This window comes from Nannobrachium achirus, assembly GCF_963921795.1.
Source record: "Nannobrachium achirus genome assembly, chromosome: 11".
NCBI lineage: Eukaryota > Metazoa > Chordata > Actinopteri > Myctophiformes > Myctophidae > Nannobrachium > Nannobrachium achirus.
In genome coordinates this window covers 6,330,343-6,387,345 of record NC_137820.1, presented here as the reverse complement: position 1 = coordinate 6,387,345, position 57,003 = coordinate 6,330,343, and the positions used below count along the sequence as shown (strand labels likewise).

The following is a 57,003-nucleotide window of genomic DNA, read 5'->3' as shown; positions in this document are numbered from 1 at the left end:
CATGGTGGCGCTAGAAGAGGGCCATGTGAGAATTGATTGGTTGTAGTTTGGCAGGCAAGGAGTATGTGTGCAAATTTTGGCATGGATCGGGGCAACGGTTGCGGAGATATGAGCAGGGCAAAAGTGTGACGTGTGACGGAGGGACAGACGACCAGACGGACAGACAGCCGGTGGAGGTTTTGGTAGTAAGTGCGACCTGACGGTCGCAATTACAACCATGATCTGCTTTAATTCCGTCAGTCTATATTAGTAGCTTAATGACTAGTATAGTAGTATTAAAATGTATTTTTTTATGTCCATTGGTTTTGTATTTAGGTTCATAAAGTTAACGTGAGTATATAAGTAAATCGAAATTAAATCAAAATAATACATTTGAGGATTCCAATAAAAAAAATAACAACAAATAATTCAGGATTCCAATTCAAAAGAAGCAAAAATAGCCGTATGGATATATAATAATATGCGTATGGAGCTTGTAGATCTGCTATTTTGCTTCTTTTGTATGAGATACTAGAACGACAAAGTAGGACGTAGCAATATGCAATGTGGCCCTCTGGAGTGAAGCTGAAAATTTAGTGGCCCTCGCCATTATCAAAGTTGCCCACCCCTGGTCTAGAGTCATGTCATCAACATGGATCTGTCCCATTTAGCGCCACCTTCAGGCCGATTTTTTAAAACACATTTTTGGACACTGCTCCTACAGATTTTGCCCTGAAATCACGCAAATCGCTACACAGTATGTCTACGCTCATGTCATCAACATGGATCTGTCCCATATAGCGCCACCATCAGGCCGATTTCTTCAAACACATTTTTGGACACTGCTCCTACACATTTTGCCCTAAAATCACGCTGCGACCTGTCGGTCGCTTATCTTCCGATTAGGGAGTCTTACTGGTATCTCATTAAAATTGTAGCGTGATCCGGTTCGGGAGGCGAACTCGGGCTGCAATATAACAAGCCGTGTACGTTACCAGTCAACCAAAGAGCTGAGCTTGATGGCCGAGAGTAACGTAGCACCCTGGGAGCCTACAATATGACTGGTTGAAAGGTTTACATTCAGAGTAACGTAGCACCCTGGGAGCCTACAATATGACTGGTTGAAAGGTTTACATTCAAACCAGCAACTCTGTGCCTGATTGGGTGTTTTTGTAGGCCTACTTTACTTTTCTTTCTTTCCTTCTTTCTTTCTTTCTTTCTTTCTTTGCTGGGTTTTTCAAATAGTGCTGTCTGTCTGTCTGTCTGTCTGTCTGTCTGTCTGTCTGTCTCTCTCTCTCTGTTCATAGCTCCCCCCCCCCCCCCCCCCCCCCCCCCCCACACACACACACACACACACAGACAAACACGCCCACAGTCAAGAAGACGATCACATTAGCATTATTTAGATCAACGTGACAGTCAGTCAAAGCCATCAGGAAGTGATACAGCTCAACAGCAGAGAGACATCCAACATTAACTAAACATCCAACATTGACTAAACATCCAACAGGTAGGAATCCACTATGAGCCTCTCATCCAACCTTCACCCTGTAATATGCGTGCGTGCGTGCGTGCGTGCGTGTGTGTGTGTGTGTGTGTGACTGTGTGTGAGAGAGAAAGAGAGAGAGAGAAATAGTCCGTAATTTACAATTATATATGGGCTCACATAAGTAGCAGTAGGCCTATCTTTCATATTGTTGAATGAAAAGCATTTCAATCAGATTGTTGCCCATTTTTTATAGCGTTCTAAAGCGTAATACACCTTTCAACCAGAAGGGTCACATAGTTGAAATCATGACAAAAAAACTGAGAAAATGTCCACTGATCAGATTAAAATGCTTTTTATTCAACAACATACAGGTACGTATGGAGACCTGGGTATAATTGTGGGCGCGTGGTGCTTTTCCGATGGCCGGAAAATCCGACGGCACGGAGATTCGAGTATGTCCGAGTATGGGGCCGCCCAATTTGTGGCACGATGGTTCGAGGGCTCGTTTGTCCTTGAAAAGTTGTCCTTATGTTTCGAATCTCGGTAGTCCGGTGTCCTTAAACTCCGAGAGAGCGCGAGAGCGTGATTTTCATTTTTCAAGCTATTACCGAAACTGTAATATGCCGCCGGCCCGCCGCTGTATGAGAGATGAGAGCGGAGAGAGAGACACACACAACGATCGGGGAGACCGGGTGGGACAGCGACGAAAAGAAGGGATCATGCATGGCCATGGTTCCCTCGACCTATGTTGCCTCACTGAACTTGATCACTGACCCAGAGACCATCTGTGTCTAAGTGTCTTGTTAATATTGTTTTGTGTGTGTGTGTGTGTGTGTGTGTGTGTGTGTGTGTGTGTGTGTGTGTGTGTGTGTGTGCGCGCGCGCGTGTCTAACTAACCCGGTGACCCCAGCATCCCGAATATTAATATTTATTTGGTCTGGTTCAAAATAAATGAATGGCAGTCACTCACTGCAAATCAACAATCAATTTGTCCAATAAACTATAATAGGCTAGTCCTAACGTTTCCTCCTTAGTTTAAAACCTATGCGTTTCTCCCCGCTCGCCGTGCGTAATTATCTGGAGATCCCTCTCTCGGGTTATTCACCAGCCCTGTCCATATAAAACAGCGCAACCAGTTGTGCACTGGTGTTCGGCTGAAAGATTAACGCTGGTCTTTACGCACGATGCATGGATTAAATCCATTGGATTTGCACAGATATACGAGCTCGCGATGCGACGCGTTGTGAGCTTGTAGATCGGCTATTTTCAAATAGCCACGGTATAGAATAGGGCTAAAGTGCATTTATGTATGTTTTATAATATCATTTATATCTGCAAAGTAACTATAGTTAGTAACCAAAGTTTTCAAATAATTGTAGGAGTAAAGGTACAATATTTGGATCCGAGATGTAGTGGAGTAAAAGTAGGCCTATTGGACATTCTGAAGTACAGATACCTCAAAATTGTATTTAAGTACAGTATTTAAGTAAATGTACTTAGTTACTTTACACCACTGATAACTTTAATATTGTGCCTTTTTTTTTAAGGGCTACAATGCAGTTCTGCTCCCCATGGGGAGTCTTGTGTGACTTGAAGTGTGGTCTTGTGTGACTTGAAGTGTGGTCTTGTGTGACTTGAAGTGTGGTCTTGTGTGACTTGAAGTGTGGTCTTGTGTGACTTGAAGTGTGGTCTTGTGTGACTTGAAGTGTGGTCTTGTGTGACTTGACGTGTCAAGATTTTTCATTTTATTTCAGTTGTGGTGTTTACCAATGAATTTCATTACTTAATTTATAAAAAAAAAAAAACGTATTTGCATGTTTGTCTTAATTTTGAAAAGTTCTATTTCTTACTTGCATGTTTATGTCGTTTTAATTAGAAAAAAAGGTTTGTGAAAGTACACTCTGATTTATTTCATTATATTATTTCATTAGGCTATATTATAAAAGGAATATTAAAAACTGTTGAAAGGGGGAACGTCGGTAGTGTTCATAATGCATGCATGCAAATCCAGTGATGTAAAGTAAGTACATTTAGGCCTACTAAGTACTAGGCTGCTTACAATTTTGAGGTATCTGTACTTGAGTATTTCCAATACTTTTACTTCTACTCCACTACATCTCGGATCCAAATATTGTACTTTTACTCCTCTACAATTATTTGAAAACTTTATTTGAAAACTTTATTTACTAGTCACCAAAATGGGAGGGGACCTGTGATTTTTCTGCCGTACTTTTTATTTCTGTCTCATCTATTAGTGGTCATTAAGGTCCACAGAATGAGAGGCCTGCGCTCTGCTGGAAACATCGCGAAAAAAACGTTATGGCCATTTGTATATTCACTGTCCCACTGACTCCACTAGAAATATTTAAAAAAATCTGCTTTAAGTAGCCTAGCATAGGCCCCCCCTCTCTGTAGTAATTCTATACAGTGGCCATTCTACAAGCTCACAACGCGTCACATTGCCAGCTTGTAGGTCTGTGCAAATCCATGCATCGTGCGTAAAAAGACGGTGCGTAAAAGCGTCGGGCGTCTTCAATGCGCACTCAACCAGGGGTTTGATCTTTCAGCCAAACACCAGTGCACAACTGGTTGCGCTGTTTTATATGGACAGGGCTGGTGAATAACCCGAGAGAGGGATCTCCAGATAATTACGCACGGCGAGCGGGGAGAAACGCATAGGTTTTAAACTTGAAAAAAGGAGAAAAAAATCATAATGAAAGGAACTGTGTTGAAACATTATGCATGAAGTTTAGTTTATTTAGGACCATAGTTTATTTAGGATCAAGGAAATTGCAGTGACTGCCATTCATTTATTTTGAACCAGACCAAATAATAAATATTAATATCCGGGATGCGCACGCACCCACACACCCACACACACACACACACACACACACACACACACACACACACACACACACACACACACACACACACACACACACAGCCGCTGTCCCACCCGGTCTCCTCGATCGTTGTAGTTCATTCCGTTGTAGTGCTTGTGTCTGTCTCTCTCTCTCTCTCGGAGTTTAAGGACACCGGACTATCGACATTCGAAACATAAGGACAACTTTTCATAGGTCCAGGGAGCCGTGCCGGCATCGGATCTCCGTGCCGTCGGATCGGATCTCCGTGCCGTCGGATTGTCGGCATGACGGAATATCAAGATTTATCCATAATGGGCCAACATCCGTAACCATGGGTTAAGGACTACTAGGCCTATATATTTGAAATATGAACGCTTATGTAGATGTAAGGGCTTTAAATGTAGAAAATACTACCACCAGCTTGAAGGTCATCCATGACATGAGTCGTTCAGAGCTACTGCCTAACAAACTCTCAGATGAAAATGAAAGTAATAAGGGAGATTCATTTGTGGAGGAGCAGTGAAACATGGCGCTTCACTCCTCTCTCAACTTTGTCTTTCCAGCTCAGTGTTTTAAGTGTCAAATCATGGATGTTATTATGGATGGATATTTCTACATGTTGCTGATATGGAGCTGCTGTTACAACCCACCACCAGTCACAGGTAAAGTTAACCGTTATTTACAGCAGAGTTATGTTATGGACAGGGTGTTTAGGGCTGCCAAGTTTCAGGTAAAGTTAGGAGTGAGACATTGGCTGGGGGGATGTGCCATTAAAAGAAAAAAAAAAGGTCTTGTCCGGTTTTGTACATGTTTTTCCCGGGTTTCTACGGTTTCTTTTTACCTGAGGTCCTTGGAATGGAATTATTTTTTACCTGAGGTCCGTGGGCTGGAATGGTTCAAGTCATGACCCGTCCCCGACCCCCGCACGGCGGCAAAGATATATATATATATATATATATATATATATATTCCCATCATTGAGTACTTTATTTACTTAAGTAAAAGTATAAAACAAAAAGTAAAAGTACTCATTATGCAGAATATCCCATTTTAGTCGAGGCTCTAAGACACATTTTACTTCAAGTCATGATGCAAAGGTCCCCTTTGGTATGGAAGTACCTTAGGGCCATAGGAAAGAATTTATCCAAAGAGACAAGTTAGATCACCCTTCATTTTCTTTTTATAGCCATTTTAAAAATGGCCGCCAACAATAAACCACTATTACACCAGACCCCATATCTTTGCTTCTGTTAGAGCTATAATGATAATATTGGTGTCAAAGTGTACATTTTTGGGGTCTAGGAATTCAATTAAATAGGTTTCAAAGCAAAAAATCCAATACTTCACTAATTAACATGACAGCGGGGGGTAAAATATGCAAATTTCATGAAAAATAACACGTTTTAACAGGGTAACCTACCCCCCCGCCCCTCCCCCTAAACTTTGATTCACTTTTCCTTTGGTATGGAAGTACCTTAGGGCCATAGGAAAGAATTTATCCAAAGAGACAAATTAGATCACCCTTCATTTTCTTTTTATAGCCATTTTAAAAATGGCCGCCAACAATAAACCACTATTACACCAGACCCCATATCTTTGCTTCTGTTAGAGCTATAATAATAATATTGGTGTCAAAGTGTACATTGTTGGGGTCTAGGAATTCAATTAAATAGGTTTCAAAGCAAAAAAAACAATACTTCACTAATTAACATGACAGCGGGGGGTAAAATATGCAAATTTCATGAAAAATAACATGTTTTAACAGGGTAACCTACCCCCCCACCCCTCCCCCTAAACTTTGATTCACTTTTCCTTTGGTATGGAAGTACCTTAGGGCCATAGGAAACAATTTATCCAAAGAGACAATTTAGATCACCCTTCATTTTCTATCTATAGCCATTTTAAAAATGGCCGCCGACAATAAACCACTATTACACCAGACCCCAACTTTGCTTCTGTTAGAGCTATAATAATAATATTGGTGTCAAAGTGTACATTTTTGGGGTCTAGGAATTCAGCTAAACAGGTTTCAATGCAAAAAAACCAATACTTCACTAATTAACATGACAGCGGGGGGTAAAATATGCAAATTTCATGAAAAAGAATACGTTTTAACAGGGTAACTTACACCCCCACCCCTCCCCCTAAACTTTGATTCACCTTTCCTTTGGTATGGAAGTACCTTGTGGCCATAGGAAACAATTTATCCAAAGAGACAATTAAGATCACCCTTCATTTTCTATCTATAGCCATTTTAAAAATGGCCGCCAACAATAAACCACTATTACACCAGACCCCAACTTTGCTTCTGTTAGAGCTATAATAATATTATTGGTGTAAAAGTGTACATTTATGGGGTCTAGGAATTCAACTAAACAGGTTTCAATGCAAAAAACCCAATACTTAATTAATTAACAGGACAGCGGAGGGTAAAATAATTTATGCACATTTCATGAAAATATAATATGTTTTAACAGGGTAACTAACCCCCCCACCCCTCCCCCTAAACTTTGATTTACTTTTCCTTTGGTATGGAAGTACCTTAGGGCCATAGGAAAAAACAAATCCAAAGAGACAAGTTAGATCACCCTTCATTTTCTATTTATAGCCATTTTAAAAATGGCCGACGACAATAAACCACTATTACACCAGAACCTATAGCTACAATAATACAGTCTGTCTTGCACTTCCAATGGAGAGCATCACTGCTTGGTGGTATGTGATCAAAGTAGCTTCCTTTGTGAAGGAAGAGGCAGAGTCGAGCATTAGGACACAGTCCTAATGTCATCCCCGGACACGGGAGAGTGTTTTCTGCTGGTGTTTCAGTCCGAGTGTATCAAAGGGTGCGTTCGGAAATGTGCACTGGGACTGGTTAGGGTTAGGGTTAGTTTTAGGCATAGTTTTACTGAGGTTAGGGTTAGGGTTAGGGTTGGGTTTAGGCATAGTTTTACTGAGGTTAGGGTTAGGATTAAGGTTGGGTTTAGGCACTCACTACACTGAGCACACACCCGGTGCACATTTCCGAACGCACCCTTTGATACGCTCGGACTGAAACACCAGCAGAAAACACTCTCCCCCCCGGAAACACCATACAGCTTCTGGAGAGATTTCTGGAGAATGGGTGTGTGGGTGGAGATCATCTCAGTGGTGGGGCTAGGGCCAGAGAGCAGCTGAAGAGGTAAGGTGAGTTCAGGCAAGGACTGCCGCACGGACTGTCTTCTTGCTCTTGCCAAAGGCTGTGTTGCTCCCCATTAAAGCATGGAATGCCGGCAGTGCCATTGCCTTGGATGGTCCAAGACTGTGAGCAATGGCATGTGCTGGAATATACCTGGTAAGTGAAAAATTATCCAAAAGAAGGGGAATATCATAGAAGAATTCGCTTCAGTCTGGGAGAACACCAGATCCCATCAGGCATTGAGAAGTCGGTGATGAGCCTTGGAAATGTCTTGAACCGCACTCTGAATGACAGAGATTCCATCAAGGCAACCAGTGCTGACCTGGAGGGGGCTCCCTGGAAGATTCAAGGCCTGTGTTTACCAGCATGAAATGCACCCAAAAATCCTCTGGCCTCTACTCATCTATGATGGCTGAATGAAGATGGCTGTGGCCGCAGCCTAAGCAAAATCAGGCTGTACAGGAAGACCAATAAACTCAGGCTGTTTCAGCTCGGTCAGGGAGGAGTTTGTGGCACGGGCACAGGAATATCTGCAGTACACATCCTGATCACCCAGGTACCGTACATATCCTGAACATATCCTGAGCAGCTGCTCCAAGGCGCTGGGTGAGGCCTGAGGGCCGGTTTCTATTGAGGAACGACCAGGTCCTGAAATCCATCGCTTAAGCAATCAGCAAGGGCATCCAATACTCCCAAGCCACAGCTAAGGCCATTCACTGTGTCAAGGAAGAGAAAAGGTCAGAGAAAATAACAAAGAACTGCTCTGCTGGTTTGCTCTCCACAGCCCGAGACTGAGTGATGACAGTTGACCTGGAGAGGCAGCTGAAAATTCCACCACACATCTCCCTGTCCAGATTGAGACCTGACATCTATACTAGCAGTCTGGAATTTGCCAGTCACTCCCTAAGCACAGCTACGCCACTGTGCATAACAGTTGCCAACAAAGAAGAGCCATAGGCAACATTGGGGATGCAGCAGAAAAAGCCTCCAGATTAAGAGGGGAGAGCAGTGGGGACAGAAGCATGCCACTTGGATACATAACGAGGTCTGATCAGCTTCAGTCGGGTCGCCTGAGGAGGCTGACTCTTGCAGGACCCAAAACACCCAGTGACTCCAGGAAACAACACTGATGATGTGTCCAAGTTTGCATCAGTAAATGATTTGTTAACTGTTAATGTAATGTGATTAATTATTTCACCTCCATTTTAAGGTAATGAGAAAACTATTGTTTTTTTGTTGTCTTGAAACCAATTTAATCTGGTTATTTTACCCCAGAAACGATATCTCTATCAGAGGTATTGCTGTAAGTGTAAAATGATGGCTGCCATTTTTAAAAAACATGTATATTTCAGAAATGAAGGGTGATCTAATCTCTTTGGATATTTTCTTTCCTATTACCCTAAGGTAGCCTACTTCATTGCCAAAGGGGGAGAAAAAGGAACATTACCCTGTTAAAACTCATTTTTCTTGGACGCATATTTTACTCCTGTTGAAACATTGTTTTTTTCATTGAAACCTGTTTAGTTGAATTCCTAGACCCCAAAAATGTACACTTTGACACCAATATTATTATTTTAGCTCTAACAAAGCAAAGTTGGGGTCTGGTGTAATAGTGGTTTATTGTTGGCGGCCATTTTTAAAATGGCTATAGATAGAAAATGAAGGGTGATCTAAATTGTCTCTTTGGATAAATTGTTTCCTATGGCCACAAGGTACTTCCATACCAAAGGAAAATTGAATCAAAGTTTAGGGGGAGGGGTGGGGAGGTAAGTTCCCCTGTTAAAACGTATTCTTTTTCATGAAATTTGCATATTTTACCCCCCGCTGTCATGTTAATTAGTGAAGTATTGTTTTTTTTTTCCATTGAAACCTGTTTAGTTGAATTCCTAGACCCCAAAAATGTACACTTTGACACCAATATTATTATTATAGCTCTAACAGAAGCAAAGTTGGGGTCTGCTGTAATAGTGGTTTATTGTTGGCGGCCATTTTTAAAATGGCTATAGATAGAAAATGAAGGGTGATCTAAATTGTCTCTTTGGATGAATTGTTTCCTATGGCCACAAGGTACTTCCATACCAAAGGAAAGGTGAATCAAAGTTTAGGGGGAGGGGTGAGGGGGTAAGTAACCCTGTTAAAACGTGTTATTTTTCATGAAATTTGCATATTTTACCCCCCGCTGTCATGTTAGTTAGTGAAGTATTGTTTTTTTTGCATTGACACCTGTTTAGTTGAGTTCCTAGACCCCAAAAATGTACACTTTGACACCAATATTATTATTATAGCTCTAACAGAAGCAAAGATATGGGGTCTGGTGTATTGGGGATTATTGTCTGCGGCCATTTTTAAAATGGATATAAATGGAAAATGAAGGGTGATCTAACTTGTCTCTTTGGATAAATTCTTTCCTATGGCCCTAAGGTACTTCCATACCAAAGGGGACCTTTGCATCATGACTTGAAGTTAACAGCTTATTTTTCGGGCTTAGAGCCTCCACTATTTCATGTTTTCAAAATGTGACTCACATTTGAGCAAATAATAGCAAAAATAGGATATTCAGCATTATGTGAGCATATATATATATATTCAAATGGCCGAATAGGGCTGAAGTAGTAGCCTAGTGGCTAATCTATGTTTGTAATAAATTCCAAATCTACAAGGACCAAGGTAACTAGTAACTAAAATGTTCAAATAAATGTAATGTAGTAAAAGTACAATAGGCCTATTTGGATCCAAGATGTAGTAGAGTAGAAGTAAAAAATAAAGTATTGGGAATTGGAAATACTAGTAAAGTACAAATACCTTACAATTGTACTTAAGTAGTAGCCTAGGCTACACTGTTTCAGTTACAGTAAATGTATAGTTAATTTACATCACAGACAGTAGCTTCTATGGGAGTGTGGGGGGCGGGCTGTGTCACAGTGCGTGTTGCCGTGTTCACCTCAAACAAAAGGAAAGTGTGAAAATCGGCCAAGTAGCAGGAATGTGGATGAGTGAGAAAAATGTGTGAGAACTCAACTGGCTATAAAGGGGTGCTATAGCCCTCACGTGCCCCTTATATCCCCGCCAATGGTTCGAGTGCAGCTAACCTACAAACTGAACAGTGAACACTGCTTCAGGGCTCCTAACCATTTATTATTATTATTATTACCCTTATTGTTTACATATTTCTTGTTTTTTTCTTCTTCTTCTTCTTATTGTTGTTGTTGTTGTTGTATTTCAGCAATAACTAGGGTGTGGCAAGGGAGCATGCAGTTTGTTTAGTTTTTTTCCTCTAAAAACTGCTTTTGGGGGTAAAGTTAGAGGGGCCTTACCCAGCTATGTTATATCATTTTCACATCAGAAATGTTGTGCACTGCATGTATTATGCTAATGGAGGGAGATGTTCCAAAATAATAACCCTTAATAACTACTAAAGTAACTGAGTAGAAATTCTCAATACACAGATTAAAGGAGTAGTTAAACCCCCAAATCATTTTTTTCTATTGATTACTCACACCACGGATACTTGCGTTCAATAATATTTGTTTGTATTTGTCACACCCACCCAATACCCACCCAATACACACCCAATACACACCCAATACACACCACAATGTTAAGATAGCCCGATGAAGGTTTAAATCCGACCGAAACGTTGTGATTCCCAATTAAATCCTTTTTTGCATTTAAAGATGGTGTGCGTGGAGTTTTTTTTTCCTTATAGTTAATACCGGACCATTGTTTGGTCTCTCCTCAACGCACCCGTCACTTTTGTAGGACTTTCGTTTCAAGAAAGTAGTTTGATGAAATGAAAGAAGAAGCTCTATTTAAAGAGACCACCCTGTTGAGAACATGTAGAAAAGTGTCAGCTGAGCTGACTGACGGCAGAATGACTCCAGTGTTCATCATCAACTAACTCAGTGCTTCATGTGCTTTTGTTTTAAGGACAACATCAGGTGATCGGCTCTTCTCAGGACATCCTGGTCAAAGTGGGGGGTGAGGTGGTCCTTCCATGTCATGTTCAGCCACCAGTCAACATGGGGAAGAAGACAGTGGAGTGGTCCAGACCTGACCTGAAGCCGTACCTCATTTATCTTCTCCAAGATGGACATTTCAAATCTTACCAAGAGATGAACCAGCTGTACAAAAAGAGGACATCTCTGTTTCCTGCTGAGCTTCCTGATGGTAACATGTCTCTGAAACTGTCCAGCGTGATGCTCTCAGACGAAGGGAAGTACAGGTGTTCTGCTCCACACCTGTACATCTTCACTTGGATCCATCTCCTTGTTGGTAAGTTTTACTGTCCCACACACGGAAGATAAAAATAAGAAGGAAGAAAGAGCAAGAAAAAGTAGCTTTCATTCAGGGACGTGCTGGGCCCCTGATAAAGCCCGGGAAAAAGAGTTGTAGAGGCCCTCATTGTGCGCTATAGAGAGAGATCTCTCTCTATAGCACTGCTGCTACTCAAAGATTTGCCATTTCAGATCATGACAAGTGACAAGCCAGTGGGCCAATCACATGAGTTATATTTCGTCGTTGTCGGGTGGAAACCTTGTATGTCCAAAACCGTTTGTTTTGTATTCATCATTTTAAAAATGATCTAAACTAGTGAAAACAGCCTATCTACAAGCACACAACGCCTCGCGGTGCGAGACGTTGTGTGCTTGTAGATCTGCTGTTTTCACTACTTTGGTGCGACGGCCTTGTATGATGAAGCAGGGCTTTGCTTTGCGAAATAAAATCTACAAATTTGAAACTTGGAGTTTCTGCCCGACAGTGACGATTTACTTTGTTGGCCGCCCAGCCCCCAAAATGGAACCACGGCCAACATTTTATTTATTTATTTTTTTCCTAATGGCCGGCCTGGACCGGTCCGGAATGAACTGGCCGTTCGGGAGTTGTCCCGATTTTCCCAATGGCCAGCACGTCCCTGCTTTCATTAAATCATTCTTGAACAAGACTTCTCTAAATCCTCTCCTGACGTCGCTCAGGGCCTTTAATGCTGTTAAGATAGAAGTTTAGGGGGGCACAGTGGCACAGTCGGTAGCGCTGTCGCACCACAGCCAGAAGGTCCTGGGTCCAATTCCCGCCCGGGGACGCTGTGGGCGCTGGGCGCATCAGTGCCCATACCCTAGGTAGGGGTTGGCGAAAGGGCCTTTCTGTGTGGAGTTTGCCTGTTTTCCACATGTCCCCTAGGGTAGGTACCCTCACAAAAAACATGCAGTAGTTCTGGTCTCTATACTGCCTCCCCCTGGCCAGCCGGGGCGCCTGATGGAGGGGAAAAGAACTGGTTGGAATAACGTGTTCCTTCCACGTGCTACGTCCATCCGGGGACGCTCCCCCTGTCAGGTGATATGAAGCGGCCTGCTCACTCCTCAAGCACTGAAGTAAACATGAGGTGCCTCAGAATACTTTGATAATATTTGGAATTCATCGACATCACTTCACTTTAACCCGTTATACTTTGTAAAACAGACCTGCACTGTACTTGGTGTGATCTTTTTCAAAGTCCCAGTAACTATGTCACATATATGTGCACTTCATTCTCCGCATTTGACCCATCCCCTTGGGGAGCAGTGAGCAGCGGCAAGGAGCTGCGCTCGGGAATCACTTGGTGAATTGACCCCCCAATCCAACCCTTGATGCTGAGTGCCAAGCAGGGCGGCAATGGGTCCCATTTTTATAGTCTTTGGTATGACCCGGCCGGGGCTTGAACCCACGACCTTCCAGTCTCAGGGCGGACACTCTACCACTAGGCCACTGAGCTGGTGGTTTTCAGCCAATCAGCCTACAGTACTCCCAAGTTTGTTCACCAAAAATAGCAGATCTACAAGCTCAAAGCAGTGAATGTTCCCCCAGGATCCACATAGTGACTTCTCTCAAGTTTTGCTTATGACACTTTATCTTAGGGGGAAAGGATTTACATATTAGACATTATTACATTAATATATACCAGACATAAGGTACTGTAAAGTAACACTAATTCAGGGGTGTCAGGGATTAACACATTATATTTACAGGGGTGACCTAGTCTGGGATCACTTCACTTTTCGGGTTTGTAACCGGTCTGGAGCGGAAACCACAAAACGTCATGTTGTAGTACTCAAGGACTACAATTTGGCCGGAACTATCCACCAGAAACAGTTTTAACCCAAAATAATTCCCCTGCGCTCAAGGACATACTTTTATGGCCTACCTAATAAACACCTCGTTGCGGAGTAGTTTTGCTTTTGAAAAATTAGTTTGGTATGCATGTTTTAGTCCAACTTTTAGCGACCGGCAAAACCACACTAGGCTACTCGAGCATTTTAATAGGGATTGGGGAAACAAACGGTGGGAACCAAATCAAAGCGACGCCGCTTCTTCTAGTGGTTTCCGCGCTTTAGGCGGAAACCAAACGGTCTGTTGTGAACGAACACCAGGCTCTCTCCCGGGAGAAAGCCTGGTAGGCGAGGTTAGGGGTGACCTTATACACAAATGTTTGAGAACCACTGCCATAAACCATAGTATACTGTACCATGTCATCTATACCATCCATACTGTACCATGAAACCATACATACTGTACCAGGCCTGTGCCACGTCATCTTGACTCAATGATATTCAGAGCAGTAGATCTGCTCCCTTTAGCAAGCAGCACCATCACACTTTAGTGAAGAACTGCATCATTTATGCTATGTTTTGTTGAGTGAGTGAGAGAGTGTGATGGGGAGGTTACCAATGGAATGGATGGATGGATGGATGGATGGATGGATGGATAGATATATTGATAGATAATCATATATACTGTATATGTTTATGGTTTTGCAGGGTCAGTGTCTCAGCCAGAGATCTCTTCAAAAGGACCAACAGACGGTGGTGTATCTTTGACCTGTGCTTCTGGGTGCTGGCATCCTGAACCTGAGATGTCTTGGCTGGACGCTGATGGAAACAACATGACTGCTGGACCCTCAGTGATGGTCAGACCTTCTCAACACTGTTACATTGTCCAGAGGAATGTGACAGTGAGAACAGCAGGTCCTGTGACCTGTAGAGTTCACCTAGCACACATCAACCACACTGCTGATGAACAACGTTACATCTCAGGTAATGAACGTTAAATATAAAGACCACCAGCCATCGTGACAGGTTGGGAAAATGCTGTTAGGCTATTTCATCATTTAAGCTAATTAATAATATTATTTGCATAAACATCCATTAGAACCTACCATTTACATTTTTATCATGATCTGACACACACGCTCCCAGAACAGGAGCGGCTCTAACTTGTACACGAGCACATAGCCCACAGACATAGAAAGGTAGACGCCTCTTCCGGCTGGGGGGTGCTGGTCCAAGACCGCTGGCAAGCCTCCCAATAACTCTACGCAAGCCTCCAGAATTCTGAGGCGGGGGCGGGGCTCTTGGGAATTCTGAAGGACGCTTCCTTGTGCGTCACAGAATGGGAAGCTCGGTAGTCCAATCAGATGCAGGACTGGCAGGACTCCCTCTTTCCCATTGGAAGGGGCAGAGTGCCTCCCGCAGTTCCACAGTTACGCACTTCCGCCAGCGGTGTTTGACCAGTCGCGCTAATGAACTGCAGCGGCGGAGGAGGTATCTAGCTTTTTATATCTGTGACATAGCCTATGTCCTTTATACAGTGCTCCCCAGACCCCTGCACCAACACGCTAACAGTAACCACCCAATGCATGCAACAACGGAGCAGAGAACCCACATAGCAGACAGGTTTGGCCCAAATCCGGCTGAAATCCGGCAAGTCTGGCTGACTATGCCTTGTGTGCTGTGGCACACAATCATCTCCAACGAGCCATCACAGTGTCTACATCATAACATAACAGCTGGGTTTCTCATAGTGAACTAATAACACCAGTCCAGTTTAAATCTGTCCTAATTACAAATTTAAGGGAGCCTCCGCACACTCAAAAGTGTGCAAAATCATGTTAGTTAAATTTCAGTTAAAAGTGCAAGCTTTTGGTCACAGACCTTCAGGCATGCAGCACCTCACCTAAATCTATTGGCAGATGAGTGGTGGTCCTTTCACTATTAATCTGTCCTCAGATATTTTCTCAAGTTGTTATATATTTATTAGGCCTATTATTGACAGTAGGGGTGTAACGATACATTTAGCGATTCGATACATATCACGATACATGGTTGACGATACGATACATGGACGATATTGGTTCATTCATGGCGATACAATACGGTTTAATTATTTAAAATCAATATAGTAACTATTTTTAGCAAAGAAATTAAATCTGTGTGAAAGGTGTGGATAGTGCAGGTCTTTAAGGGAAACGTGTATTATTATGGATATAAATTAGTAAACAATGATTATCTGCCAAATACATGGACATTGTATATTGACAAACCTGCACCTTGACATGAACCCAGAGATTACACACATTTATCGATAGACCAGTGTATCTATATGGAAAGGAAAAGTAATTAAACCCCTCCTTTTAATTTTTTCTTCTTAAAAATGCTAAATACAATGCACAATTAGGTAGTATCAATACAATCGATTCTTTGCAATGCTGATTCGATACGATACAAAATAAAACAATACGATTCGATTTTAGCTGTTTTCATTTCGATCTACTTCGATTTTTTAAGTTAAAAACGATATTTCGATACAGTTACTATATCGTTACACCCCTAATGGACAGTATTTGTCATTTTTCCAATAATAATAAACATGCTGCATTTGCATAAAGCAATTATTTTCTACTCCCATGTTGATATGAGTATTAATAATATCTGTTTAAGGTAGAATTAGAACAGATAAAAAATAGGCGATTAATTTGCGATTAATCACACGATTAACTATGGACAATCATGCGATTAATCAGATTAAATATTTTAAACGATCCCCAGCTCTAATATATACATATATTAGGGCTGGGATGCGATTAAAAACATGAATCAAATTAATTACAGGCTTTGTAATTAATTAATCGCAATTAATCGCATTTTAATCGCATATTAATATTTGACCCGAGAAGCATTTTTCTTTTCAAGTAAAACACATTTTGTTGTAAGAGTGAATCAACAAGTGAGTGTGTTACAGTATGTTTGAAAAAACAGCTAAATTGAAAAATGAGTGCTTGTTTTCTAGTATAAGGAAACACTGTGGCTGTGGTAGTCTTTGTAGTCTCCTTTATGTTTTATGAGGCCACCATCTGGTGGCCAGTTAGGAGTATGACACCTTCAAGGTTAATACAGTTTCTTTAAAGGACCACTTCACCTCTGGGACAACCAGATCTTATTTTATTGTTGTTTGGGACACGATCAATACATAATTCTTTCTGTTCAATCTGTGTTTTTAGATATTTTAGTATTTCAGCATGCAACAACTGGTCATATGATGCACTAGAGCATCTAATTTGCCTTTTTGAATATCACCCACTTAGACTAAATCCTAACCCTAATCCTTTTTAAGTATCACCCACTTAGACTAAATCCTAACCCTAACCCTTTTTAAGTATCACCCACTTAGACTAAATCCTAACCCTAATCCTTTTTAAGTATCACCCACTTAGACTAAATCCTAACCCTAATCCTTTTTAAGTATCACCCACTTAGACTAAATCCTAACCCTAATCCTTTTTAAGTATCACCCACTTAGACTAAATCCTAACCCTAATCCTTTTTAAGTATCACCCACTTAGACTAAATCCTAACCCTAATCCTTTTTAAGTATCACCCACTTAGACTAAATCCTAACCCTAATCCTTTTTAAGTATCACCCACTTAGACTAAATCCTAACCCTAATCCTTTTTAAGTATCACCCACTTAGACTAAATCCTAACCCTAATCCTTTTTAAGTATCACCCACTTAGACTAAATCCTAACCCTAATCCTTTTTAAGTATCACCCACTTAGACTAAATCCTAACCCTAACCCTTTTTAAGTATCACCCACTTAGACTAAATCCTAACCCTAATCCTTTTTAAGTATCACCCACTTAGACTAAATCCTAACCCTAATCCTTTTTAAGTATCACCCACTTAGACTAAATCCTAACCCTAACCCTTTTTAAGTATCACCCACTTAGACTAAATCCTAACCCTAACCCTTTTTAAGTATCACCCACTTAGACTAAATCCTAACCCTAATCCTTTTTAAGTATCACCCACTTAGACTAAATCCTAACCCTAATCCTTTTTAAGTATCACCCACTTAGACTAAATCCTAACCCTAACCCTTTTTAAGTATCACCCACTTAGACTAAATCCTAACCCTAATCCTTTTTAAGTATCACCCACTTAGACTAAATCCTAACCCTAACCCTTTTTAAGTATCACCCACTTAGACTAAATCCTAACCCTAACCCTTTTTAAGTATCACCCACTTAGACTAAATCCTAACCCTAATCCTTTTTAAGTATCACCCACTTAGACTAAATCCTAACCCTAACCCTTTTTAAGTATCACCCACTTAGACTAAATCCTAACCCTAACCCTTTTTAAGTATCACCCACTTAGACTAAATCCTAACCCTAATCCTTTTTAAGTATCACCCACTTAGACTAAATCCTAACCCTAATCCTTTTTAAGTATCACCCACTTAGACTAAATCCTAACCCTAACCCTTTTTAAGTATCACCCACTTAGACTAAATCCTAACCCTAATCCTTTTTAAGTATCACCCACTTAGACTAAATCCTAACCCTAACCCTTTTTAAGTATCACCCACTTAGACTAAATCCTAACCCTAATCCTTTTTAAGTATCACCCACTTAGACTAAATCCTAACCCTAACCCTTTTTAAGTATCACCCACTTAGACTAAATCCTAACCCTAATCCTTTTTAAGTATCACCCACTTAGACTAAATCCTAACCGTAATCCTTTTTAAGTATCACCCACTTAGACTAAATCCTAACCCTAACCCTTTTTAAGTATCACCCACTTAGACTAAATCCTAACCCTAACCCTTTTTAAGTATCACCCACTTAGACTAAATCCTAACCCTAATCCTTTTTAAGTATCACCCACTTAGACTAAATCCTAACCCTAACCCTTTTTAAGTATCACCCACTTAGACTAAATCCTAACCCTAACCCTTTTTAAGTATCACCCACTTAGACTAAATCCTAACCCTAACCCTTTTTAAGTATCACCCACTTAGACTAAATCCTAACCCTAACCCTTTTTAAGTATCACCCACTTAGACTAAATCCTAACCCTAACCCTTTTTAAGTATCACCCACTTAGACTAAATCCTAACCCTAACCCTTTTTAAGTATCACCCACTTAGACTAAATCCTAACCCTAATCCTTTTTAAGTATCACCCACTTAGACTAAATCCTAACCCTAATCCTTTTTAAGTATCACCCACTTAGACTAAATCCTAACCGTAATCCTTTTTAAGTATCACCCACTTAGACTAAATCCTAACCCTAACCCTTTTTAAGTATCACCCACTTAGACTAAATCCTAACCCTAACCCTTTTTAAGTATCACCCACTTAGACTAAATCCTAACCCTAATCCTTTTTAAGTATCACCCACTTAGACTAAATCCTAACCCTAATCCTTTTTAAGTATCACCCACTTAGACTAAATCCTAACCCTAACCCTTTTTAAGTATCACCCACTTAGACTAAATCCTAACCCTAACCCTTTTTAAGTATCACCCACTTAGACTAAATCCTAACCCTAACCCTTTTTAAGTATCACCCACTTAGACTAAATCCTAACCCTAATCCTTTTTAAGTATCACCCACTTAGACTAAATCCTAACCCTAACCCTTTTTAAGTATCACCCACTTAGACTAAATCCTAACCCTAACCCTTTTTAAGTATCACCCACTTAGACTAAATCCTAACCCTAATCCTTTTTAAGTATCACCCACTTAGACTAAATCCTAACCCTAATCCTTTTTAAGTATCACCCACTTAGACTAAATCCTAACCCTAACCCTTTTTAAGTATCACCCACTTAGACTAAATCCTAACCCTAACCCTTTTTAAGTATCACCCACTTAGACTAAATCCTAACCCTAATCCTTTTTAAGTATCACCCACTTAGACTAAATCCTAACCCTAATCCTTTTTAAGTATCACCCACTTAGACTAAATCCTAACCCTAACCCTTTTTAAGTATCACCCACTTAGACTAAATCCTAACCCTAATCCTTTTTAAGTATCACCCACTTAGACTAAATCCTAACCCTAACCCTTTTTAAGTATCACCCACTTAGACTAAATCCTAACCCTAACCCTTTTTAAGTATCACCCACTTAGACTAAATCCTAACCCTAATCCTTTTTAAGTATCACCCACTTAGACTAAATCCTAACCCTAATCCTTTTTAAGTATCACCCACTTAGACTAAATCCTAACCCTAACCCTTTTTAAGTATCACCCACTTAGACTAAATCCTAACCCTAACCCTTTTTAAGTATCACCCACTTAGACTAAATCCTAACCCTAACCCTTTTTAAGTATCACCCACTTAGACTAAATCCTAACCCTAATCCTTTTTAAGTATCACCCACTTAGACTAAATCCTAACCCTAATCCTTTTTAAGTATCACCCACTTAGACTAAATCCTAACCCTAACCCTTTTTAAGTATCACCCACTTAGACTAAATCCTAACCCTAATCCTTTTTAAGTATCACCCACTTAGACTAAATCCTAACCCTAACCCTTTTTAAGTATCACCCACTTAGACTAAATCCTAACCCTAATCCTTTTTAAGTATCACCCACTTAGACTAAATCCTAACCCTAATCCTTTTTAAGTATCACCCACTTAGACTAAATCCTAACCCTAATCCTTTTTAAGTATCACCCACTTAGACTAAATCCTAACCCTAATCCTTTTTAAGTATCACCCACTTAGACTAAATCCTAACCCTAACCCTTTTTAAGTATCACCCACTTAGACTAAATCCTAACCCTAATCCTTTTTAAGTATCACCCACTTAGACTAAATCCTAACCCTAATCCTTTTTAAGTATCACCCACTTAGACTAAATCCTAACCCTAATCCTTTTTAAGTATCACCCACTTAGACTAAATCCTAACCCTAATCCTTTTTAAGTATCACCCACTTAGACTAAATCCTAACCCTAACCCTTTTTAAGTATCACCCACTTAGACTAAATCCTAACCCTAACCCTTTTTAAGTATCACCCACTTAGACTAAATCCTAACCCTAACCCTTTTTAAGTATCACCCACTTAGACTAAATCCTAACCCTAATCCTTTTTAAGTATCACCCACTTAGACTAAATCCTAACCCTAACCCTTTTTAAGTATCACCCACTTAGACTAAATCCTAACCCTAACCCTTTTTAAGTATCACCCACTTAGACTAAATCCTAACCCTAACCCTTTTTAAGTATCACCCACTTAGACTAAATCCTAACCCTAATCCTTTTTAAGTATCACCCACTTAGACTAAATCCTAACCCTAATCCTTTTTAAGTATCACCCACTTAGACTAAATCCTAACCCTAACCCTTTTTAAGTATCACCCACTTAGACTAAATCCTAACCCTAACCCTTTTTAAGTATCACCCACTTAGACTAAATCCTAACCCTAACCCTTTTTAAGTATCACCCACTTAGACTAAATCCTAACCCTAATCCTTTTTAAGTATCACCCACTTAGACTAAATCCTAACCCTAATCCTTTTTAAGTATCACCCACTTAGACTAAATCCTAACCCTAACCCTTTTTAAGTATCACCCACTTAGACTAAATCCTAACCCTAACCCTTTTTAAGTATCACCCACTTAGACTAAATCCTAACCCTAATCCTTTTTAAGTATCACCCACTTAGACTAAATCCTAACCCTAATCCTTTTTAAGTATCACCCACTTAGACTAAATCCTAACCCTAATCCTTTTTAAGTATCACCCACTTAGACTAAATCCTAACCCTAACCCTTTTTAAGTATCACCCACTTAGACTAAATCCTAACCCTAATCCTTTTTAAGTATCACCCACTTAGACTAAATCCTAACCCTAATCCTTTTTAAGTATCACCCACTTAGACTAAATCCTAACCCTAACCCTTTTTAAGTATCACCCACTTAGACTAAATCCTAACCCTAACCCTTTTTAAGTATCACCCACTTAGACTAAATCCTAACCCTAACCCTTTTTAAGTATCACCCACTTAGACTAAATCCTAACCCTAATCCTTTTTAAGTATCACCCACTTAGACTAAATCCTAACCCTAATCCTTTTTAAGTATCACCCACTTAGACTAAATCCTAACCCTAATCCTTTTTAAGTATCACCCACTTAGACTAAATCCTAACCCTAATCCTTTTTAAGTATCACCCACTTAGACTAAATCCTAACCCTAATCCTTTTTAAGTATCACCCACTTACACTAAATCCTAACCGTAACCCTTTTTAAATATCACCCACTTACACTAAATCCTAACGCTATCTCTACCCCTAACCCTAACTGCACGTGAAGCCTGAGTAATGAACAAGAAAATACTTAGTGTTGTTGTTACTTTTGGATATATTTAGTAATTAATGTATTGGGTAACCGTGTAAAGTAGAATGATTAAACCCCTCGACTTCAACTCAGGATTTAATCATCCTGTCATTATTTCTCAAGGTCAATTCATCCATGTGTGAAGCTGCTTTTAAAGTAGAATCAGAACAAATACAACATTACAGTACATTTATTGGCTGTCAATGGAGAACAGACGGGAATCAAACATGTGACCACAGGACTGTAACCTCTAACACCACTGTTGATTTGATAGATTTCATTGTATAATGTTTACAGTTGTGTCATAACTGTGTGTTTCAGAGAGTGACATTCCCAAAGAGACAGGATCAACCAGAGCAGTGATTGGAGTGATTGTTCCACTAATCATCATCTTAGTGGCAGCAGGACTGGGATATTTATACTGGAAGAAGAAGCAACCTGGTGAGTCTTTTTCATACCTCCGTGAAGTTGGCACCCCATATGACGAAAACATTCATACAAATGGTGTCATTCTTTATTGCTGGATTTGTGCTGAATTGTGCCGTACATTTCATAATTTGTGCTGGTATAATGTTTTAGATATTTTACACACCACCACTGTACTGCTGTTATGTTCTACTGCCTAATAATGCTGCTCTACACCGCCCTCTGTAGGGCAAACCATTGTACTGCTGCTATGTTCTGCTAGCACATAACCATATCAATAGGCTATATATATATATGTCACGGTTTGTTAGAGAAACAGTACGGTCGAGAAACGGAGCACTCGCCGTGCTGCACGGGGCGGAACAAGCGGTCGCCCACAACAACGTCCTCCAGGCGGAGCCGCTCGATTGTCCACGACATTGCAAGCGGCGCGAAGGCCAGCGGACCTTGGTCCTGCTCTTCGGCGCTCGGGGGCATTCACCACGTTACGAAGCCGTGGTGAATGCAATCGTTATATTTATGCCCAGGCCGTAAGGCCTGGGCAAGCCCACGATAAACGCCCATAGTAAGCTAATGGCTAAGCTAATGGCTAAGCTAATGGCTAAACACCGCCGAGCTAGGCTAGTGAATAAAGAAAGAGAGTCGCAAACGAGTGACGTCAGCACCTGCACTAGTGAATCACTGTCGTCGCCATCTGGTGGTGATTAGTATGTGGTGAACGACAAAACAAGCGCTCTTACAATGAACGTCCTGAGTTGCCCAAACATACTGTAACATATATATATATGTCACGGTTAGATAGAGAAACTGTTAGATCGAGAAACGGAGCGCTCGTCGTGCGGCGCGGGGTGGAACAAGCGGTCGCTTTGAGCCACAACAACGTCGGCAGGAATGATAGCCTCACCCCACAGAGGTTATGGTTAGGGTTAGGGTTAGGGTTAGGCATAGTTTTACTGAGGTTAAGGTTAGGGTTAGGGTTAGAGTAAGGCATAGTAAGCTAATGGCTAAACACAGCCGAGCTGGGCTAGTAAATAAACGAAAGAGAGTCGCAAACGAGTGACGTCAGCGCCTGCACTAGTGAATGGCTGGTGTCGCCATCTGGTGGTGATTGGTGTGTGGTGAACTACAAAACGAGCGCTCTGACCACAATCTCACTGAGTTACCCAAACTGACTGTAACATATATATATATGAGAAACACAATTGATGATTTCAACAGCACAAATTAAAGCACATCCATCACTAAAGAATGAGACAATGTCTTTCAGATTTGGAGCCAAAAAAATGGGGGTGCAATGCTCAGCAAACTTAAAATATCTCAAAAATGATACCAGCACAAAGTATAAAATGTACGGCACAATTCAGCACAAATCCAGCACTAAAGTGTTATGGTTGATGTGAGTTTGACCCAAATGCACAGCAAGGAGGAGGCGGTAGAAGGTTGAAAGCCCACCCGGGCGTGTATTTATTAACTTAGGAGCACAGAGTTAAATCACGAGGGGGGCAAACAGGCGAGGCTCTTGTAGGCTTGGAGGTGATTGCAGATGGTGACCAGCTGAGGAGATTGGCAACGAGAGGCAGCTGGGAAGACTCCTGGAACTCAGAGGTTTGTAGAGGCGTGATTTAGCTCCCTCTCGTGGCCAAAATAGGGAGTGGAGATGAAAACGTAACAGGACCCCCCCTCCAAGGATCGCCACCTGGCGATTGACAGGGAACGTCGGGGTGTGCCCGGCGTCGGTGACGGCCCTCAGGACAGGAGGGAACCCGGGCAGGAGAATGTTCGGCCTGGTCGGAGGTCGGGCGGGCTGAGGGCAACAGACCTGGCAGGCGGCGTGAAGGCAACAGCCCTGGCAGGCGGCGTGAAGGCAACAGACCTGGCAGGCGGCGTGAAGGCAACAGACCTGGCAGGCGGCGTGAAGGCAACAGACCTGGCAGGCGGCGTGAAGGCAACAGACCTGGCAGGCGGCGTGAAAGCAACAGACCTGGCAGGCGGCGTTCCAGCTGAGAATGCGCCCAGAACTCCAGCAAACATGGTGGGTGAGTGATCGGGGAGTGAGAGACGCAGGGGCGGATGCTCTCCACATGGTCTCCGGAGACAGTGAGGGTGAGGGGCTGGGTACGGTGAGTGACAGGACCCATGGTGTGACCATTCAGCGCGAAGGCAGGGACAGGCCTCTGGAGTGCAGAGACAAACTGGCGGTCAAACAAGCTCACCTCGGCCCCGGAGTTGAAGAAGGCTGGAATAGTGAGCGACAGTTCCTCCCAGGCGAGTGTGACAGGGAAACTGGCACGGCTGGCGGTGAGGGGCTGGGGAGTAGTAAGACCACTCGCCCGAAAACCCAGAGTGGGAGAAACTACACCCCCTGGCCTCCCCTCCAAATCTTACTTTTACGGCTGATGTGAGTTTGACCCAAATGCGCAGCAAGGAGGAGGCGGTAGAAGGTTGAAAGCCCACCCGGGCATGTATTTATTAACTTAGGAGCACAGAGTTAAATCACGAGGGGGGCAAAAAGGGGAATTGGGCTCTGCAGCTGCTCCAATCCAGCACGGAACCCGGAAAACTGGGAAGGAGAGAAAAAGGCAGAGTCAGAAATAATTCCACAAAGAATAGCAGTGCACAGCAACTACGAGGAGCAAAAACTGGCTAAACTCTACTAAACTGGGAAAACTAGGATATGGCTGTCTACTTCAGTGTGTGTACCAACCATAGTGTGGTGAAGATCTGGCACTGAGCTGTAAACAGGCGAGGCTCTTGTAGGCTTGGAGGTGATTGCAGATGGTGACCAGCTGAGGAGATTGGCAACGCGAGGCAGCTGGGAAGACTCCTGGAACTCAGAGGTCTGTAGAGGCGTGATTTAGCTCCCTCTCGTGGCCAAACTAGGGAGTGGAGATGAAAACGTAACACTAAAGAATTACATTTATATTCATGTTTTCATCATACAGGGTGACAACTTCACAGAGGTATTTTACCTCTATTTTTGATTGATATCATCCATCCATCTATGTATTTATAATAATGACATGTCAGAGACTTTGCCAATATATTGATCATATTAATTCTATAGTGTTTTTAAGAGTTGACATGATATGTATTATATCTGTAATCTTTCTCTTCTATTCAAGGGTCCAAGCTCGGTGATCTAGGTAAGATCAAAAGTTCTACTGCATACAATCAACTACTTACTGTACTGCATCTGTTATTCTACTATGATTAAATCTAATAAAGCATATTTATTTATTTATTTATGTATTTATTTATAAATAATTGTAATACTGTATTCATGAAGTGTTACCACACGTAGTGTAAACTCCAGTCAACAGATTAAGAGTTTCTCAAGTGCAGAATGCAGATCAACACATTTTAATCTGCTGTGTTTCAGAGACACCATTGTTGAATCCAGCAGACCAGCCTATGACGTATGCAGTTGCAGGTAGATCCTCTGTTTTATTATCTTTATGTGTTCTGAGGTGATTCAGTTCTACTGGTTGTTCCTAAGGGCAAGATATTTGCTCTCGCCAACCATTTTTGGCTCTGTAGCAGACTGGGCTGCGAGAAGAGAGTAGCAAAAATAAGTGTGATTAAATGTGTAAAATGAGAGAAGCATTTGAATCAATGATTTAGGTTTTTGACATATCAAATGGATGGGTACATTCAGATTAGAGACCTTCCGTTCTCTATCTTAGCATACAGTGAGTGAGACCCACACTTCATTAGACTACGTAGGCTGTATTACAGTTAAACATACATTATATCTCCACCCACGTCATCAGCACCCACACCCTAGGTGGGGTTGGCGATAGGGCCTCTCTGTGGTGAGTTTGCATATTCTCCCCGTGTCTCCTTGGGCATAGGCCCTCACACAAAAACATGCAGTAGTCCTGGTTTCTATACTACCCCTAGCCAGCCGGGTGCTCCCCAATGTCCCCTGGCGCGGCAGGGGGAGAGCGGAAACCAGGACTACAGGTTAGGTAGTCATCGGGCGAGAAAAAAATGGGTTGCAAAAATCGTGGGATAAAAAACATTAAAAAAAAAAAAAACATACAGTATATGATACCATAAATGGTATCATATACTGTATGTTTAAGAAACACACCTCAAATAATAACTTCATTCATTATGGATGCTGCCTTGTTTCTCTTTCTTTCTTTTGTTATTTTGTCCTTTGTTCTTTTGTTCTTTTGTTCTTTTGTTATTTCGTTCTTTCGTTCTTTCTTTCTTTCTTTCTTTCTTTCTTTCTTTCTTTCTTTCTTCATTTATCAGATCTCAGAAAAAATGATGAAGAAATTCGTATTGTGATGGTGGGGAAGTCTGGAGCTGGAAAGAGTGCCACAGGAAACTCCATCCTGGGTCCTGAAGCATTTAAATCCAAGTGTGCATTCGAATCAGTGACAAAGACCTGTACTATGGCCAGTGGTAAAGTGGCTGGTAGAACTGTTTCTGTTATTGACACTCCAGGCCTGTTTGACACTGGGTTTGATAATACTGAAACCATTAAAGAGGTCAGCAAGTGTATTACTTGTGCTGCTCCTGGTCCCCATGTGTTCCTGGCTGTGATCAAACTAGGGAGATTCACAGAAGAAGAGAAGAACGTTGTGAAAATGATTCAGAAAGCATTTGGAAAAAGTTCAGACAAATACACCATGATTCTCTTCACTCATGGTGACCAGCTTGAAGGTTCAATTGAAGAAACTGTGAATGCATCTCTGGTGATACAAGAATTAATCCAAAAATATCGTGGCCTTTATCATGTCTTTAACAACAAAATTGAGGGTCCCTCCTCTCAGGTCACTGAGCTGCTGGAGAAAATCAACCAGATGGTGGAGAAGAACGGTGGAAGCCACTACACCAACCAGATGTTCCAAGAAGAAGTGAGGAGACAAGGTGAGAGAAACCAGTCATTCCTTAAAGGGGAAGTTCAGTCAAATAAATATGATAACAAGTGCATTCCCAGTTTGTCACACAACAAAGTAATGTATTATTAACCAACAGACAAAATGTGAATGATGAAAAAAATCGAAAAGTTTGAAAAAATATGTTTCAAAATGTGTCAAAATCCAATACATATTTTTCTGGCCATTCTGACAAGGACTGTAGGGGCGTAGCCTATGTACACAATGAAGCCAGGCCCATTCACAGAAGTATCTGCTTTGGTTTTCTTGATAAAAAAAAAAGGCACTCAAGTACATTTACTCTAAAAAGAAAGTACTCAAGTACTAGTATTCAGGTACTTTGACTTAGGCTACTTGAGTATTATTATTATTATTTTCAGTAGTTTCTACAATGCAGTAGTGATACTTTTACTCAAGTAAAACATTTGAGTACTTTTTCCACCACTCTCTCACTCACTCACTCACACACACACACACGCACGCACGCACGCACGCACACACGCATGCACGCACGTGTGTGTGTGTGTGTGTGTGTGTGTGTGTAATGACGAGGGAGACCGTTAGCTTTTAGCGACCGGGGCTATGGGCTAACATGAAGAATGGAAGGAGCTGCCTATAGTAACCGACCTGATAGGCTATTAAGTAGCCTATCAAAAGTAACTAATTAATTAGTATCACAGTGATGCGTACCTCGGTAAAAGCAGGAAAATATGAATATCCCAGATATGATTCAAAAACGTAAAGCAGTCTTATTCCACAATGCTTAAATATAAAGTTCCAATTTTTTTTACAGGGGTTCAGAAATGACTATTCTACATGTAAAATATGTCTATAAACAAATAGCTTAATTCACTGAACTGCCACTTTAAGGGGAACTGATATTGGAAGACTAACTGATGGGCGATCAGAGTCTTGTCATACAATTTGATTTGATTAATATTTGTCTGTTACTATTTGATTTGATCCTACGATCGTTAACATTTTCCTATATTACTGCAAATGGTTACTTTTTGTGTGCCTCCTGTACATAAATTGTACATAATATATACCAGTAAGACTCCCTAATCGGGAGATAAGCGACCGTCAGGTCACAGCGTGATTTTAGGGCAAAATCTGTAGGAGCAGTGTCCAAAAATATGTTTGAAAGAATCGCCTGAAGGTGGCGCTAAATGGGATAGATCCATGTTGATGAGATGAGTGTAGACATACTGTGTACCGACTTGCGTGATTTTAGGGCAAAGTCTGTAGGAGCAGTGTCAAAAAATGTGTTTGAAAGAATCGGCCTGAAGGTGGCGCTAAATGGGACAGATCCATGTTGATGATATGAGTGTAGAGCAAGTGTGTACCGATTTACGTGATTTTAGGGCAAAAATTGTAGGAGCAGTGTCCAAAAATTAGTTTTGCAAGAATCGGCCTCATGGTGTCGCTAGAAGAGGGCCATGTGAGAATTGATGGGTCGAGGACAATTTGGCATGGATCGGGGCAACGGTTGCGGAGATATGAGCAGGGCAAAAGTTTGACGTGTGACTGACAGACTGAGACTGACAGACAGACAGCCAATGGAGGTTTTGATAGTAACTGCGACCTGACGGTCGCAATCAATGTATAAGGAGCCCATATACTGGTTCTGGATAGTAGTAGAATTAGAGCCTTAAGCCTGGAAACCAGACCGAGGTGTTTGGTCAGCGTTTTCTTTTTTTCTTTCTTTCTTTCTTTTTCTTCTTTTTTTTCACTTTTCCATCTGGCTATCATCCTGTTTGAGCCAGATTTCCAAACGTCACAGATTACATACTGTAAGCAAATGACTAGAATTTGACATTGGAAGGCTCTGTCCTACCCCACCACGTACCTTTGGATTCAAGGACGTACTGGGCCCCTGATTCAGCCCTGGAAAAGGAAAGGGAGAGGCCCTCATTGCGCACGGGCATCGGCCACGCACCAGATTATTTTGCCTTCTGGACGCACCGCGAGGCCCCAAATACTAACTGATGAACCGTTACTGTGATTTTAGGTCCCATCGTTTTTCTGGTATAAAGATAGTTTAATGATGTTGTATGTAGACCATCTAGGAGTAGTCAAGGAAGCTAGGGAGTAGTGGGCCAGTTTTCAGATGATAGACAAGCCAGTGGGGCCAATGTGATGGCTCTGTGGGCTGCTGCTACTCAGCGCTATAGAGAGATCTCTATAGCTGCTGCTACTCAAAGATTGTCCATTTCAGATCATGAGAGGCAAGCCAGTAGGCCAATTACATGAGTTATATTTACTTTGTGGGCCGGCCATTTTCCCAATGGCCAGCACGTCCCTGTTTAGATTGAATCTAAAGTGAATCAGAGTGAATCAGTCTGGATTCCAGGCCAAGTAGACAGACAGTAAAATGTCAGTTTAACCAAATGGACCCGTGAAGCCTTGTCGTACGATGGTATCACCCAATGATATGTGCAGACCTACGCTTGTAGATCCGATATTCTAGAAAAAGCATGAACATTTTTAAAAAATGTGAATATATGCCCATACCCTTGTACATTTAGGGCTATCAGATGAAGATCTCTTTTCAAGGTTTCCATTACATACATAATGATTACAATAATAACTCCACACACACACCCACACGGCCAGGCCATATCATATCATATGCCCTCTCACATTTCAGAGCTGAAAACATTGATGGATTCATCGAACCTGACTGCAGCATCTTCAGGTGAGTCCTTTGTTTATTGTGGGCTCACTGAAAGCGAGCACACATATGTTATCCTCATTATTTATCTAACCCTATCTATCAGTCATATCAAGTTCTTCTCAAAACTTTGGCACCTATCTACTCTTACATACTTACACCGAAAAAAAAACCTTCAAACTTTAATGTGTTCTTATTATATCACCAAGTTCACACAGGTCTGCTCTCTGATTTGATCCAAAGATCTAAGCTGCATGTGTGATGTATACATTTTGAGTTAAAACCATTAATATCAACCCATGTCCCTCTCCACTCTTCTGATTGTCACACCTGCGACGGCAGGCCTGTCAGTCATTGGCTGTTCAGTGGTGCTGCAAAGTAACCAAGTACATTTACTTAATACTTAAGTATATATACAGTACTTGTACTTTCAGTACATCTATTTTTACTTTCCATTTTTGTTACTTATACTCCACTGCAATTGCGTATATGCATATACGCCATTTTGTTCTACTTCCGGGTGTCTTTCGACTTCCTTCACAGGTGTTACTGATGATACTAATTAAGGCTCTGTTTGATTTATTGTACAGTGGTTCTTTAATTTCTAGGATCGCCATAAACTCTGTACAAATGGAATCAACAAATGGAAGCAAATGGACCCTTGCAGGTCCATTTGCTTCCATTTGTACACTCTCAGAGTTGCACACCTGTACTAGTGTACTGTATGGGGACATTTGGAACCCTCTCAAGGACACTTTGAGACCCACTGTTTCCAGTGAGCCAACGTTCACAATATCAGCACCCTGACTCTGTTGACCAGAATGGAACAGACACCCGGAAGTAGAACAAAATGGCTATGTGCATATACCCTATTACAGTATTTGACAGCTTTAGTTACATTTTACTTTGCAGATTATATGAATAATACAAAACATAGATGAACCACTTAATACTTTGGCTAATGTAAGAAGCTGATCTACAATGTGACCTTGCGCCGTGCAGTGTTGTACCCGAACGCGTTCAATGAACGATCGTTCACGAACACGTTCATATTTTGAGGGAACGTGAACTGAACGCTCTTTGTTCCCGCTTGATGAACGCTATTGTCGAACGCGTTCATTCTGACGTCCATGAACGGCGCTCGTCGGCTAGTTCGCTCGTGTCGGTCCGCGATCTTCTGTCCTCACGTCTTTCTTTTCATTCACATTTCACATTATGCTCCAATAACACCCAGCTGCAGACTTGAAGCCTCGCGAAAGTTGATATGTGAGCGGACTGAGTGCCTCGGTGCGCTCACTGCGCTGGGTCTGGTGCTTCTCTTCCTCGTTACGTCTCGCAACGCAAGTAAAGCCTGCACTACTTCGCCGTGTGTTGCATTCCAAAAATAGCTGATCTGCAAGCTCACAACGCGTCGCATCCACAAGACAACGTGAGCTTGTAGAGCAGCTATTTTAACCAACGCTTAAACATGCAGATGGGCACGACGTTTAGAAACTTCTGACTTCACAATAAGCCCCTTTTCGACTGTGGCTTTAGCACCACACCACACCACACCACACCACACCACACCACACCACACCACACCAGACACCACACAACACCACACCACACTGCACCACATCAAAATATAGACATTTTCCATTACACAAACGTAGCCCTATTGGTAAGAAACAAAATGACCCTTAAATGTGATTATAATACAATATAAATTTGTATTACAACTATCCTAATAAATTATAATACACTATAATGGATTGTAACTGTGATTATAATACACTATAAAGTATTAATGTATTACTATGATAATTATAATACACTATAATAGATTATGATGGTGGTTATAACACAATATAATCTATTATCATGTATTACACCTATATCCTGGTGGTCTTTCTTTCAATCTTTTTATTTTTTCATTTTTCATAAACTGACATGACATGACATGGCTCACTTGACTCATCACAATCAACAGTTGACTTTCACGTTTGGACTCACATACATATAAACATATAAACATCATCATCTTTTTACACTCATCATATCCTGGTGGTCTAAATGAAAAGTCAGTGAGTGTTCAGTCATTATGAGGGTGCAGGAAGACTGGGCACTAGTGGTGGGCACCTAAATATTGTGGGCACTTCAATGTTAAGTTGGATCTCTCTAGGTCGTCCTCAGGATGAAATACACTAATTGCTGTGTGTGGTGATCTATTTGGGCTGTGTCAATAAGTTTGACAAATAATAGCTTGCAGCAACGTAAAAAAAAGAAATAAAACATTTGAATAGCCAAAAGTATAAAAATATTATGGTTAAAAAAAGGACTAAAAAGAACTAAGTTAGTTCATGGTTCCCCATGAACTTTAGTTCAAAATGTAGAATTATGAACTAGGAAATGAACTAGTTCATTTTAGAAGTTTTGAACTTGAACTTGAACTAGTTCGTTTTGAAAGTGAACTTTCCCAACACTGGCGACGTGTTGTGAGCTTAGATCTGCTGTTTTTAAAAAGCTTGTCAATATTAGGACCATCTGAGACTATTACTTTGAGGGGGTCCATTGCTGGTTCCCAAAGTGTGGTTCAGGGAACCCTGGGGATCATTGAGGTGTTTACAGGGGGTCAATGGCTTGGCTCGTTGTCAGAGTGTGGTTCGGGGACCTCAGGGGGTCCCTGAGCTGTTTTCTAGGGGGTCCATCCCTGGTTCCCAAAGTGTGGTTCGGGCCTGAGGGGTTTCCGGGGAATCCATTGCTGGTTCCCAAAGTGTGATTCAAGGACCCCTAGGGTCACACAGGACACACACACACACACACACGCACGCTGCACGCACGCACGCACGCACGCACGCACGCACGCACGCACGCACGCACGCACGCACACACGCACACACACACAAAAGGGTCCCTCCTCTGTCTTCCTATTGGCTGGTCTTTAAACAGCCGTAACTCCAGTTAGCAGCATGGTGCCGTCTCGAAACTCGGTTACTGGACTTAAACCGCCAATAGAGACAAACTGTAATTGCTGAAGCCCCACCCCCTCTGTCTTCCAATTGGCCGGGCTTTAAACAGCCTTAATTTCAGTTCCCAACATGCTACTGGTCTCGAACATGTGTTGTGTTGTTTGTTTACCCGTCCACATTATGTTTTTATTTTATTTAGATGTAATTGTCCATACCGTTAAGTTCATGTAATAACACTGCTTGTCTGCATTGTATTTCGATTACTATTTTACGCCATTAACGTCAAAGAGAGCACTGCCTGCGATCTTGACATTTTGTACCATGTTTTTTTGGCGTGAAGCGAGCAGGGGTTCAAGTTCTCCATCCTGGGGACGGATTTCCGTCCTGAGGTAGGGGCTATTTATGAGATCAGTGCAGATTAGCAAAAAAGAAGAAAAAAAAAGTCGAGCCGCCGGTGCTAAATATTTTTATAGCAGCAGTTCCACTGTGGTGCGGTACAGAGTGCTGGTGTGTCATGTACTTCTAATTCAGTTCAGTCCAACTACTTCCTGTAAGTAGACTTAAAAATAAAACCAGTTGACGTGACTTGACTGTTGACTTGATCAGATTACGGTAGGCTCTTATTTTGAAATCCGCCGTACTGAGAGGAAATGCCTCTGTTTGTTAGCATGCTACTTGTTGCTGCTGTAAGCTAGCCGCGACGCGTGATGCATGCTGTTTGGATAAACAAAACATCACGCAGATTACTCACAACAACTAACAATTTAAGGACTTTTTAATATCTCTAAAATGACAAATTAAACATTGGACAAACTGTCAAATATTAGAGGCAGACATTTTGAAAATAGCAGATCTACATGCTCACAGGCATTGTGAGCATGTAGATCTGCTATTTCACAATATAACCATGTAATACAAAATGTAATGCCTCAACTCTTAGTGCTTGTCAGGGTGGGGGGGGGGGGGGGGGGCATATGATCATTTTGGGGGTCGCGGCCTGAAAAGGTTGAGAACCACTGTTGTTGATTAAACCTTTTCATAGATGGAGTCATAGACGTGTTTAATAGCTCTATCATCAGTGACAGTGTTGTATCAATGAATTAATTTAGTTAATTAGTATGTGCATTTGGGCATTTAAAACCCTAACTTGACCTTTGGCTCTGTTCTTGATCTGCTCTTTTCCCACTCTCTACACCAATTATATCTTTGCAGATCTGCAAGCTCATTGTGAGCTTCATGTGTATAAGTGTATTCCTCTGTTTAACAAACACACTGCTACAACTAGCACTATGTGGATGTAAAGCCAAACCCTACAGTAATAATTTTAAATCTGGGGTATCACATAAGGTGCATCAGTATATTGTTCATGATATTTAGACATTAAGATGCAAACATAATATCAGTTAATTTAATGATTCTTACATGTGTTTTTGTTTTGTTTTATATTTCTTATACCACATGATGACCCAACAACATATTGCCTGAAACAGATGAAGAAAAGGGTGAGCTTTTTTTGTCCTGACAGTTTAATACTCAATAACCAGTGAGTAGGTTGTTGGCTGGTGCTACCTTTGGTTTACCAGGATGTACATCCTCTATATCTTGTTCCAAACCCATAAATGTACCAGTTGTTACACTAGTAGTAGTATGTATGTGTGGATGTAGAGATGCAGGAGCTTTATTTTCTGTCAGGCACATGCACACATAGACATCAAAGGGGGCTTGAGCCCCTGCCCTTTGATCCGTCTGTAAAAAGTGCCCTCTCCAGACCATGAATGCAGCTTTTTCTACGGTGAAAGAAAAGCAAATGCCCCTCTTTCCATGCCATACCTGAAGGCAGCATTCAAGAGAATGGCCTTGTCCAAACTCCCCTGAACTTGAACACAGCATCTTATGTTGAAAGAATTGTCCTCTCTGTGTAGAAATCCATGCCCTTACGCCACATCTCCAGCATTGACTTGATTATGCTTAGTTTAGTGTGGTGTCACATAGGAATGGCCAACTGTTAACCGTTACCGTTTAACCGATAAGATATTGGTTACCAGTAAGCACTAACGGTTAATGGTGACCAAAAAAAAAAGAAAATAAAAAAAAAAGAAGAAAAGCAACCCATGTGTCACACCAAAAGCCCCGTACACCAATGTCTATGCAACATCGAGTCATCAACCATGCAACTATATACACGCTGTGGACACACATTTCTATACACGCTGTGGACACACATTTCTGGACACCAATGTCTGTGTAACATCCATGCATGCAACTTGCGACACTTAATTTGGAATCGTACACGGCACTTGTTCATCAGGAAACAAATGCTCCGATTGGATTTCCCAAAACAGACCGTCACATTGAATCCCGTTTAAGAAGAGCTTAAAACACAACTTTCTAATGTTACATGACGTGTGGAACGCTAAAGTCGTCTTGCTTACAGAGTAGGCTTTGCGAAAATAACACAAAGCTCAGAGTCGCAATGATCGCTGCATCAGCACACACAAAACACGGGCGAGAGAGAAGAAAATGAAGAATGAAATGGACATCACGTTTAGCCGATGTTTCAACCATTCCAAAAGTCATATGATTGGAAGTTATTGCTCTACACAACAAACACAGAGGAGAGGGAGTAGTGCGAAGTGAAGCAGAAAGAGCCAATGCATTCGCTGTCCCTCAAGTGAAGTGCGAGCGTCTCGCTGCTGCTGTTGTTAGGCGACAGCCAGGGACGTGCAGAGAATGTTAGAGAGGCAGGGGCTGACATTTCTAAAAGGGCCTTTTGGCAGGCAATTCTCTTGAATGCAGCCTTCAGTTATGGTATGGAAAGGGGACATTTGCATTTATTTTACCACAGTAAAAACTGCATTCATGGTCTGAAGAGGGCACTTTTTACAGAAGGATAAAAGGGCAGGGGCTCAAGCCCCCTTTTAAGTATATGTGTACACGTGCCCTGCGACAGCCGCATCACATTACAGACTGAATATTTCAATCCCATTTCTTTTAGAAAACATTTGTATTCTTGTTTCTCCTAGTTTTATTGTTTTTAATGTGTAAATATGGCTGGTGTATTTTCCTTTTTTAAATCGCTAAAATAGCACATTTGTTAACACATTTCCTTAACGGTTAACGGTTATTTAACCGATAAGGCCTTGCGGTTATCGATTAAGAAAAATTCTCCATTTGGCCCTCCCTAGTGTCACACACCGAAAATAGCCGACCTCCAAGCTCACAACGCGTCGCAACGTGATGCGTTGTGAGCTTGGAGGTCTGCTATTTTCAATATTTTCACCAAAAGGCCCTTTTAGAAATGTCAGCCCCTGCCTCTCTAAAATTATCTGCACGTCCCTGTTTTCTATGATGTATTTATCTCAACCACTCTTCTTTTTCTCTTCCTAACAGACCACGTTGTGACGCAGCACAAGGAACAGTTGATTCAACTGGTTCCACCTTCCACAGTCATGTCTCTAGTAGACAGACTAGGAGACAGGGTCTCTCCTGAACTCTCTGCTGAGATCCAAGCTGAGAGGAGCGAGGACCAAATGAAGACCCTGTACACAAAGGTGCTAGGACCAGGGGGAACATCTGTTAGAGCAGCCTTTTACAATGCTCTGAAACTACTCCTCTCTGGTAAGATCCATATGTATTACTAATTACCTTTATTTTATTTTATTGTTTTTACTTGTATTTATTTTTCCAAACATGTATCTCTTTAATAAAAAAAAAAAAACACAACTAGAACGGTGCAATTCTGGGAAATTGCAAGTGTGGTTGCCCTGACGCGAGTCACAAGGAATCCGCTGTGAAATGTAATCCCTCTCTGTATCTGTCAGTCCATGTCCATATTTGAGCGGTGCTAACCATTCTGTCCCATATGGAGATCCCTGATGTCATCAATATTGAGCCCATATCTTGGAATGCCCATATATGGACACACTCTGTCAGTCTAACGTGGTCTATGATGTCAGTCATCTCCATATTTGGGAAAAGCGACATTTTTGGATTTTCCCATTCTCGTCCATGGACGAAATTAATTCATGAATAAAATAATATAAATTTCGCTATTTAATGTTTCTCTTAGCAAAATGCAAGCAGACGAGTCCCGATGAAGCCGGTTGATTTGACATATGGCCCAATTGCGTGCCACCAAAACTAGCGCGGAAAAAATAAAGTTTATCCGAAAAGATGGAAAGGAGGAATAAAGTCAGACAAGTACTATAGTGTGGTTGCCACTGCTAGAACCAGGGGGAACATCTGTTAGAGCTAGGGTCGTCAGAAGGAGTAGGAAAGTGGGACTGAGTTACTAGGGCCCAAGGTGGTGGAGGGGCCTTAATTATTTTATACTTTAGCTATTGAAAAATAGCAGATATTTAAGCTCACAGCAAGCTTGTAGATCTGCAATTTTTGAAAAGTCGTGAAAATTGCTCTTGCTGGTCGGGGACTTCGGGGACTTCCGGCCGCTGAAGCAATGGCGGCAGACTGAAAAGTGGCGTCCTCGCCCAAATCCTAAATCAAATAATACTATGACATACCAAATGTCATAGCTTTAGATAAACAGAACATATAAGTTAATGGGGAATGAACCTCAGATCTGGCTCAACAACAACGACTTTCGACCGGCAAAAACAAAGGGAACGAAAGAAGAACAAACAAAAGAAAGTCGCAGCTCAGACAACAACAGAAGACATGGAACAACATGGAACAACTACTGCGCGAAATGAAAGCAGAGATTCAAGACTTTAGTTCGGAATTTAAAGCATACTGCGAAAGGACTGAGCAAGACATGAAGAGATTAATAGATCAAACAACGGAAATACGCCTTAAAGCAGAAAAGACAGAAACCAGAGTGGACGAGGTGGAAAACAGTGGGTGAGATTCAAGATTCAACTATATCTCACAAGCAAACCATTAAACGGCTCAAACAGAAAATGAACGCAATGGAAACGGAGATGGACTATTTACAAAGTAAATAGTAGTAAAAGTACAAAATAATATGCTCATTTTTAACGTAAAGGAAAAAAGTGAGAAAAGTGACATGGCAGGTTTCCTGACAAAGCTGTTTAACGAGGCGCTGGAATTACCAGGGGAATTCAACATAATCCGAGCCCACCGTCTCCACAAAGAGAGCACAAAAACAAGACCAATTATTGTCGCTTTCATGAACTATGATACGAAGAAAATGGTCCTGCAAACGGCGTGGAAAAAGAAAGAAGTGCTGTTTAATGGAACTAAAATAAACGTTGATCATGACCTGACCGTTAAGGACAGGCAGAAGAGAGCCTTGTATAAACCCATCAGAGTCAGAGATAAACTATTAAAGAATAATATACACTCCTATATCATCGCACCGGCAAAGTTGAAAGTGCTGAAGCAGGACGGATCAGTGTCAATCTACAACAACCCAGAAGCTGCAGACAAGTGGAGATACGACGGCGATTGATGGCACCGCTGCACCACTAGAAGAGGAACAGGTTGATTCTAACGGGCTACGTCGGAGGACAACACACCGGCGCCCCTGACAGAAGAATGGACCACCGTTAAATAATCGCTACAGAAAGGAGAACTTATAAACATATAAATTCTGCACGCTGCAGCCGTGCGGAAAGAAAACAGACACGTGAGTGACATTCCCCAGAAATGGCATCGGGGGGGGGGGGGGGGGGGGGGGGGGGGGGGGAGGAGTTTGGAGGTGGGGGTGGGGGTGAAAGGGGTCTGAGGTTGTAATGTCGCCGACGTGTGTGTGTGTGTGTGTGTGTGTGTGTGTGTGTGTGTGTGTGTGTGTGTGTGTGTGTGTGTGTGTGTGTGTGCGCGCGTGCGCGCGTACGTGTGTGATGTGTTTAATGTGTATATGTTGTCGTGGCCAAATATGTAAATGTAAAGTTATAGCTTGGTCCATGCACAGTAGAATGCTATATGCAAGTAGGCCTATGTGTAGACCTGCAGATGACCAAGTAAACATATCAGAAGGAATATATTAACAGAGCACATGAAACACTAGGGTGAACATAAAGAAGTGTGCACACATGCAGACTTCCATCTGGGTTATTCCCGGGTTGATGGGCATGTGGGCACACTAGAGATGGATCTAAGTAATTAAGTGGAAATATACAGACAGATAGAAAACTAAATATGGTTAAATTAAGAAAGATCCTTGTCCATTGGTTGCAACATACTGAGCGCGGTTTCCTGATATTATTATTTTCTTTACTCTTAATCATTTGTTATAGCAGTGTATATTCAGATTGGTGATTACCTTTGTGTGCGTACAAATTTTGCCCTGAATTAAGAAAAAATGAGGGGAAAAAAGTTAAATGGGTTAGGGTTAGGGTAAGAAGACAGCAAGTGTTTTGTTTTGTTTTTCTTTGTTTTTTTGTTATATGATAGAAATGCATCTTGAGACGGAGAGGGCAGTGATTAAGAGATAAGCCTGGACATGACTCTGGTTTTACTTTTCTTCCTTTTTTTTTCTCTATTGCTGTTTGAAATTAAGAGGAGTCATTGAGTGGTTCAGATGTGCCTTATTGTACCAGTAAGACTCCCTAATCGGGAGATAAGCGACCGTTGGTCGCTTATCTCCACAAATAGGCCAAAAGTTTGTTTTACCAATTATCAAGACATATGGGCAGTTGACAGTTTGCCATGGTTACTCATTGAAGTTGAATCTCCATATATGGAGATAACCTACGCATCACACTAAGTCTGACCTCACCAGCCCATATTTGGGCATGAGCAACTTATGTCTCCATATATGGAGATATGATGACATCACACAGTCCTCAGCCGATGATGTGGCGTGATGTCATACAATACACAAACGAGCCCTACAGTATAAAGGGGCAATTCTTGACAGGAAAGAAGCATTTCTTCGACTCAGACCTTATCGCCAGGGTTGGCTTATAGCAGCTGTCGGTAGGACCATATATGGATTCTGTTAGTGTGGATCTCCTAACAGGGCATCATCTGGGATACAATCCCTTTTATGCCCATATATGGAGATCCCTAACAGAATCCCTTTCATGCCCATATATGGAGATCCCTAACAGAATCCCTTTTATGCCCATATATGGAGATCCCTAACAGCATCCCTTTTATGCCCATATATGGAGATCACTAACAGCTAACAGAATCCCTTTTATGCCCATATATGGAGATCCCTAACAGAATCCCTTTTATGCCCATATATGGAGATCCCTAACAGAATCCCTTTTATGCCCATATATGGAGATCCCTAACAGAATCCCTTTTATGCCCATATATGGAGATCCCTAACAGAATCCCTTGTATGCCCATATATGGAGATCCCTAACAGAATCCCTTTTATGCCCATATATGGAGATCCCTAACAGAATCCCTTTTATGCCCATATATTATGGAGAAATCCCTGCTCTGAGTATCTGACATCAGTGTGATGTCACCTGTTTATGCCCATATATGGAGATCCCTGCTCTGCGTATCTGGTTGCTATGGTAAACAGTTGGTTGCTAGGGTAAAAAAACATGGTTGCTATGGTAAACAGTTGGTTGCTAGGGTAAACAGTTGGTTGCTAGGGTAAAACCATGGTTGCTAAGGTGGTTGCTAACGTACACTAACAGACCAGCAACAACAGACTGTTGCCACAGCAATGTACACAAAGGTTTGTGTACACATGTGGTGTGATGTCATACTGATGCGGAGATATGAGCAGGGCAAAGGTGTGACGTGTGACGTGTGACGGACGGACGGACAGCCGGTGGAGGTTTTTGCGACCGTCAGGGAGCAGTTTACTACCAGTAAGACTCCCTAATCGGGAGATAAGCGACCGTTGGTCGCTTATCTCCACAAATAGGCCAAAAGTTTGTTTTACCAATTATCAAGACATACGGGCAGTTGACAGTTTGCCATGGTTACTCATTGAAGTTGAATCTCCATATATGGAGACATAAGTTGCTCATACCATAGCAACCATGTTTTTTACAGGGCCTGGGATTGATGACATCAGAAATCTCCATATATGGGCATGAAAGGGATTTTGTTTCTGGAAATATGTCTGTGGGGTGCCACATTTGGAATAAAACACTTACATCACACATCTGGATATCCATACAGCCCATCTAGTTTGCCTGTGTCCATTTATGCCCATATATCTGATGACATTGGGACAATGATCTCCATATATGGGCATAAAACTTATGTTAATTAGTAAAGCCTGGGGATCTCCATATATGGGCATGAGGGGTACCCTAAAAGGGCATCATCTGGGAATAGCAAATATAGTTATCCTAGAAAGTGAAAATCTTACATCAAAGGCCATAACTACCTACCTACCACCATACTGCATTCCTCATTAAACTACCTACCAGTAAGATGCCTATAGGGAGAAAAGCAAAGGGCGAGGTTGCACCATTTCTTGGTCTTCTGGCCAGTGATGTATATCGGACCATTTAACCATATATGGAGACATCTGGTACCCAAAGATATTCACAGATATGGGCTTAATATTGATGACATAAGGGATCTCCATATATGGGCGTAAAAGGGATTTGGTTCCCCTGGCATCACAGGGATCTCCATATATGGGCATAAAATGGATTTGGTTACCCTGGCAACACGGGGATCTCCATATCTCCATATATGGGCATAAAAGGGATTTGGTTCCCCTGGCATCACAGGGATCTCCATATATGGGCATAAAAGGGATTTGGTTCCCCTGACATTACAGTGATGTCAGTGGCTGGTTCTACAGAGGGGATCTCCATTTATGGGCATAAAAGGGAATGTATGTATGATGATGTCAGATATCATAGACGTCATAGGACTTTCACATAACGAATAACTGAGTAAGCATGTAAACCCGTAAAATCTATATTTGGGCATGGCTGATTTATGACCTCATCATGATGACACGAGCAAACACAGCTGAATTGTATAAATGATCAGTGCAGAAACCAACAGAAGTATTTGACCAAGACTCTTCGATTTAAACATCAACAAAGGTGTGACGTTTGTTGATGGTCACAAAGGTGTGACGGACGGACGGACGGACGGCCGGTGGAGGTTTTCATAGTAAACTGCTCCCTGACGGTCGCAACCAGTAAGACTCCCTAATCGGGAGATAAGCGACCGTTGGTCGCTTATCTCCACAAATAGGCCAAAAGTTTGTTTTACCAATTATCAAGACATACGGGCAGTTGACAGTTTGCCATGGTTACTCATTGAAGTTGAATCTCCATATATGGAGATAACCTACGCATCACACTAAGTCTGACCTCACCAGCCCATATTTGGGCATGAGCAACTTATGTCTCCATATATGGAGATATGATGACATCACACAGTCCTCAGCCGATGATGTGGCGTGATGTCATACAATACACAAACGAGCCCTACAGTATAAAGGGGCAATTCTTGCCAGGAAAGAAGCATTTCTTCGACTCAGACCTTATCGCCAGGGTTGGCTTATAGCAGCTGTCGGTAGGACCATATATGGATTCTGTTAGTGTGGATCTCCTAACAGGGCATCATCTGGGATACAATCCCTTTTATGCCCATATATGGAGATCCCTAACATAATCCCTTTCATGCCCATATATGGAGATCCCTAACAGAATCCCTTTTATGCCCATATATGGAGATCCCTAACAGCATCCCTTTTATGCCCATATATGGAGATCACTAACAGCTAACAGAATCCCTTTTATGCCCATATATGGAGATCCCTAACAGAATCCCTTTTATGCCCATATATGGAGATCCCTAACAGAATCCCTTTTATGCCCATATATGGAGATCCCTAACAGAATCCCTTTTATGCCCATATATGGAGATCCCTAACAGAATCCCTTGTATGCCCATATATGGAGATCCCTAACAGAATCCCTTTTATGCCCATATATGGAGATCCCTAACAGAATCCCTTTTATGCCCATATATTATGGAGAAATCCCTGCTCTGAGTATCTGACATCAGTGTGATGTCACCTGTTTATGCCCATATATGGAGATCCCTGCTCTGCGTATCTGGTTGCTATGGTAAACAGTTGGTTGCTAGGGTAAAAAAACATGGTTGCTATGGTAAACAGTTGGTTGCTAGGGTAAACAGTTGGTTGCTAGGGTAAAACCATGGTTGCTAAGGTGGTTGCTAAAGTACACTAACAGACCAGCAACAACAGACTGTTGCCACAGCAACGTACACAAAGGTTTGTGTACACATGTGGTGTGATGTCATACTGATGCGGAGATATGAGCAGGGCAAAGGTGTGACGTGTGACGTGTGACGTGTGACGGACGGACGACGACGGACGGACGGACGGCGGAGGTTTTCATAGTAAACTGCTCCCTGACGGTCGCAATGAAAACCTCCACCGGCCGTCCGTCCGTCCGTCCGTCCGTCCGTCCGTCACACGTCACACGTCACACCTTTGTTTGTGTACGGTGTGATGTCATATATCTTCAGTATGACATCACACCACATGTGTACACAAACCTTTGTGTACGTTGCTGTGGCAACAGTCTGTTGTTGCTGGTCTGTTAGTGTACGTTAGCAACCACCTTAGCAACCATGGTTTTACCCTAGCAACCAACTGTTTACCCTAGCAACCAACTGTTTACCATAGCAACCATGTTTTTTTACCCTAGCAACCAACTGGGCATAAAAGGGATTCTGTTAGGGATCTCCATATATGGGCATAAAAGGGATTCTGTTAGGGATCTCCATATATGGGCATAAAAGGGATTCTGTTAGGGATCTCCATATATGGGCATAAAAGGGATTCTGTTAGCTGTTAGTGATCTCCATATATGGGCATAAAAGGGATGCTGTTAGGGATCTCCATATATGGGCATAAAAGGGATTCTGTTAGGGATCTCCATATATGGGCATGAAAGGGATTCTGTTAGGGATCTCCATATAAGGGCATAAAAGGGATTGTATCCCAGATGATGCCCTGTACTTGGGATTTGTTGATGTAAATGTTCACATAGAGTGTAATAATTGGTAAAACAAACTTTTGGCCTATTTGTGGAGATAAGCGACCAACGGTCGCTTATCTCCCGATTAGGGAGTCTTACTGGTCATAGTAAACTGCTCCCTGACGGTCGCAATAAGAGTATTGATATATGGGTCAAAAAAAAAGCGCTACATTCATTTCAGCCAGATAACTCACGATAAGATTGAAACAATGTTTATTATTATAAATGAGTAATACAAGTGTATATGTCACATTTAGTATGGCGTCGGCTCTGCTTCTCCCTGCTCCGCGCAGCACAGAAGAACATCAATAACATTGGAGCAGGGAGATACAATATATATATAATATATACTAGCCTACAGCCCCCTGCGGGGGCCTGGCCCCTTTGTGTGTGTGCCTGTTAGTCCCCCTTGGTGTGAAGCAGACAGACTGTGATGTTGCTCTCTCTGGAACTGCCCCCGGACTGGGAGTCCCCTGCTTGGTGACGCCCATTTGTGATGTAAATCGCATCACAGGACAGCCGCCTACAGGCCAAAATTTGGGAAAATATTTTAAACATTTGGGGATTATGAGAAGTAGAGACACATCTGAAGGTGATAAAGTTGATGTTGGGCAAGGTACATGCGTTATTGATTTTTGTATTATGTTTTTTAGACAATTGAACAACTGCTGAACGTGGAGTTACAGACGGACAAACGGACAAACATACACACTATTTTTTGGGGCGATTCTAATTAAGGTTGTGGGATGGGATATAAACACCCCCAACACGCTGAACCGAGACGCCCTACGGGAATTTGACTCTACCGATTAATACTCGCGGATATCCCACTGCTCCGTGAAGAGACACAGTGACGAAATGCAGCTAGCATTTCTGGATCCTGCTCGGATATACTAACATTATGTGAAAAATCTATGTGAGCCAGGCACACACGCCGTTTGGCATCCGTAGCTGATATCCCACTGCTCCTTGACGGAGACACAGTGACGAAATGCAGCTAGCATTTCTGGATCCTGCTAGGATATACTAACATTATGTGAAAAAATCTATGTGAGCCAGGCACACCACGCCGTTTGGCACCCTAAGCTGATATCCCACTGCTCCTCGTGGAGACACAGTGCCGAAATGCAGCTAGCATTTCTAGATCCTGCTAGGATATACTAACATTATGTGGAAAAATCTATGTGAGCCAGGCACACCACGCCGTTTGGCACCCTAGCTGATATCCCACTGCTCCGCGTGGAGACAGTGCTGAAATGCAGCTAGCATTTCTAGATCCTGCTAGGATATACTAACATTATGTGAGATCCCAGAGGGGTGAGCTCCCCACTTAATAAGCCTATCCCATCTTCACCCCCAACACACAGAGACACCAACTGGAATTGGCTAGACATGCTGCTTTATTACTTATAACGTGATACAACCAAATCCCCCAGCTACCACCATAGCTTCTATATTAATAGAGTAACTTGAATCCGCTCAGAGGCGATAATTACAAACACTTGTACTCATGAGGTTCTGCGCCAGCATAATCTCTCCCCGATTAAGGCGCACGTAACGTTCGTATGCAGAGGAGGACCACCGCCCCAGGGCCTTTAGGGTGGTGACCGGCACTTTCATGGCTGCTGTCGTGGCTGCTCCGATACGAAGTGAGTGAGGAGTGTAGAGTTCAGGAGACAGTCCACAGTACTGGCACAGTGACTTTAGCTTTTCAGCGAACCAGGATCTCGTCATTGGTTTGCCCCCAGGGAGGAGAAACAGGGGATCATGAGGATGGTTGCAGGCTCGGTATTGCAGGTAGGCAGACATGGAAGAGAAGGGGCAAAACTCAGTATTAATTTTGGATATGATCACAGGTACACCTTTTTTTAAAGTATCAGATTTAGAGTGCTTCAGAAATAAAGTGAATAAGTCATTTTCAAAAGATACATCAGAAACAGTGAGATTATGCTCAGAATCAAAAGAGAGTGAGCTAGTGGTGAATTCCCCTAACCTAAAGAACCCATAAAATGCAGTGAGAATAGTGGCTTCTAACATTTTATCCTCATACAAAGAAAAGCAGCCCAGTCTCAATCTACACACCAGCTGATGCACCAAGTTAATAGTGAGAGGCAATCTTTTATCTTTGCCTTGAGGTTGGTCTTTCCTGAGGCCGTTGAGCAGCAGACGGATGGAAGGATGGCTGAGAATGCTACATGCTGAAGGGTCTAGGCACCGGAGATGAAATTGAATACCCGCTAGCATAGCTTTGATAGAAGATGGTTTGAGTTTGCGAGATTCTGAGGAATGCACTATGAAAGCGCAGACTATAGCTAGGTTGACTGGAATTGGGTTGATTGAACAGTAAGAGCAGAAAGAGGAAAAGAAAACCCATGCTGAATCATAAGCTTTTAATGTATTTTTTGACAAGCCTTTCCTCATAGTCATAGCAGCTGTGTTCAAAAGACCTTGTAGAAATAGACTAGGAGTTAATTGAGGATCGCTTGGGAAAACGGAGGGCAGGGCTGGCTGGTTGGCTTGGCGTTGGGGCACAGCGCTTTGAAGTCCTGAAATTTGAATCGGGACAGAGCGTCAGCTATGGAGTTTTCATGGCCTGGTATATGAGAAGCACGGAGAATAAAGTTGTTATTAATACAAGTCCACGAGAGCCGTCTGATTAAGCTGTTGATTATAGGAATGGACGAACGGCCTTTGTTAATAATGCTAACTGTGGCCTCATTGTCACAAAAAACCATGATTTGTTTCCTTTCCCATTCCTTCCCCCATATTAAGCATGCCAGAACGATGGGATACAATTCATACAGCGCGATGGACTTACAATTGGCGGGCATGTCACTTATTTCAGACGGCCAAGAATGAGCAAACCACTCATTTCCATACACCCCTCCGAACCCGACGGACGGGGCGGCATCCGTGTAAAATTTTAGAGAAGGTGACGTTTCAAAGAAATCGTTATAGAAAAAGGATATCCCGTTCCACTGATCCAATAGCGCGGACCAGAACTGAATGTCAGATTTGCAACCCTCGTCTAGAACAATATCATCGTTAAGATTGGGAACGGATTTGGCCATGTCTAGCAGCCTGGAAACAAAAGAGCGCCCCTGAGGAATTATTTGCATAGCGAAGTTAAGATGGCCTAAAAGCGACAGAAGATTACGTTTAGACATAGAAGGAACCTCTAGACAGCTCCTTAGAAATCCTCTAATGCGGGTTAGTTTTTCCTCTGGCAGCGACGCCTGCATGCGCTCGCTATCTAATAGAATGCCGAGAAATTCTAATTTTGTGCTGGGGCCAACTGTTTTTTTCCTCTGACAGGGGAACTCCGGTAGCTTTAAACAGGTCTTTAACAATAGAGATGCACCGGGCTGGAGGCGAGTGACTAAAATCTACTACTAAAAAATCATCGAGAAGATGCAAAACGAATGGCAGTTTGTAAGTATTGGATAGAATCCAGCATAACGCTTCTGATAGGGCATCGAAAATGCGGGGGCTGCTACGGCACCCGAACGTTAGTTTCACTGCGAAATAGAAATACCCCTGCCATTTCACCCCGAAGAATGGCCATTGGGAAGGGTGGAGTGGCATTACTTTGAATGCATCCGTTATATCCGCTTTCCCCATCCATGCGCCAACGCCCGCTGCTTTAATCATTTGGATGGCGTTATCAATGGTGGCGTAATACAGGGAGAACGGGAATAGCGGAATTAAGTCATTAATGCTGGAAACTGGGCCATTATGCGGAGCTGAGAGGTCGATAATCATTCGTTTCTTCCCCGAGTATTTACGCGTGGCCACTCCTATTGGGCTCACTCTAAAAAGAGAGAACGGGGATTTTGTGAAAGGCCCGATCATGTGGCCTTTGGAAATTTCCTTTTTAAGAAGCTCATCTACCACGGTGGGTTCTAAAATTGCCAACTGCAGATTTTTGCATACGTGCGTAATTTTTGGTAGCCAGCACAGACCCGCCAGAAACCCTTGTACTAGTCCAGTCAATAAATAATTAACGAAAGAACGATTTGGATGGTTCTTGAGCGCCTTGGACAGAGCAGGAACATTCACAGGAGTGGATGGATGACCCTTTATTGTTTCGTTGCTTTTGCACGGACTCTCCGTGGGCAGACGGATCTCGGGTGGCTGTCCCCGCACCAGCTGCAGATATGCATAAATTTACAATGTTGAAACATGCATAAATGGTAAATGGTAAATGGTGCATTTATATAGCGCTTTTAATCCAAAGCGCTTTACATAGATTGTGCATTACATTCACCCATTCACGCACACATTCATACACCGGTGGCGGAGGAAGCCATGCAAGGCACCAACCTACTCACCGGAGGCAATTAGGGGTTCAGAGTCTTGCCCAAGGACCCTTCGACATTAACTCAGGGGGAGCCCGGATTCGAACTGGGAACCCTTCGGGATTTATACCCTTCGTGCTCTAACACCAGTTTCTCTACCCCTGAGCTATGCCGCCCCTGCATAGCATACACTTTCATTGAATCTATTACAAGTGGGTGTACTACTACCAGGCGAGTATCGCACCTGTCTTTTAGGTTGAGCGTCGGGTTTGGACAGGGTTGCGCTCTGCTGGGGCGCCTGACGCGGCTCCGACATAATCAAAGCCATCAAGGTTTTGGGGCAAAGATTTGAAGTGTGGTTAAAAGAACTGCACACTGCACACGATAACATCCTATGGCCAGTGAAATGCCTGGATATGAGAGAAAGGTCAACTACTGACCAGTCCACTCGTTGGTTAAACTTTTGGATAAGTAGCGCAGCTTTGGAGGAAAAAGATTTATGATACTCATCAGGGGCGTGCACAGACATTTTGAGGGGGGGGTGCTCAAGTGAAAAAAAGGGCACCTTGTGCAGCGCGTGGAACCGTCGACTGCCAGTAGTTAGGGATGGGAAGTGTTGCATTGGTGATTCAATGTTTGGGGGACGTGATTTGAATGATGTCACGTGGACGGCGCTTACACATACATTACAGGAGTTAACAGGTACAGACAATGGTCTATTGATATGCATACATGCCCTACTGTGACATATCTAGGCTATATCTATTGATATGCATGCATCAATTAAATGTGTATTTGGCTGCGGACCCCCCATCTCAAAATATTTTGTTCCAGGGACCCCCAGAAGCAAAGACTTTAGTTAATTTGGGTCTTGCCTCAAGCTAGATGCAGAATAGATACATGCTGTTTTGATTACAGATAGCCTACACATGTGGCAAGATTCCTGAGCATTTTGGGGCATAAATATATTAGAACCTTTTAATCCAGAATTGACCAATGTCACCATGGTCCATGCACACTGCACAAAACAACAAAACAAACACTGTACAAAAACATGGGGTCTGTCTGGGGGGGGGGGGGGGGGGGGGGGTAAAACAGGTTATTCTGTCTGCTTTCAAATTGTAGTAAATGAACTCAGATTGTTTTAAAACCTACAAAACAACTCTAATATTATGAAAATCGGACATTAACTGGCTGGTGTACTGTTCTGGGAGGTCCCAAAATAGATAACCCCCAGGGGCGGGGGTCTAGAACATTTTACACCCATAATTTACTCATTTGATTCCTTGACCCAGAACACATAGGATTGGCATGTTTAATTACGTTTCTAGGTTGTCTAGAAGCCAAGATAGCACAAATTATGTATTTTATGTCGGCCATTTTGCATTTGGATTTTTGGATTCCCCATGCTCTGAAGATTCCAAAAATGTATAGTTTTACTAATCTCCAAAACTTTTGAACAAAAGTACACAGTGAACCTGACTAAAAAAGGGCACTTTGATCCAGGAAGGCAAAAGGGCAGGTGCTCTGGCACCCCCTAGTGTCTACCTGTTCACGTCCCTGATACTCATAAAAAAGGGAGCCGCCATATGACAAAGCCAGATCTGCAATAATAGCCAAATAAGTATCCAATTCCTGCCTGCGCTGGGGGTACGCCTCACAGACGCAGTCTCTATACACTCCAAAAGCTACGAAAAACTCAGACAAAGTTAAAGTTTTGGACAGCCTGGGGTCCGAGTCCTTTAGCATGACGGAAACATCCCCGCAATCCACCAGCCTTCTATCTGAAGCGTCGCTGTTAATCAGAAGCTTGACCAGGTTAATATCATGACCTGTCGAAAAAGCGAACGATTAGATAAACGATTAACTAGCCTTTTATAACCAATTAAGCCAATATACTTCGATGCTTATTTACCTGCTACTATGTGGCTCCTTAAGTGCTCTGGGATGGCCGCCGCAGGAGAGAGGAACGAAGAGCCCATAGCAGGCGCAGGGACAGCTGTTCCCCATGTCTTTCGAGTTGACACAAGCGGCGCGCTTGAAGCAGGCCCGCTGCTTTGGAACATGGCCGGCAGGATGCTAGCGGCTGCTGCTGCTGCTGCCGTCGTGGGAAGAGCCGTCGTGGGAGCTGAAGTTACCGCTGGAGTGCGCGAAGACAGGCCCGAAGGCCCTGGGCTGTTGTAGTTCTCAAGCGCGTTCAGCCTGGTATTAACGTGGTCGATCGATGATTTCAGGCTTAGCAATGTAGCTGTGAGGATGTCATCGTTAGGTCTAGGAGATGGCCCCGACGGATTGCTTTTATTCTTCTTTGCAGCGGACGGGACCGCGGTGCCAGCGGGGCGGCCGCGTTTTTTGGCTGGGCCTTTACCTTTACCAGTGCCGGCTGGGTTTCGTTGCTCTTGCTCGGGCTCGCTGGGCCGAGCCTCCTCTGAATTGACCAGAAACTCTAAAAGATCTTCGTGACCCAGGCCTGGGGTTGCTTGAATGCCGCGCGCATAGAGGGTCTCTAGGATACGCTGAACGGCCAGTCGGCCAGCTTCCTGATGGGAGCCCGGCGGGAGCTACGTCTCCTGGGAAGAGAAGGATCGACTGGATCTCCTTCATTGACCGGGACCGCCGTTGCTGGAATAATTTCATTTTCATCGTCTCGATCCTCCTCATTAGGACCGAGCAGATCGCCGTCGTCGTCCGACTCAGAATGAGCAGTGGACATGACGGCGACAAAAACAACAAGCAAAGCTAAGGCAAGCAAGCGCATATCACGACAGACCTGGAAAGCAGCAGCAGAATGACAGCCTGAGCAGGATAAGTAGCTTGACAAGTGGACTGACAGCTGACTGCCACGTCACTGACTGACAGCTGACTGCCACGTCACCTGTGACGTGCGACTGACTTAATAGCGTTGTAACATTGTTGCACAGAATGCACCCGCATTGACCCACTCAAGTTATGCTGGCTGAACCCATTCCGCGGGCTACATCCATTAATATTAACCCTTTTGTTATACGTAGGCTACAGTATATGGTGTATTTAGTTCTGATTGTAGTATTATGATTATTATTAGTATGATCATTACTGTTAGTGCTGTTATTTACTTATTATTGATTCTTTATTTATTATTATAATCAACGCATTATGATTATTACCCCTATTAATATCATTTTATTATTTATTTATTTAATTACTTTTTTATTTTATTTTATTATTTGTTAACTGGGAATCTATTTTGTTTACGACGACAAACTACAAATTAAGACTGGGACTTGATTGCATGTTGGAGAATATATTATTATTAGTCCAGGGGCTAAAGGGAGATTTAGGACAAAATAGGGAGGACTGACACATGATGTAGAATTAACTGAAGAAATGAAAAAGTGTTCAATTACAGAACACATACTCAACCATGCAATGACGAACGCATGGAACAGAACAAGCTACTCTTTTAAGGGAGTAGAATTCACCTTAAAAAAAAGAGAGAAAAAGAAAATGAAAATAATTGCAAATATAGATAAAATTTGAAATAAGAAATGTAAAAATGTGAAACTATTGCAATAAAAAGTATCAAAAAAAATCGTGAAAATGTGTGCAAATCTTTGAATATATGTATTTTTTAACCGAACATTTGTAACTCAAATTTTGCTTCTGGGGGGTCTCTGGAACTCAATATTTTGAGATGGGGTTCCGTGGCCAAATACATACCATTTTGGGGGTCCTTCACATGAAAAGGTTTGAGCTCCACTGACATAGAAAAAAAAAGGAAGAAAAAAAGATTTTCATGATTTTTCAAAAATAGCAGATCTACAAGCTCGCAGCGCGGCACTCGGTGCAACGCTGTGAGCTTGTATATCTGCTATTTTTCAATAGTTAAAGCACAGGGGCCCTGCAGTGAATCCTTGTACCCAGGGCCCAGAATTTGGTGCGACGCCCCTGAGAGCTAGCCTAATAAACCACCAACTTCCGTAATCCAGAATCCAGAAATGCTTTCCAGAAGAGGGCGGTTTATGAGGCTATGTTAGAGCAGCCTTTTGCAAAGCTCTGAAACATTACCAGCCCCCCCTGTTGTAGACACTTGGTAAGATCCACATGTATTACTAAATGACTACTTATTGACATTCATTCATTTATTTCTTTTTTAATAGGAATCACTTTAATTTAAAAGAAAAACACGATAACCTATAATTTGTAGTAACATCCTAAAAAAAGGGGAGACTTCAAAGGATAAAATAGCTTTTAAAGTGATCCCTGACTAGTAAGCAACGTAGGCCTTAATATGTTATAATAACCCTCTTTAGCCAAAATATACCATTTGAAACACTTACAATATATTCCTTTGAGAGAAAAAAAAGTTAGATTTTCAACCCATGGGGGGAGCCATTGCACTGTTCGTCGCAAGCAGTGGAGACGTAGACAATGCATTTTGGCTGGAAGGGCCCATTTAAAATGGCGGTGTAAACAAGTTTTAGATGTTGAATTAAACACTTACAGGCACGGCAAAACATCCTACTTGATATGAACAGAACAGAAAAGCACCACACTACTAACTACAGTTAATCTGAGCTTCAAGACAATGTTTTAAATATTGTAAAGAGAACGTTGTTTTGACATTCCATATTAACCCTATGGGCCCGACCAGCCAAATTGCATTGTCTACGTCTCCACTGCTTGCGACGAACAGTGCAATGGCTCCCCCCATGGGTTGAAAATCTAACTTTTTTTTCTCTCAAAGGAATATATTGTAAGTGTTTCAAATGGTATATTTTGGCTAAAGAGGGTTATTATTACATATTAAGGCCTACATGGCTTACTAATCAGGGATTAGGGTTGGGACCCGAAACCGGTTCTTTTTAGGACCCGGTTCCATGATAGCGGGTCCAGAACCGGGTCAATCATTTTTGCCGGTCCGATTCTCTTAACGGGTCTCATCAGCGCGCATTTAATGTGCATTCCATTGCAAGCAGCTGTGGTGACGTCAGGCCACCTCTACAGAAAGAATGCTGGGAATGTCCGCGTCACTGAGCAGCGCGAGTGAGAGCGACGACAACTGAACACACCAACAAGCAGCGTGATAAACAAACAGCATGGTGCAGAAGAGACAGAAGTCTTCCAAAGTTTGGCTGTAGGCTACTTCAGCTCACTGGAAGCGCGTTCATTCTGACGTCCATGAGCGGCGCTCGTCGGCTCGTTCGGTCCGCGGTCTTCTGTCCTCGCGTCTTTCTTTTCATTCACATTTCACATTATGCTCCAAATAACACCCGCAGCTACAGAAGACCTCGCGAAAGTTGATATGTGAGCGGACCGAGGCGCTCCTCTGTGCCGTCTGCCTGGGTGCTTCTCTTCTTCCTTGTTACGTCTTGCAAGTTGCAACGCAAGTAAAGCCTGACTACTTCGCTGTGTTGCATGCCGAAAATAGCTGATCTGCAAGCTCACAACGTGTCGCATCCACAAGACAACGTGAGCTTGTAGATCAGCTATTTTAACCAACACTTAAAGGAGCTATAGTCAACTTTTTCTTGAAAAACAGATGCTAAAATAAAAATAATGTTTCGAAAATATTTTATAAAAAAATAAGTTTCATATATGTGTTTCTATTCAAAAATGACCACAAAAAGCGTAAAATAATGATAAAATAATCATTTTGGCCATTGTCAGACTGACACTTTGTTTACATTCTAGTCTATAGACTAGGATGTAAACAAAGTGTCGGCCCTACAATGAAAAACTTGACTATAGCTCCTTTAAAGCCTTAAACATACAGATGGGCGCGACGTTTAGAAACCTGACTTCACAATAGCCCCTTTTCCACTGCAGCTTTAGTACCACACCACACCACATGAATATATCTACATTTTCAATTACACAAAAGTAGCCCTATTGGTAAGAAACAAATTGACCCTTAACTGTGATTATATTACAATATAAATTTGTATTACAACAACTATACCTAAATTATTATTTATTTGAACGCCAATTAGGCTTATGTAAACAACTACTGTTAAATGGTCTCAATCGTTCATATTTTATTTTTCTATAGGACATACAGAAGCGTCAGTGTCAGAAAATATGAAAATATATATATATTGGAACCGTTAAGAGAACCGTTAGGAACCGGAATAGTTAAGAGGGAATCGCTAAGGACTCGGAATCGTTAAAATCCTAACGAGTCCCAACCCTATCAGGGATCACTTTAAATAATGGAATTCTGAAGTCCTTTTTTTTTACAATTTTTAAACTACATTTGAAAATTAACTCACTGAACAGACATGTTCGCTTAGGTCGACACAGTGCCGTCACGCAAGTGTTGAAGGATAAAAAAAATAAAAGACTTAGTCCATCTAGACTAATAGTCTCTCTCTCTCTCTCTCTCTCTCTCTCTCTCTCTCTCTCTCTCTGTGTGTGTGTGTGTGTGTGTGTGTGTGTGTGTGTGTGTGTGTGTGTGTGTGTGTGTGTGTGTGTGTGTGTGTGTGTGTGTGTGTGTGTGTGTGTGTGTCTCTCAATCTCTCAGATGGTCTTGGAGAGTCTGCAGATGCACAGCCAACACAGGATGGTAAGCATCCATTTATTTAAATAAGTCAGTGACTCCAATTATAATTTAAGATTCTGAGATTTAAGTTGGGGTTAATTTATTAAGCCAGTGATGCTGGAAAAATAAGTTCCTTACAGGTACTTTACTGTACACAAAAAGATACACAGCTATTACACACTTCCAAAACAAGCTACTCCCCCCCCCCCCCCTTTCTCTAAAAAAGAGAAAAAAAGTAAAGTAAAAAAGAGAGCATTCAAATTTTATAACCACTTAACTCTCTCCCAGCCATTTACAATATGCTTGTGCGCCTATACTGCCAGGAATATTATTAATTTCCAAGTTATCAGTAGCCTATCCCAGCAGGGATAATATAATTGCAGAATGTAGTACACGTACTATACCACTAGAGTGTGCCCAACGATTAGGTCTTGCAGTCTGGACTCAGCCTGGACAGCATTGTGGACCATAATGGCCGCCTATGGAGCCGCCATTATGGCTCCCGGTCCGCCGAACGGGAGCCATCCTGGAGCGAGTGCACGTCGTGCACACGCCATATACACTCGTTTTTGATCCTGAGTGACCACTCTGTCAGCCTGCCATTTTTTTCCGAATGAAAATCCGTCTAAATATGGTAAAGTTTGATAAGAAAAACATCAGCTTTCAATGCTATGGAAAGGCCCATGCTTTGTTATGGCCGAACGACTTCCGGGTTACGTCATCGATTATGTCATTTCCAGCGCATTTTTATAGCTTAAGCTTATATGAACCTAGAATGGTCATTTATAGCTCAAAAAATTTCAAAAAAATACCAAAAAAATCAGAAAATGATCCCCAAGGCGACGTTTGGCGATCTGGCTGGCTGGGCTTCCTCAAAATGGCGATGGAAGGCGATTTGGCTGTGAACAAGAAAGTGACCCAGATGCACTTCATAACAAGGCACTCACATACAGAGAAACTCTAGAGAGATGCCCCCTCAGCCAACTCGCCCAGGAACTCCGTACACAAGCAGAGCCACCAGACAGACAATTCACTGGACTAAACCAAATTATAAAACAGCAGAAAGAAAGCTACCTGACACATTGGAGAGAAGCAACCCAAAGGCAGAGCAAACTAGAATGCTATTTGGCCCTAAACAGAGAATACACTACCTGAATACACTACCTGAGCAAGGTGACCGACCCAAATCAAAGAAAATCTTGACTAGGTACAGACTCAGTGAGCACAGTCTTGCAATCGAGAAAGGACGTCATAGACATACCTGGCTCCCTAGAGAAAACAGACTTTGCACCAACTGCACACAAAATGAAGTGGAAAACTGAGCTACACTTCTTAACCACATGTCCACTATACCAAGACATCAGAGACACATACTTCCCACAGATCATAACCATCCAAGGAGAATTTGAAAACATAACCAATGATGAAAAACTCCCATACCTGCTGGGTGAAGTAAAACAATGTGCAAACACAGCAGCAAGATTTGTGAGCTCCTGCGATAGGAGAAGGATATCAAATGGAATCCAACCACCTTAAAAAAAATAAAAAACAAACATATATCCCTGCTTTGCCTACACGTAACCTTGATGCATGAAAACGGTTACACTCTTTTCACCGGTACATATTTTGTTCCGATTGTATTGTATTGTGTACACTTCTGCTTTGGCAATGTAAACGTATGTTTTCTCTTGCCAATAAAGCCCTTTGAATTGAATTGAATTGAATTGTGTGTGTGTGTGTGTGTGTGTGTGTGTGTGTGTGTGTGTGTGTGTGTGTGTGTGTGTGTGTGTGTGTGTGTGTGTGTGTGTGTGTGTCAATCTCTCAGATGGTCTTGGAGAGTCTTCAGATGCACAGCCAACACAAGATGGTAAGCATCCATTTATGTAAATAAAACAAATAAGGCAAGTGACTCCATTTATAATTTAAGAAAGGCAGGGGGTAAGGTTCCGTTTAATTAATTCCCCATGGAAGCCATGTGTTTTGATAAGGGAAGCTTCCCTTTAAGCTTTCCTTAAGGCTGGATTTAAGGGAAGAGGTTTTCATAAGGTTTTCATAAAGCAAGCTGTAGGCGATCAGCCTGGAGCAGCCAAGCTGCTGGGAGAAGCCTTGATGAGACAAAGGGGCCGGGTTCAACTACCAACCAATAGGACAGAATGGGCCGTGCTGCGATGCCACAGGGCGGGGTCTCATTTGTAGTCTGCATCAGAGCCTCTGGTCTGCAGTGACACTGCCCACTTCACACAAAGCATTGTGGGAAATATATTCTTATTTGGATAAGGTTTTCATAGGTTCTGATAAGTTATATCCCTTAACTATGTGAACACACCCTGAGATTTAAGTCTGGGTT

The 57,003-nt window shown here is 42.2% G+C and overlaps 1 protein-coding gene across 1 annotated transcript; it reads left to right on the top strand.

The window, feature by feature from the left end:
• Window positions 1-24,471: 24,471 nt before the first annotated feature.
• On the top strand, window positions 24,472-45,495 carry LOC308293677 (GTPase IMAP family member 7-like; the record flags this gene model as incomplete). The annotated part of the gene is made up of 5 exons (XM_080736272.1): window positions 24,472-24,688; window positions 26,651-27,271; window positions 29,930-29,977; window positions 36,295-36,522; window positions 45,410-45,495. 5 exons carry the CDS (start codon window positions 24,472-24,474, stop codon window positions 45,493-45,495), a joined length of 1,200 nt encoding a protein of 399 aa, XP_080592398.1.
• Between the last annotated feature and the right edge of the window lie 11,508 nt (window positions 45,496-57,003).